This window comes from Populus euphratica, unplaced genomic scaffold, assembly GCF_000495115.2.
Source record: "Populus euphratica unplaced genomic scaffold, PopEup_1.0 scaffold123.1, whole genome shotgun sequence".
In the NCBI taxonomy this organism is placed as follows: Eukaryota; Viridiplantae; Streptophyta; class Magnoliopsida; order Malpighiales; family Salicaceae; genus Populus; species Populus euphratica.
Genome location: NW_011499924.1, coordinates 831,920 through 897,273, shown reverse-complemented (window position 1 = coordinate 897,273; position 65,354 = coordinate 831,920). Strand labels below are relative to the sequence as shown.

Genomic DNA, 65,354 nt, shown 5'->3' with positions numbered 1-65,354 from the left:
GTTAATTTGGTCTGTTGACTTGACGAGCATGTTCCAGTTTCAGATGCCGAAGACCCAAACTTTCCCAGCAACATTAGATGCCGGACGGACCCTAAGAAAGGAAATCAATCTGGGACTTTATATATACCTGAAAAAAGGGTAATTAATTTAATGAAGGAGGTCCGAGGCTCAGAGCAGTTTGCTCTTGAGTGTACTGGGCTGGATCTTGGTTAATAACCGTGTGAAGTTACCAGATCCAGTTCTGTAGGGATCATATGGGGATTACAGTGGTTTTCTTACCAGTTTCCAAGCCCACCCCAGGTCACTTGCATGAAGGGACTCTCAGGTTATTTTACGCAGTTGCACAGGGCTAAGCCATGAAGGTCCATTCGTGCATCATGGACTGTTGGTTGTCACACGCTTGGACTCTGGATTCTCTTGAGATTATATCACATATCATTTAACCTTTATATCTATGATTATGATAATAAATGTGCTGCAGAATATGCAGAAACATTTACAGAGAGGAAACAAGAAAAAAACAAGAAGAGGAAAAGAAAATGCCTCTCGAATTATAACCTATAAGTCATGAAACAATTGATTGCTGTATCAGATTCTACAAAATAAAATATTTCAAAAATTGTAAATGGGTCTCTCTCTCCCCCCTACTGGGACGCGAGACTTACCGGGCCACAAAAGTGGATGCTTCGCTTCCATCACGTGCAGATCTCACACCAGTTCCATTTCGATTTTGAAACATTGATTAGACAACTGTACTTATCCATGCACAATACGCTTGTTAGGTATTTGATGTTTTAAAATATTTGGTTAAGATTTTTATAAATATAAATAAATTTTAATCAAATAAAATTAAAAATAATATGCCTAGAAAATTTGAATTTAATTGATTGTCAAATTCAATATAATATAGATATGATAAACATATTAAACATACAAAGCTTGTAAATGATCAAATGTATTTGAATTTAACCATTATTAAGTTTTAAAACCACGTATTTGATTGTATATAATTTTTTAAAATAAAAATATTAAATATATGATAATTTATCATGTCTCTTGAAATAAAATAATTATTTAATTATTTATATAAATATAATAATTTTTCATATTTACAGTGTATATAAAATTTACCTATCATACTTATTGTTTCATTGATATATATAATACATATTTATTTTTCTTTAATATTATTAAAAATAGATGGACTTCTTAATTTTTATATTATTTGAAAATGAAAAATTTAAAGGTATAAAAACCCTTTAAATCATCAAAATAAAGCTTGTAACTTTTTATTTCACAAGATAAACTCTAATAAATTTAATAGCATTAACTCATCTAAAATTCAATAACAAATGTTTTAAGTTGGTTTCAACTAAGAGTATTTTTGTAAGTATTCAAGTATTTATTATAAATCTGAAATTCATGAAACTAAAAAAATAAAATTTAAATATCTAAATATATTAATTAACTATTGCACAAAACACTAAATAATATATTATTTATACATATTATATTTTCAAATATAATCATTAGTAAAACCATATGAAAAAAAGAGCAGTAGAGCCAGTCGGAGGGCGTGAAAATGATTCGCCATAAAGAGGGGAAGATTTCATAATTATTGCTAGAGTATTTTCTCTAATATTGCCAGCCTCTTTACCAGTACAGTTAACATATTAAAGCTTGGTAGATGTGAAGAATCTCACTTTATATTTAAAAATAAAAAATACTTCTACTAAACTCCATGATAAATGTTCCAGAGACACTCTTTGTCGTGCAACTCGGTGCTATAATATTTAAAGTGGACTAGAAATTTAAATGCGGCTTCCATGCGATACCTTGGGGTAAATAAGAATAAGTACCAGTAATCTTTAATGTGATTTATGAGTCATCAATTATCTTTTAATTTTCTTTATCAGCTATTACTAATCTGATTAAACTTACTTCATACTGTGTGGTTTTGATTTTTAAAATTTACTTTTCATATATATATATAAGAACAACCACAAAATCAAATGATTTAATTCACGGAATAAAAAAAAAAAGAGCCAGGCTGCTATATCGGTTGGAAAAAAAAATTAGCTATGAAAGATGGAGGGCTGGTGGAGGCCACCTTTATTATATTATTATTAATAATATGAATATTTTCTCTCACTAAGATATTGAAACTAGAGAACGGAGAAAATATTCTAAAGGTAGGATCCCATTCGGTCTAGATTTCCAGGATGAGATGACGATGGGATACAAAGGTGTTTTCCGTGGGAATGATTCGAAGCAACCAGCGTTCATACTTGATATAGAGCCTGTCTGGAAATGTGGTTGCTGTTGCTTTTCAAATAGTTTTTCATGCCAAAATGCATGCCAATGATGTTTTTTTATTTTTTAAAAATTAATTTTGACATCAGTACATCAAAATAATTTGAAAACATTAAAAATATATTAATTTGAAGTTAATAAAAAAATAAAAAAAAATTCAAATTTTTTCAAAAGCGCTTTTGAAACGCGGAAACAAACAGGCTCATAAAGTGACCGTTTCGAATTCGAAGACTGATTCCTGGCAATCGTAGAAACGGTATGGGAATAATAATTAAAATGAGAATACATAATTCGAACAAAAATGTCGTGCTGTGCAGGTTTGAAGGCATTCTTTCAACTCTGACAAGTAATGATGTATATATACAATTAATTAATTATTTTGCTAATAAAATAGATTATCATAATTAAATTACAAGAAAAATTTGTAATGGAAAATGGAAAAACAAGGAAACAAAGAGACATGGTATTCAATACCTTAATTAACTGTTTGATTAGTAATTAATGTTTTTTATACTAGGTTATAGGAACTCTTATTGCCTTGAAAACGAGGAAAAGAATTTTCTAATAACATGTGCCCTTGGCTTGTTTTGAATTCTCTCTATTCATTGAAACTTTTGTAAATTAAAAAGATCATTTTGTCATCGTTGCGATCAGTGTCAGCGCAGAGATTATTGAAGCAATCAAAATTCAAAGCCTTGGGCGTCATCAATGGCGCCTTGAATCTTCCTCTTCAAGCATCGTCATAATCCCCAAGCTTTTGGTGGGCTCGTCACAGGCCCCATGCGTCACTGAACCACTGCCCAAAAAAATACTAGAGCCTGATCTTGAGGCCCGGAAAATTAAGACCAGAGAGCAGAGCCTTTCTGGCCGAACTTCTTTCGCGGTAAAAAAAAAAAAAAATGTTTGAAAATACGAATCAATTATAATTTTAAAATATTTAAATATTTTTATTAAAATTATTTTTTATATATTTTAAATTTTTTTATGTGCTAATCATAAAAATTATTTTTAAAAAATAAAAAATATCTTTAAAAATAATTATAACTATATTTTCAAATAGTTCAAAAAATGCTTGGGAGAGGTGTTATATGGAGTTTTCAAAAAAAATAATTTTTTAAATTATTTTTTTAGTATTTTTCATGTATAAAAATTAAAAATAAATTTTTTTAAATAAAAAAATAATATATTTTTAAATAAAAAGCGAAAAAGCAACTGATAGATTTCTACTCTATCCAATCTTTTTTTATTATATCTGTTTAGATCAGAGCTACACATTGGGTTTCACAAAACGTGATGGGCAGGTGATATCTAACTTCTCTGTTCATAGTTTTGGGCCTATAGGCACAGATTCATAACTACAGAAGCTGCTAGGAGGAATTCATTTTCAGAGTCCATAATTTAAGTGGGAATGGACATAATCTTTATTTTGGCGGGCAGAGGAGCGATCCCGTAAGATATGTGTGTGTGTGTGGGCGCGCGCGCGCATTCACACACACACAAGTCGTCTCGGAATATAAAATCCTTTTTTAGCAGCACGTAATACTTTAAGCCTCTGCATTCAATAATCATCTTATATTTTACTTGTGTTATTTTTGTCAGCCTACGTGCTTTACATGAAACGATTGTTCCTGTCTTCTTCGTTCTTTTGCCATGTACGAGATGAAATGTTTACGTGTTGCCGCAATATGAAATAAATATACTTAATAATATTATAATTATAAATTAATGATAAATAATAAAAATTAAGGGTTGGATAAAATTAATATTTATAATAAAAAAATTATATTAATGATAAAAAATTTAGAAATTACATAAAATAATTTGTAGCAATCCATAATTTTTTGTAATGAAAGATGTATTACTTTCCTCATATGATTTAATTTTTAAATTCTTTACCAACTCAATATTAAAAAAAATTAACAAAGATAATTTTAAAAAAATCTATAATAATAAATACTGTAACAATTCACAATATTTTATAAAGAAAAATATAGTGTTTTTTGTAGTAAGATTGACAAGGATAATTTAAATAAAAATCATAAAAAAACCATAGAGAAAAACACTATAGCAATCCATAGTATTTTATAATGAAAGCTACAGTGTTTTTCCTACATTATTTAGCTTTACTATATAAAGATAATTTTTTTAAAAATCATAATTGAAAAAAAAAAAGTGAAGAAACATTGCAGCAATCTACAATGTTTAAAAAATAAATTACAGAGTTAAATTTTCAACTAGTTCGGTATTAAAAAAATAAAATCAACATTGCCAATTTTTTAAAAAAATCATAATAAAAAAAAAACAGGTTAGAAACACTATAGTAATTTACAGTGTTTGTAAGGAAAGCTACAATACTTCTCCACATTATCTAGCCTTACTTGTAATTATAATTCTCAACTAGCTTAATATTCAAAAAATAAAGTCGACAAAAATAATTTTAAAAAAATCATAAAAAATCATGTGGAGAGATATTATAGTAATACACGGTGTTTTGTGAGGAAAGCTGCAATGTTTTCCTCACATGATTTAGCTTTATTGTAATTATAATTCTCAACTAACTCAATATTAAAAAATAAAATCGATAAAAATAATTTTAAAAAAATCATAATAGAAAAACCATGTGGAAAAATACCATAGCAATTTATAGTATTTTTTAAAAAAATTACAAAGCTAAATTATAACTAACTCAATATTAAAAAAATAAAACTGGAAAGTATAATTTTCAAAAAAATCACACAAAAAAACATAAAAAATCATGCAGGGAATTACTATAGCAATTCATAATGTTTTTAATAAAAAATTACAAGCTAAATTCTTAACAAGTTCAATATTAAAAAAAATCAAGAAGTATAATTTATAAAAAAAATCATAAAAAACAAAAAAAAATGAAAAAACTCTGTAGTAATCTACAATGTTTTATGAGAAAAACCACAGCTATAATTCACAATCAACTCAATATTAAAAAAATAAAAAATAATTAAAAAATCACAATAAAAAACTATGTAAAGAAACATTGTAGCAATTTACAATTTTTTAAATAAAAAATATATAAAATTAAATTTTTAACTAATTTAATATTAAAAAAATACAATAAACAAAGATAATTTTAAAACAAACTAAAAAAAATATTATAATACTTCATAATAATATGCTAGAAAAATTATAATGTTTTTTTATATTTTAATTTAATAATAATAATAATAACAATAACAACAACAACAACAATTTGTTGATAATGGTGGTGTATAAATAAACTTAACATAGCATATAAAAAAGGTTAACTATACGTTGGTGCAAAACTAGTCTCACTGCTTGTCATTTTAAACAAAAAAATAAAATAAAATGAGTGATATGTGTTTGTTCTAGTTTTCTTACGAAGAAGATATAAATAATCTACATAAATTATAACAATCTAAGATGACTGCATGATCGAATGTTGATTTTTTTAACGTGAAATCACCAATCCACAACTTCTTTTTACATGAAAAATATAAAAATGATCATGTAAATTTTAATAAACTCATTTCCTACTTTAACCACCATTTAATATGTTAAAAAACACAAAAATAACTCAAATAAAAGAAAAATTTATAAAGCTAAAAGGACCAAAAAATTAGTTAAAAGTTGAATATCTGGACTAGATTGTTTTTTTTATCCTGCAAATTTGGGTAATGTAATGCCCCGTTGTTTTTGCTTGGCTTTGAGTCTGGCTATCTTTCTTTTAACTTTATTTTACCAATTTCAATAAAATCTCATTAAATTGGTTTGCAATAAAATTAGAAACTTTGGCCAAACACTTTGAACTGTCAACAGGTAAATATAGAAAAATATCAACGCATCAGATAAAATAAAAAACAACATGAAAAGATAAAATTTAAAAATTTAAAATTGAGTGATGAAAAAAAAAATCAACTATCACGCGAAACCGTGAGGAAGTGAACAACCTTTTAGTTTTATTGTAGTTTTGAAAAAAAATAAAAAAACCAATACCCTGTACAATCCGAATCAAATATATAATGCCCAATGATGTAAGAGTCGGAGGGATTTTTAAAAAATAACACTTCTCAACGTGCAGTATTCAAGACATATAATAGAATAATCCTTCTTGTATATAAACGTGACTGTCAAAATCTCATCGAGGAATATTAAAAAAAATGAAAGAAGGAAGGGCATTGAAGAGTTTGTAGTTGTTTACTGCTAACTGTCTCTAGCATGTATGAAAACGTCGTCGTCGCTGGTAGGTGCCGTTTCGCGGTCGTAACTTCTGATTCCCCCTCCGCTGGGCCCACACGTTCACACCAACTCCAACCGGCCTAACCAAACGATAGATATTCGATCTTTTAATTGGTGACCGTTGTCAAGCAAGAACAAAAGTCGATACTCGCCTCCCATAAAACACAAGGCCTCTAACTAATCGGGCTTCTCTCTAGAAAATCTTAACCGCCAGCGCAGCGGGCAAGGATATTGATTTCAAAGTGCCCTCAATCTTCTCTTTCCTTTTCTCTTAGTAACCGTCAAAACCAAAGCCGCTCTCTTGCCGGCGAGGTCCCATACAAAAGTGCAAGCACTGTCTTTTTCCCTTCCAAACAGGTCTCAACTTGGAATGCCGTATAATAACAGTATATGGTTCGTATTCACCTTTTTTGGCCGTGTAATGCGTGCTAAATCATTGCCTTGTTTTACTACCCCCACTTCTTTTCTTTTTTTGTTTTATCTTCCCCGCCCCTCCCTTTTAAAGATAAAGAGATTCCATTTTTTTCCACCTTCCTTGTCACTGACTGATACTCTTCGCCACCATTTTCTCGTTCTCCGTTTTCCTTCTATCTAGCTCTCGTTCCAAATCAACTAACGTTCTTTCCCTTTGCTGGGTGCTTTATTTTCTTGCGCAGAAAAGAATCTCATTGCTGAGTTTGTGCATCGATGGCTTGGAGGAACATGATGTCATATTTTTCTCTCCCGGATTTCCGTGGTATCTTCCAGGTTTGCTGGACATTGTGTGTGTGTATTTGTGTCTGTGTTGTTTTCTACCTTTTCATGTTTTCAGGTTGTAATCAATGTCATCATCACAGGACTAATTTAATTTTGGAGGCAAATTTGTTAAGATAAATATTCATTAATGTTTAATCATGTTTGAAAAGATATTTGATATTTTGGCTTGTGAAGTTATGATGAAAGGTTATTTTCTTTCTGGGGGATTATATGTTGCTGTGGCTATGGATAATGGACAAAAGTGGTCCATGAACCATGAATTTACGTGGATTGGTCGAGGAACAGGTCTTAAAACTAGATTTTATGGACTCTTGAGTCCTGAGTTTTCTCAAGATGTGCTTCAATTCTTGAATTGTTTGCTAGTTTTAATCAACAGTTTCAAACAGGAATCGATGTCTGGCTAGACAAAGATAAATTTATAGTTGTATACACGTAGAGTGCTGAGTTGTTTAAGTACGAATTTGAATGAGAAATTAGATTTTGTTACTTCACCTTGCCTGTCCGAGCGGATTTTTTTTTCTTTTGTAATGTTTTTACTCTCAATAACAGGGCAGAGTGAGGCAGGCGGGGATGGGTACGCACACTATCAAATCTCATGGAGCCAAACTTGCGAGGGATCACATGCACGATTGGCTTATTTTACTGCTACTTGTGGTGATTGAGGTCATTCTCTACTTAATCCATCCATTTTACCGGTTCGTGGGAAAGGATATGATGACAGACCTGAAATATCCCTTGAAAGAGAACACGGTACCTGTATGGACCGTGCCTGTAAGTTTTCTTCAGCATTAACTTTTCAAGTTGTTTGTTATTTGGAAGGTGTTTAAGTTTTCAGAAAGGTGTGCATCGATTGAACATCCCCAGCCAAATTTAGATTGCATAGTTTCTCAATATTTCTGATTGGGCTTCTGTGTTGCTGGCAATGAGTAAATAATTCATCGGGGTCTTTACCGTTTTGATATTCAGTTGTATGCAGTTTTGTTGCCCGTTGCTGTTTTCCTTTTAGTTTATATTAGAAGGAAAGATGTCTATGATCTGCATCACAGCATCTTAGGTAATTCCATTTGCACTATGCTTTTTATGTTTGACCTGTACTTTTTGGTTTCTCCCATGTTTGTCTTGCTGTAAGTAAATATTAATGAATATTCTCTACGCAATCAAGATCAGGCCTCTTATTTTCTGTGCTGATTACTGCTGTCATCACGGATGCAATAAAAAATGCTGTTGGCAGGCCTCGACCAGACTTCTTTTGGCGTTGCTTTCCTGACGGGAAGGATGTATGTCTCTGTTTCTGTTTTCCCTTTCTTGAACTCTTCGATGCATTTTTTTAACATACAAGTTTTTGGTCTTTGTAATAATTATGTATAATTATCTTTTTCATAAGAGCTGTACATCCTAACAATCTTCTCTCTCTCTTTTTTTTTAAAGCAGTACCTTGACAGCAGTTGAGCTGGTTTTGACCATTTCAACAAGCCGGCCTTAATTTTTTCTTGAATATTTCTTTTTCCTTGAACTTGATATGTCCCCAGCTAGTGGCTGCATTCTGATATAGACCTTAATATTAATTATTTGTGTCGTGTTTACTTGGCGCTATTTACTCTTTTCAATCCTTATAACTTCTTTATTTATTTATTTTGCGTTGTTCAGCTCTATGATAGGTGGGGAAATGTAATCTGTCATGGTAAAGGAAGTGTCGTTAAGGAAGGGCATAAAAGTTTCCCAAGCGGTCATACTTCATGTAAGCTACAGTTCCATCCACATCCTGCAATGCTTATCCCTCTTGTTTTGGCTAATTTATGCTGTGATCTGTACATCAACCATGAGATGATAATATGATATTTAAGTTCAAAATTGTATTTCGATCAACATGACCACGAGGGAAACTATGAAATGGAAATTTGAAACTTTCCTGATGCTATTATTCGGCCACTTCCCATTTAGCATTTCCTATGTCTTGGGTAATTTTCAAAGACAAACAATTAACTTAACTGTGCAAAATATCGAGAAATTAAGTACTTTCAAGTTCTCGCCGAATAAGGCTTAGGTTACTTCTCAGGCACAAAATACTTGTTTTTTCATAGCAGCATTCCAGCTAGCAAGTGTTTCGAAGGAGATATTTGAATGTCATGTCAGGACTCATTAAGTCGACTGATAAAATTAGGACTGCAACGCAGGGTCATTTGCTGGATTAGGTTTTCTCTCACTCTACTTATCTGGAAAAATCAAGGCATTTGATCGGAAAGGGCACGTGGCAAAACTATGCATTGTTTTTCTTCCTCTACTTGCTGCGTCTCTTGTCGCCATCTCTCGAGTTGATGATTACTGGCATCATTGGCAAGATGTGTTCGCTGGAGGCCTTCTAGGTCTGTTTTTTCTGCTATCAATGACTGGTAGAGAAAGGTAGATAAATATGCATTTCAGAATTTAACTTGATTAGCTTTTATATGGTAGCAGGGCTGGTTGTGGCAACATTCTGCTATGCACAGTTTTTCCCACCCCCTTACACCGATGAAGGTAAGATTTCTATTGCCTTTATTTCCCGAACTCATATACTCTTGCGATGCGCTTCATGTTTTCTAGGCTTCTGGATAAGATATTTCATAAAAAGACCAGTAGTATCTTTCACTTAAACATCTTGTCGCCCACACAGTACATCTTGAGCCATTGTTAATTATTTCATTAGACATTAGAAGTTCATCCTATCTCAAGCAGTGCTGGATCTTCCTGTTAATGGATTTTTCATGACAAGATCTATTAGAATAAGAGCGACTCTCTGTTTACACTTTTGTTTCTTTGATGAATTGTTCTAAGCCGTCCCTGTACTTTCTTGACTTCAGGATGGGGACCCTATGCCTATTTCCAGGCTTTGGAGGAGTCACGTTCCAATACAAATGCAGGGCAGTCTATGAATGCACTTGATATGCAGCCCATGAATGCTCATGTCATGAGTCAACGAGGCAGGCAAAACGGAGATGACTTTGCCTCCTTGGACGAATTGGAATCCGGAAGGATGTGAATGTGCGTGTTTATCTACTTCTGTCCATATTTTGTGTGAGTAGTTTTATTATTTTTTTCCTCTTTTTCGGTGGTAAATAGAACGTAGAATGATGATTTACAATTTATTATTGTAGTTAAATGAATGGTAGTGATATGTCAATAATACCTTGAACGCCATGGATGCAATGATCTAAAGATGAAAAGTTTACGAACAAAATATATATATATATAATTTACGGTTAAATAGTGTCTAAAGTTTTTTGAAATAGTTTCTGTTTAGACTAAACTCTTTCTCTCAGGTGAATCTTCTTTGATATTGATCTAAAATTCCAGTCTTAAAATATCAAGTAATGAAGCAAATTTAATCAACCACGAGATCAATTCCTTGAGATTTAAGTATAGCCTACTTAACAGGTCCATCCCATCAACGGTAATCAAGTGCCAGATATTCTAACAACCCTAAGGAATGGCATGCATGTTATTTTAGCCCGAGTTTAATCAGCTGCTGACTACTGTTTGTAATTAATCTTTACATACAATTAAATCGACGTTCCTATCAGTTATGGGTTTTTAGGATAATTCTCCCCCGTATCTAACCCGATTACAATTCTACGATTGCAGCAGCCACGATTGACAGGTGTCATGGTGATTAGATATTATCTTTTAAAATATTTTTAATGTTAAAATAATTTAAAAACATAAAAAAAAAACTAATTATGTTTTAAAAAATCATGCAAAACTCCGGTTGAAACAGGACGGAACACCCCTTTAGTTTTTTTCTGTAGCTTCTCGTCGGCTACAAAGAGCTTCTTCTTCTTGTTCTTATTATAATTATTATTATTATTAGCTTCGGTTATATATTTTATTGGTCATTAACCTCAGAACGGAAGGCAGAAACCTTCTTTTTATCTGAAAGTAAAAGTAGGACGAGAGAGGAGTGCCTTGCAAGTATCGTATTTGAGGAACAGATCTGCGTCCTCAAATTGATTTTTAAAAGGCAAGGACTCTTAACTGCGCTATATGTCATCTTCATGTCACCGTAAAGAAACATCGAGCGTTGTTCAATGTCATGTTGAATTTCAATTACATCAGCTTTTTTATTCAGTTTTGGTTTGTATCAGTACTTCCACTTTCACCTTTAAGATTCGACATCATTCTTGACTTGTTGTTGATCAATAGGAAGACGATACGTGGTGTAAAAAATCATCTAAATACAAAATAGAAAAAAAATCAATTAGGGATATTCTTTATAAAATTGGGGGGATATAAAAAGAATTAAAAAAATAAGTATTAAAAAGTGTTGAGATTTTCCCCTTAAACAAAATTGAAATATAAAGGAAAAAAATCCTTTTGATGTTTAAGATATATTTTACAAATATTTTAATGTTGAGATTTGCCTGCCACATGTCATCATCTTATGGGTCAATGTTAAATATCTTAACGGAATGGAATCGAACCATCGGAACTCCATCGAAAAGGAGTCAATATGTCAGAATAGGGTATTTTATGTCATGGACAAGCAAGGAATACAAGGAAAATTGTTATAAGGATAATTGGCAAATTATCAGAGCATGATCTTAATTGAGCTTTGAATAAAAGCTACACACACACACAAACACCTGTGTGTGTGTGTGTGATATTTTCTAGAATTAATTTGAAAACGAGACGATAGGCATCCAACTGTCCCAATTTTCACACTTTATAATCAAATATCTTGAAATTAATATATTTCAAATAAGTGTTCCATCTATTTAAAATGTACCAATTAAAATTATTTTTGGACGTGTGCCAATTTTTCCTCTTAAATACTAGCATTAAATTAAAAAAAAAACTAATCATGCTTTTATCATGGAGTCTTTCTGATTTTAATGTGGATTCATGTAATAAAATTACTATTTTTTCCTTGACAACACAAACTTATAACATAGTTTGATAGGTAAAATAATTTTTTTTCAGATGATTAAATTGTCAATTCAGAGTTCACAGGGTATTTAGAACCTTTTATTTTCTAGTTGCATAATAAAATTGCTGAACTACCATTATAAGCTATATTAATTGAACTTGGGGTGAGGGGTTTTCAGGCATTTAAAAAAAATGCACGGCGAGATACCTGACTACCTTTAAAGTCTTTAAAGTTATGGTGAAGGGTGTTTTCATCATTTTATGTAGTTTTTTTTATTTGGTAATCGGTAAGTTGACTAAAAAAACATTTAAGTCTTTTAATTATAAATATAATATTATTTTAAATACACAATTAATGTGTGTGCCCACCATGGAAGGCTCTCGCTCCTTTTAAGCACGGCCTCCAAACAATCAAATATTATATTTTAGGGTGATATTTGAAGCGTTTCATTATCTTTTTAACGATGATGAGATGTATATTGTCATCTCCTACATGATGAACCTCGAGAACTTTTTTAGTCTCGTCTTTTTCTCTCTTTTTTTATCTCCAAACTTGAAAATTGCATTGTACTTGTAAATTTTTTATAAAAAATGCAGTTATTTGTTAATTTTATTATATTTAATTTTAATTTTTTTAATTATATCAAATTTAATTTATTTATTTTTTAATTTCATCACTTAAAATTAAATTTTTTCATCAAATTTAGCCCCCTCTTCTTTCGATTGTTTTTTATTTTTACATTTTTCTTGGTAAATTTGTTATTTTAATTTTATCCATTGTATTTTAATTTTATTTTAATTTTTATTATTAATTTTAGTTATTATTATTTTAATTCAATTTCAATATTTTGGTCTGTGTTCTTTTCAATTTTGTTTTGACCTTATACTTTTCTTGATTTTTTTTTTCAATTCAACCCTTAACACTTGATTTTATTTTCTCAGTGAATCAATTTTGATAATTGTTCTTATCAATTTTATTTTTGTCCTGGGTAATTTTTTTTTAAATGTCTTATTTTGATTTTATCTATTATTTGGTTGATTGAGATGGTTATCTATATTGGTCTTTATGGTCTAACCTGATCCTATAACCTATGTCATAAATTTAAAAGATTAAACTGGGTTGAATTTGAACTTTTATCGAGTTATTTTTTAAAATTATTTTTTCTTAATTTCATATTTAAATGTCGTGTTGGCTGGAGATTTATATTCGTTATTTTTTCAATTATATTTTTATAGATTTATCCCAATCTCGTATCTCAAATTATGAACCCAACATGTTTATTTAAATATTTTTTAATGTTGATTTTTTATTTTTTTTATTTTGTACCTTCAACACTTGACTCGTTTAAGAATTAAGTTTTATGATTTTATTTAATTTATTTTTTATAAAATTATCTTGATTTCGTGACAAAGTTGGATATTTGGTTTTCGGCTCAGATAAACTCAAATTATTTTTATTTTTTTAATTTTATTGTTTGATATTTTATCTATTAAAAACTAAGAATCTTTTTTTTTTCATTTTGCTTTCAATGTAATGATTATGTTATTGTTATTTTTTTTGCTTGTTTTAATAAATAATATCATTTAAATCTTTTAAGAAAATTAAAAAATATATATTTTTATGATACTAGTAGGCATTTCTTTTGCATTAAATCACTATTAATTGTTTTTATCTTTACTTGTTGTCTATGTCTTTTCTAATCATATTACCATATTAATTAAATTTATTAAACTTCATCGAATTAATTATCTGAAATTTATATTTTTCTTGATTTTTTAAAAACTCAGGCATTACCTTAATATTTTTTTCACGTTAGAATAAAAATAGCAGGTCACCTTAACTAAATACAAAATACAGGTCCCCTCAGCTTTAAGCTAGATGAAATAAAACACATAGAGAAACCCATTCTCAAAAACCAAGTAAGAAAACCCATAAAAGAAACCATAATTTTACGCCACTGTCAATGTCAAAATTGTTTTTTTTTTTTTTTTTTAATTTAGTTAAAATTAATTTTATTTCAGAGGCTTTATTTTTTCAACCGAGCTTAATCCTCCGTCGTGGGACTCTGCATGTACCCCGTACGAGCATTTAACAAAAATAAAAAAATAAAAATCAACCGATTTTTGAAAACACACTCGATCGTCACACTCTGAATAGCAGGAACACTTATTTGAAAACAGTTAAAGTCAAGATACTGACTTGTAAAAATCATAACATTTGAGCACTCGAGCAGCTCCTATCTCATCTAAAAGCGCGAATCAAATGTTTCCTATTTCACCACAGATCAATTTGAATTTTAAAATAAGAGCTCTATTTGCTTCAAGTTTGCATCGTTCCGGTCTTTAACTTTATCTTGTCTTGGATTTGACGGATCCAATACAACTGTGAAATTGTTGGAAAACGCAACGGAGGTTCATGATTTTAAGGCAAGAAATCCACAAACAAGGCATGCTTTTGAAGCATAATTATCTATCGCAGCTAACGTAAGAAGAAAAAAGGCATCTGGGAAGAAGCTTTAATTGCTGATTTCAGGATTTGTTTGTGTTCAGTCCTTTTCTCCCCTCCTTTTTGTTGCAATTTGTATCAGGAGAAAGTAACCAAGTCATTTGTTGTACGGGAAGGCACCCAGCAGACTCGATGAATGCACGATGTGTGGGTATTCCCCACATTTGTCACCCACTTAGAGGACCGAAAGTCCGAAATCGATTTGATAATCTAGCCTGCCGGAGGAGTGGGTGGAATGGAGGAGACCTGGACCGTGTGAGCCTGTAGAATTGATTTTCAATTCTTTAATCTCCTGGCAAATTATGGCAGTAAATCACGAGAAAAAAGTTATATAAAACAGATTTCATTTACATAATCTTTATTGAAAATCAGAAATGAATTTAACTTTCCTTTGACGTCCCTGTGCTCTGTCCAAATAAACAGAACGAAGTAATTCTTTCACTGTGTGCAAGTCGGAAATGTTTACCTTTTACCACGAGCCGAGCCCGTTTGTTTTTTTTAATATATATATATATATATTTTAAAAGTGTTTTTTTAATTAAAATTATTTTATTTTTTTCTGCACTTGAATATTTTTTTGTGTTTTTATTTGATAACAAAAAAAAAAACCAGTATCTAATTTTTAAACCAAGCAGCCAAGCCAGGGCGTTTTTAGAGGTAGAAAAGGAACAAAAAAGGGTGAGTAACTATAATCGTTCATAGTTCATCAGAAAAATTGATGTGATTTGGTGAATGTTTCTAAAAAAGGCAAAAAGGGACAGATGTGATAAGAAGAGCAGCAAAATAGTTGCCAGTAAAATAAAAATTTAACAACAAAAGTATGCCCTCCAGTTCACTTATTGATTGTATCAATTCAACTAAGTTTATTTTATCCATGCCCGAAATTTTAATTACGTCTGATTTTTTAAATGTATGGATGTTCAATGAATGAAATTAACTAATCTGGATGAAAAATGGATGGAAGGGCAGTTCTCTCTCCGTCTCAAGAAAAAATCTTTTTTATATAGACGTCCCAGATTCATTTCTGGTTGAAAAACTAAGTACTAAAATTTATTACATAACTTTTTTTTAAAAAGAAATTGAATTCACTTGTTTTTTTATATATATATATATATATTTTAAAAATATAGTAAAAATTTGATATACTATTTAAAATATTTTCCTAGTAGGTGTGAAAAGTTTAGTATAATTCTCTTCCCAAGGAGCGAGAGATATTAAAAATATTAGATAAATTAAATAATAAACCTAGTGCAATCCATTAATGAAGGACAGCATCGGGGAGGTCTTTTTATAATTAACTAAAAAAAGAAAGACAGCGAAGTTAGTAACCTGATGGCAGAAATTGGACCTGCTTCATTAATTTGAACGGATACACTCCGGTGGGTCCCTAGTGTGTGTGGGTATATATATATATAAATGCGGCTATATAGGGGAAACAGGTGAACAGAAACTTTCCCTCTCCTCTCCATTCCCACCACTCCACTGCACAGCCGACCGCGGTCTCCGCCCCCTGTATATATATATATATATATATATATATTTGTCTCTTTCAAAATTACCCTTTCTTTTCTTTTCTTTCCTTTTTATATGAATTATTATTATAATCAAGCCATTAGAAGTTAAAACTGCACAAATAAAGGTAAGATTAGATCACAGCGGATAGGCGCATTTTCTTTTTCTTTAAAAAGCTCGCCCTTTCTTTCTTCATCTCTCTCTCTTCAACATTCAAAAATTTCGATTCTCTCTCAGGTCAGTTCCATCTTCTAATTAATTTGATTCCGTAACAGCTTTCTTTTATCTCTCTCTATTCTCGTTTGCATTTTCCGTTCAACTCAGTAGTGAAGTTGATGCTTGTAATTCCTGTCTCCGTGTTATTTTCAGCTCTTTGGTTCCTGAGAAACCGAAGGAAAGGTAAGGACAGGACAGGAAAGGAAAGGAGATTGTGTTTTGTAGCGTCTGTTAGCTAATAAATAATCGAAGAAAGGCTAAAGGCTTGACTTGATGACTGTTAGGCTTATTAATATGGACTTTTTTCTTCTTCTTTTCTTGATCTTCTTTTATTTTGGAATAAAACTGTTATTTTTCTTTACTTAGCAAACAATCAAACGCCGCGTTTGAGTAAAAAGCCTGCTTGAAGAAACACTAGATCGCTTGCTTCGGGTAAATTTGAGCTCAGCCTAAAAATTGCGTGTTAATTTAGCAACTTATGTAAATTTTGAAGGCATTTAGGTCATAACAGAGACAATCCATGATTTGGTGCGGAATTGAGCTATGGATGCTTACAGATTTGTACTTGTTTCAGAGATGTGTTGAGGTCTTTGTGCTGTGGCAATGTAGCTTGAGATTGCTTTACTGCCATGACACTAATAAAAAAAAATGTTAGGATGAAACTATTCTGTTTCATTCTAGGCCTTCAGATCACTTCGTTTTCTTATGGCATTCATATCTTTAGAAGATTGTGGCACTGTACGGGATGCAGTTCTAGTGACTAATGCTGTTGATTATCATACTATGATTATTGATCTCTTTCATTAACTGTGTTAATAATTTGTCTCTTACAAGATAAAATATTTTCCCATTTATTTCCCCTAGTAATGCTTACCATTTTTTCTGCAGTTTGATTTCTCTAGTGGTCTCGGTGCTTGTATCCGGATCAATAGTAGAAAATGCCGGATATCCAGTTGGGTGCTCACACTGTAAAATCCCATGGAATCCAAATTGCGAGGACACATATGCATGACTGGTTAATTCTATTGCTTCTCCTGGTTATTGAGGTCGTTTTGAACGTTATAGAACCATTTCACCGCTTTGTTGGAAAGGATATGCTGACAGACCTGTCATACCCACTGAAGGACAATACTGTTCCTATTTGGGCTGTTCCAGTATGTTTCAGCTTTAACAAAAATATTTGACAAAAGAGATTATTTTTCGAGATTCAGTTATATAACAATTTTGTTAAAGAATGCTCCCCTCTCATAACAGGTTATTGCAATATTGCTGCCCTTGGCTATCATTCTCGTGTATTATTTCATGAGAAGGAATGTCTACGATATGCACCATGCCATTCTGGGTAACTCTTGTTCTCTCTTTGAGGTTTTTCTTTTTGAAAATCTTGCTTCTGTTGTTTCTATATTACTATTCTGATTGCCAACACCAGATGGATTAATGAATATTCAGGCCTTCTATTTTCTGTGCTTGTCACTGGAGTTATAACTGATGCAATTAAAGATGCTGTTGGTCGACCTCGTCCAGACTTCTTTTGGCGATGTTTCCCTGATGGAAAAGGGGTATGCTGTCCCGTTAATTTACTTCCTTGACATTTTTCTTAATATTTTGTTGGTCCAAAGTTTCTGCAAGCAAGTTCTTGCTTTTGTTTGTATTTGTACTTAGTCAACATGCATGTGTTGCATGTCCAGGTGTTTCACCCTGTCACAAGCGATGTTATGTGTACTGGAGTGAAGAGTGTTGTCAAGGAAGGTCATAAAAGCTTCCCAAGCGGACATACTTCTTGTAAGTAGGTCCATTACTTTGAGGGCTATGATTTTCACATTATGGAATCTACCACCTATCCTTTTTGTTCCAAGTCATATGCTCTTGAGAATGGTGTTTTCCTATGATCTCTTTGCCTCTAACTGCGAACACTTGGTGGTGCTGTCTATTCCTATTTCTACCACTACGTTGAAACTCCCCTGCCTGAGATGTGCTCTTTAGATTCAAGCGTTGCTTGCATTTAAATTCCCTAAAGGTTAAGGTTCCGTTTAATTTGCTAACATACAATGATGAATTGATGAATGCGCAATAAAGTGTGGAGATTGATATTTAGCCTGCATTCTGTTGTTTGCTAGAAAACTGAGTGAATTTCTACTAAAAACATTTGTTGTCGAAATGAATTATTATCCTGATGCTTGGCTCTGAAAATTATCTTATTTAGTATAACATAGTTATGAAGCAATGTTCTCTGCATTTCAACAAATGAAATTGTTTGGAGACAAAAATACCTATTCTTTTGCCTACTATTTTGGGCTGTTTGGGACACAAGTGAAGAATTCCTTATTTGCATGAATTCAGTCCATCAAATGTGTTCCATTATGAATAATTAGGTGCCAACATCTGCTTTTTTGGATTATGGGTACATTTATTTTGTGTGTTTGTGTGTACATGCATCTGCATGTTTGGAAGCTACTAGCAAAAATTCTACTGTTTTAAGATTGCAACTGTTTAGCATAAAGAAAAATAACTCTGCTAAGGGAAATTTTACCTGTTGATATGCAGGGTCCTTTGCAGGTCTTGGGTTCCTGGCCTTGTACTTGTCTGGGAAAGTCAGAGTGTTTGACCGCAGGGGCCATGTTGCAAAGCTTTGTATTGTTTTCCTTCCATTGCTTGTTGCTGCTTTGGTAGCAGTTTCTCGGGTTGATGACTACTGGCATCACTGGCAAGATGTATTTGCTGGGGCCCTTATAGGTCTGTTCATCTAGGATTTCATTGGTATTGCTTCAGTTCCCAACTTGTTATAGTGAAACCCTTATCATTTCTTTGTTACCTTTTTGTGCAGGGCTAACAGTTGCTTCATTTTGCTACTTGCAATTCTTCCCACCCCCATATGATGTCGATGGTATATTATTCTTTATTCCTCTTCACAATGCTTCTTTACAATCTGTTGTCTGCATTCTCTACAACCATTTTCTTTATATATCTGGAGTTATGATTTCATCATTTAAGAATTAACACTCAGCAATTCATTTTATAGACATGCTAAGAACATGTTTCAAGGTTTGTGCTTTGATTTACTTCGAGAAAAAAAAGAGTACAGTAATAAGGCTTTTGGGTTCTTAGATGGTGGCTGTGTCCTGTAATTTTGGTCATGGAAATTTGTAATAAGCTCTATCTAGCCTATAGAGATTAGAATGTTAAGGTCTAGGCTTTCTTTGTGGATGTTTCTGTGTGAGTTGAAAAAAGACATCCAGAGCCTCATAGTTTTAGTAAGAGATCTGAACCTTTTCTTCCCCTATGTTTGGTTAAAATTTTGTCTATAGCAACCAGGCATCATTCCTTGTATATATTTAGTACCCGAGGTCTCTCAACAAATCTGGTCTCTAATTTTCAGGATGTCTGAAATATTGGAGTTTTGTCTGAATTCAAACCAGAGGCAGCAATTGCATTAATTTGTCATGAAACAGATGCTTTATAGGCCTGGATTTATAAAATCCTGAATTCCTAACTATCGTCCTTTCTAAAGGTGTTAGTAGATAGTCTTTTTCCTTGCTGTATATTAGAGTGGCAGTACCTTCCATGTGCATTTTTCCCCTTCGATTCAACATCTTGTTTCTTGTGATCTATCACAAAGTATGTGCCTGTGCGCATGCATTATGTTGTTTAATAGCAAGATGGTTTCCACTTTGTTTTCCAGTGCTCTTAATGCGAGATTCAGCTATCAACTCTCATGATGTATTTCGATGCCCCTGTCCATCTTTAGAGAAATAAAGAGACTTGCTCGTGACTGTACAGTAAAATAAAGGGAAAAACAGGAATACTATTTTAATAAGAGGCTGAAATGTTGAAAGCATTTCCCTGGTTTCCTGTATCCAGCACAAATTCAAACAACTCACCTGCTTAAATCATGATACCAAGTCAAGTCTGTTTCTCATAACTTTGAATCTGGTTGTACAGTGAAGACTTGCTGGTGGTGAAAACACTCATTGTTTAGACTCTTGCTGTCTAATGCCTTCCTGGGTCACAGCAAGAGCCTATTTGAATGTTTGCGCAGCATCAAAAGTGCATGCTATACATATCGTATTAGTAGTTGAAACTGTTTGGCAGGAATTTCTCATGTCCTTTATTGAATGTGGCAGGCTGGGGACCTCACGCATATTTCCAGATGTTGGCAGAGTCTCGAAATGGAGCTGAGTCATCCAATAACATCAACTGTTTCAACGTGCATCAATCAGAACTTGAGAGTGTATATATTGATTCTCAACATGGAACTGAAACTTCAAGAGTCAATACGCGGGACACTAGGCCAATGCTGGAGGGGGCATAGAGTGAGAGGAGGCACTAGCTTCAGACTTTGATTGTAAAGTAAGTAGGGATAGCACCCGTCCAAAGAGTGTCAGGTTCAATGTTTCAGTGTTTAGAGCTTTGGCTTTCCATATCTCAAACTAGTCTGTTTGATTCTGATTTTGGTTCAACTCTCAGCAACACCCCCCTGTTTCACGGCATTGTTTAGATGTACATGGCTGGCGAATAGTGTCAGGTTCAATGTTTCAGTGTTAGAGCTTTGGCTTTCCATATCTTAAACTAGTTTGTTTGATTCTGATTTTGGTTCAACTCTCAGCAACACCCTCTTGTTTCGTTGAACGGCATCGTCTAGATGTACATGGCTGGTGTTATGTTCGGCAGGAGAATTCCTTTATTTTTTCCCTGTCTGTTAGCGTAGCAACTTTTGTGAAGCGTGGGCTGTTTCTCAAAATAATACTGATATGAGAGAGAAACAAGGAATTCATATGAAACGAAAGAGGGGTCGTGGAAGCATACAGGAGAAACTGAAATCACCCTGCTAATTTCTTTCGAGTGCATTAGGGTTTTACATGAGGTGGATGATGGAGAGAACGTTCAAGGTCAGCGCGAAGCCCCTGGACTAATTCTTGGGGGAGGTCAAGAAAAGGAGTCTCGAGCCGAGCCCCCAAACAATGGAATGCAAGGTCAAGAAACATCAGTTATATATTTTTATTAATTTACTAAAAAAATCTCCAACATGATCAAATTAGTAGCATATTAATTAGACCCTAAAAAGAAAGGCATTGAACAAGACAATGCCACGGTGCGTCCAAATTAGGCTAGAATACATTATATTGATCCATATTTCTCTCTTTTTGAAAGAGGAATATATTTGTTTTATTTATCCTTCAGATTTTGCTAGGTCAGAAATTCTGTATTTGACCAGACATGGAACATAAAGAACGCAGCTCGCATGAACTGTACATCCCTGGCTGCGTTTACTAGGAAAATATAGATAAATAGAAGAAAGAAACCTCTTTATAAAGCCTCTCTCACTATATCTTCCCCTTGCAAATCTGTCTCTCTCTCTCTCATTCTTTATCATATAGTAGCAGAAAAAAATGGAGATCATTTCAAGTGCATGTTATGAGAACGTGAAGAGGTACTGGAGGAGGAACAGATACCAAAGACTCAATGGTGCAAGTAAAAGAAAGCTGAAAATCGCAAGGCTCGGTTCAGGGCGGCGCTGGAAACTAAGAGTAGTCCCTAAGTTGCACATGGAAATTGCTTCACCAATAAAACTTCTGGCAAAGTTTCATGATGCTTATATCGATATGATGATTCGGTTGGCAACCACCATAGGCAGCTTGAACAACAAAGGCTTCTTTAGGGGGAAGAAGGTTGCCAAAGATCAACATATTTCGATGGTATCTTCTGGTGATGAAGTTGATAGCAGGCTGCTTCTGGAAATTTACAAGAAATTGGCTGCTTCTCGTGACATGAGTGATTTTTGAAGCAATAAGTTTGCGCCCCTATATTTTTTTTTTAAAATGTTTAATTTCCTTATGTCTCTACTCGTTATTATATACTTGTTCTTTAAATGTACATATTGATACCTTTCAGAGTAAAGTTCATGAGAATAACAAAGTCCGAAGTTGTGGAATTGTGTTTATAAACACTGAAACCCTAATCCCAATTAAGCGAACTAATTCATAATAAATATCCTTTCACTTTTAGTCTCCCATTTCACCTGATGATTTGGGAGGCAAGAAATTGACAAGATTCTCTAAGCACATGATATCTTGCCAGTTTCTTCAACTCTCTCTCTATATAAAGTTTAGCATCTGTTTTCCTGCGACAAGAAAGAGGCAACTTGTTTTGGGGGTATAGAGTCTTCACTGACCATGTCTCGAACATTGACGTTACAGTTATTTCCCTTTTAACATTTGAGTAATGTTTTTATTAATTGGTTGGAGATAACATTTTATTAATTATAAGTTAAAAAAATGGAGGGTGGAAGCACTCCAATGCATCGAAAAAACAAGCCCCATGCCACCAACACCAACCCTCCAGGCAAACAGGGGTAAAAACCCATTGTTATTAATTATTAATGATATTTCAATAAAATTAAAGAAATTGTGGTAAAAAATAGGTAGAAGCATATTGGTAAAAAATTATGGTAAATCATTATTACCTATTTGTTCTTGTGCTTTAAAAATATTTAAAAAAAAATTAAACTTTTTATTTTTTAACTTTAAATTAATAATTTTTTAATTTTTTTAAAACTTAAAAATATTTTAAAAAACAATTACTATTATATTTTATAACCGGCTATGCAAATTTAGTGATGTGAACGCATGAGGCCCATTTGGACAGAGATTTGACATTGTAAGAAAAGTTCGCATGCAAAACAGGATTCCCACCTGCTTTTTTCTCCCCTGAGAGCATCTCCAATCTAAAATACTATTTTGAAAAGTTAAATTGATAAAATAACATTTTGAATAGTATAAATATAGTTTATCTTACCATATCTATTCCAATGGAAAAAAGTCATTTGAAGAGCTATTTATATTAGAGTGAAAAAAATAAGTGTTTTATTATTTCTTAATATTATTTAATGTTATTTTTTTCCACATGTCTACATTTAATTGGTCTATTTTTTTAGTGGTCCCACTTTGTTGGTTTTGGCTCTCTAAAGAGATATGTAGAAATAGCATTTGTGGGAAATAAAAGGCATTTTAGCATTTTGTTTGGCTTCTTCATTGGAGTATGCAAAACAAACAAAGAAAAATCAAAATATTAATTTTTTATTTTTGATTATTCATTTGACTTCTCCGTTGGAGATGCTCTAACAGCTGGTACAAAACCATGTTCCACATCACGTCATCATGTCCATGAATCTTTGTATCTATTATTTCTAAATTCTGGTTTGGACCGGATTGTTTAACGTTAGATCAGAGCTGCTTTGTTTTTGTCCCTCTCTCTAACAATTTGGGTTAGAAGGTAAGCTTTTAAAATGATTTACGGTTCTAACAATTCCAAGATCAATGGAAAAAAGTTACTGTGGCATGCTATAAGTAAAAAAAGCGTCTTAACTGGTTTGATATTTTGTGGAAAGGTATTCGTATATTTTATTGAATTTGAATAAAAATCAATAATTAACACAATTAAAATAACAAAAATCGGTTTGGTAACTTTTGTTTTTTCCTTTTGGCTTTAAGTGCGTGTTTTCTCCAAAAACCAAGAAAAGATTGGTTTGGTAACTATAAATGAAACATTTGAAATTTGAAATTTCGTACTATAACATAACATCATCAAGAAATATAAAAAAAATAATTTAAAATAATTTTTTAATAAAAAAAAGTGAAACTCAATGCTAAACAATCATTTTGTTTTTATATCCTCAGGTTTTGTCGCATAGATTATTATTAAATTTTTTTTTATGAAAAGATTGAAAAACTAATCACGGTTATTTTATAGGCAGAATTCAAAGCAAATGCCATCTTTTTTTTTCGCTGGTAGCCCAAAATATATCCGGTCAAGCTATTCCTCTAATTCTAGACATCTATTTTTTTAGTGAAAATTTATTTTTCAAAAAAAAACTAATTTTTTTTATTTTAAATTACTTTTTACATGTTTTTAAATTATTTTAATATGTTGATATAAAAAATAAATTATTTATAAATATTTAAGGAGCTATATTTTCAAATCTTAGCCGATAATTTAATATTTGCTTTGTTAGAATTCACAAGATTTTGTATTATTTTCAATTATTAAAGTTTGATTTTAATACATTCATATGATAGAGTCTGAATTGGACACGTATTTTTTTTTACCAAAGATTAAATTAATTGGTATGATTGTATTGCTTGAGGCAAGGTAAATGCTATATCGCTGTTCAAGCATCTCTTTCTCTGACCACGAATGAATTTCAATCATTTTAAGTTGGAGGGTAGTAGGGTCATTACCTATTTTAGATTCGTAGCCTTGCTAAAACAGGGTTGAAAAAAATCTTGAACGCGCAGCTCAAAACGACGACCAACTTGGCCCAATCAACGATTCCTGCCTGATACGTGTCTAAACTTCCTTCTCTTCCATGCCGTCTTGGAATTTTTGTCTGTAGCTAATACCTGGCCCGTTTTCACATTTTCCCGCCAGCACTGCACTGCCATTTTCCCCTTACTTTTCTCTTTTTTTCTCTCGTCATTCCTTTTCTTTTTTCCCAGCCAGTAACATATATATATATATATATATAACGGATTTATTTTATTTTTTAATGGTAAAAAACCATTTTATTTTTAATAAGTCATTTTATTTTTATTTAATTTTTTTTATTATTATTATTACCAAGCTCTATTTATTGTAGAATTTTAACTATATTTTATTCAATATATTTTAAAATCTCTCGTAATATTCTAGTATAATTTGATGGTCGAATAGATAATTATGCCGAATAACATAAAACTAAGTAAATTATGATTTTTTATGAAATTTATAGATTTCTTGAAAAATTTTAAAATTTCAATCCAAGATAAAACATCATATTAAAAGGTTCTATACAAGTTTTTAGAATTTTTCAATAACTCAATGAAAAATTAAAATTTTTTATATAAAATTAGTAAACAAATATTACTAAAATCTCAACTTGAACAATAGCACATCCAAGCCTTTAACATGCCCCCGCCCCTTGATTATGGATAGTAATCTTTTTGCTAAAAAAATCATAGATATGAAGGTTATTTCCAAATACAAATAAAAGAATTTACAAAAGCATCTAATCAAATAAAATGATAATCATTTATATAAATAAATACTAAAAAAATTGCCAATCATAAAAAAAAAATACTAGAAAAATTGAAAGATAAATGTAGGCCAATATATTTGATATTGTAATACAAGTCATTTAACTGGTTGTATCTAATGAATTTATTTATAAAAATCAATCAATAACAAAAATCGACACACATGTAAAATTTATTGAAAAAACTAAAGGAAAAAAAATATATATGTAAAATTACACATATTAAAAATATTATTAACAAATAAATATTTTATATTTTTAAAGATAAGTTCAATCTATATAAAATATTTTGAAAAAATATAGATGAATCACATTAAGATTGTAAAAAATATATAACACAGAAAATTATAATTACAAGAATAAAGATGAGAATCAAGATAAAAAATAAATTAGAGGCCATAAAAAAACTAACATTAGATTGATAAATTGAAAGAAAAAACTTTAGCAAAATAAAAGAAATTAAATGAATTAAATTGAAAAAAATAAAAAAATAAATTTTAATTGAAGGATAAAATTACAAACAATAAAAATTTAATACACAAGCCAAGGAAAGAAATTTAAAATAAAAAGAATAAGGATCAAATCATAAATAATAATACATAACAAATTATAATTACATAATAAAATTAAAAACATCAAAAACTTTATTAAAAGAATCAATAATTAAAATAAGTAATAAAAAAACTTAAGAACTTAAATGAAAAACGAACAAAAAAAAATTTGACCTGTATTTTTGCTAGGAGAGAGAGAAAAAATAAAAAGATATCCACCCACTACAAACCGTTCACCAAGCACTACCAAAAATGTCATCAAGAGAAAAAGAGCAAGATGGCTCTTCTGATAATATGACAAAACAATATATTTGGCTACAAAGATTCTTCGTATTCACCATCCAAATAACATGGATGAACCCATTTATCGATGTCGGAACTTCACGCACTATTTTTTTTATTAAAAATCATTTAATCATAATAAAATATCCAAAATAACTCCTTACTATCCCAACATTTAACCAAAAAAATTCAAATGAAAAGATAAAATCACCCTTGGGTTTTTTCCTTTTTTTTTTCGATTGTAAGGGTAAAAAAGATCATTTAATAATCTTTTAAAAAACACAAAGATATAAACCCTCCTTGCTAGCTGTTTTTTTTTTTTTCAGATTAGGGGCAAGTAAGTAATTATATTGTTTAAAAAACACCCAGACATGAAGACCTTTACTGGCTGTTCATTTTTTTTTGAGTTCGAGGGGGGAATAGGAAATTATATTGTTTTTAAAAAAAGGAAAAGATCAACCCTGACAATCTTTTCATGATGGATTGATGTCTTGGAAATGACTCAATTACTCCTACAATTGGCCATCCAAAATCCTCTTGAAATGATAAAATTGACATTACACTACAATAATTCAATATAATATTTCTATATCTACAGAAAAAGCTAAAAAAAAGAGCTATGCTTTTTATTTTTTTGTTAATAGAATATACGTAGCCAGTAAGAAAATAAAATACAAACTATTATTCTATCCAACCATGACTCAAGTCTTGAGTACATACAATGGTAGAACCATCCTCCTCCTGCTCACACCCGAAGAACTGGTCTACGTGGTAACCCATCAGGAGAAGGCTATTTCAAATTTCAGATTGAAATTTTAAATTCAAGTTGCGTTACCCTTTTTTTAAATGAAATGATAAATGTATATGTCCAAATCAGCTCAATCTGTGAATTATTAATGCATCATTAACTTTTAATTTCAATTACCTTTGGATATACAATTATATATCAGAAATGAAAGAGATGCTATCTCTTGACATTTGTATATTTAATCTCTTTTTACTGTCTTTTTTGAAGAAAATAATAATATTAAAAACACAGTAATCACATTTGTTAACTAAAGATATATTAGCACAAGTTCTCTTGGCATTGTAGATTTTCTTTTGAGTAAATTTCAATATTTCTTTTTGAACCCGAGTAAATCTTGATTTCTTCCCCTGATATTTGTTTTGTTCAGTTTTTCCCCCGACTTTAGTTTTTATATTAACCCCCAGCCCCCCTGAATTTTTAAAATTATCTTAATTATATCCTTTATTCAGACTCCTTGTTAACGGTTTTGATGTTGCCAACCTCTTTGTCCTAATCAACTCTCTCTCACTATCCTCTTCTGCATGCTGCATCCTATTTCTCTTTCCAACTCCATTTCCCTTGTTTCTTCAACAAAAACTTTAAATTTAAACCAAAAGATGGCATCTAATTGTAAATCTTATACTATAAACATTTTTTTTTTAATTTCTCTCTTGTAATCTCTTAGCCCTTGTTATCCAAATAAAATTAAAAAAAGAAAAAAAATAACATGGCCTGTTGGCACCCACATTAACGTAAAAAAGGCTCATCTCTATTTATCTAGTCGTTGAAGGAGGATGTTGAAGATGGAGATGAGGGCAGTCGGCAGTTATTTCGTCAATTATTTTAATAGAAGTTGAGAAAAAGAATGTGATTGAGACGTATTTGAATACTTAGGGGTGAAGATCGATACAAAAACTAGTTTCGAAGGAAAAATGTTGAGAAAACATAAATTCGTGGTGAATAAAAAAAATTTACATCTTCAGTTTTGAGAAGAATTGAGCACGTGATTTTGCATGTCGACTAAGGACGCTTCTGGCCACAGTCCAAGGTTCAAGCTCCCAGTCTCTCCGTAAATGGCAGACCATTCAAAGCAAGGGAAACTGAAAACGACGGTCCCATGCCGCTTTTGACTATTCGAAATACGTTGAAATAATAAAAAAAAAGACAATTCCATTATTTATTTTTTTTGAATTTTTGTGGATGCGTGCACCTAATAAAATCATGGATGATGATGATCTGCTAGACATGAGAAAGTCCATCCCTTTGACATCTTAACCTCCGGACAAGGAAAGCCATGCGAATCAGAATCCAAGATTCTCTTCCAATTTTTTTTGTCTAAAATGATACTTATTTCTTTAATTATCACATTAAACAAGTGATGTGTACAAAAACTATACTCAACATCACAATATTAAATTCGGAGAATCTAAACCAGCCATTAATTTATTAAATTATTACCAGCTAAGTCTCAAATCTCATGATTTAGTGAATCTTGTCCAAAGACATCAAAAGAAGACAGTGAGATGGCAATGTACATTTACTGTTAGTAATAATAAATAGATCCTATCTAATTTGTACGTGCTCGTTAATTAAATATTTCCATTCACAACAACGAAATAACTCTAACATGCCTTGAAGCACAACTTTAGCTACAGAGCAAAATTTCCTTCTATAAAGGCTAGTGAAGCTAAGGGGAAAAGCCAAGATCTTTTAATGGAAGGAAGGTTGATGTTACTCAAGTTTAATTGATATTGTCAAATGTTGATTATGTTCGGAGAGAAATTGATAAAGTAAAGAAGTTTGGAATCAAACTGATGAGGAGGTAATATGTGAGGGGCTAGATTTAAGTTTGACCGTTAAATTTTGGTGGGAAACGAAAGCCTGGGACGTAGCCGTCATTTCCAACTGGAGAGACGTGCTCCAAATATAGCTGAAAGCTGCGATCCAAAACAAAAGTCATCGGTCTACGATCCAGAATGGTAGTGGAGATACTGATTTTTAGTTTTAACTTTATTTAACAATAAAAATATTGCTTGAATCAAAGACGGAGGAAGCAAATATAAAATATAGACACTGTAGACTCCAAGGAAGGAAGACAGAGAGTTTCAGGGAGTGAGATTGGTCAGTTTGGTTGCAAAACTAATCAATCTCTTCATCTGTCTTCATCCTCCCCCCTCCCCCTCTCTGATCTTTCTTTGTAAGTTTAAATATGGGTCTTCCGACACATACAGCTCAAAAAGGCAACGGTTCCCTTGATACAGGCAATGCCCGTCTCAAAGAGCTTGGCTACAAACAAGAGCTTAAGCGTGACCTCTCGTAAATCTCTCTTGAACCCTTTTCGTATTTCTTGTTTTATGTTTTAAAGCTTTCTTGCCAACCCTGTCCTTCTGATAAACTTATAATGAATCGGTCCGATATGGTTAAAAAATTGCAGGGTTTTTTCGAATTTTGCGTTTTCGTTTTCGATCATATCAGTGTTGACTGGTATAACCACGCTTTACAATACTGGACTCAATTTTGGAGGGCCAGTTTCATTGCAATATGGATGGTTCATAGCTGGTGGGTTCACCATGATTGTTGGGTTATCCATGGCTGAAATTTGCTCTTCTTATCCAACTTCTGGTGGTCTTTACTATTGGAGTGCAAAGCTTGCTGGTCCTAATTGGGCACCCTTTGCATCTTGGATAACAGGCTGGTAATCTTTCTTGTTTACTATTGTTTTTTTTGCTTCTTAATTTATCTTGCTAGCTTCAAATTTGATTGTGGTTTGGAATTCTGTGGTTTTGCACTCACAATTTATTTGCCTTTATTTCTCATGACCTTATTGTTGCAATCACCAAGTTGGTTAATCCTCTGGGTGTGAAACTTTTTAGGCTGTGCAAAATTCCCTTCAGGGACAGTTTCAGAATCTTTTCTATTTGTAACGGTAGGCACCACATATAGGCTACTGTTTTTTACATTATAGGCCGCAGAGACGAAGTTTCTTGAAATTGTACGCTGAGCTTCACTTGTTATACCGCAATTTGAATTGGTTTTTCAGCCATTGCAGCCTTGTAGTCAGAGTAATATTGTGTTGATCCCGAAAGGATCACAATACTATGATGTTCTGAAATATAGTAGATGGCTTCTGAGTGATTGTAATTTGAAAAGTTTTAGCCACCGAAGAAAGAAAGAAATGGTAATGCACTAAAATGTAGGTTTCACAATGACCTTCATGTGGGTGAAAATGAACGTAAGTAAAACACCTGCAACTGCAAGATACAAACATACACCACACTTGAAACTTCAGTCAACGAACCGTAGTCAGTGCTCTTATTCTGTCTCGAGCAGATTCTTCAGTAAAGTGTGGAATGAGAACTGGATATCTAGAATTCACTTGTTTTCAGTTTTCACCAGCTTATTCTTTTGAGCTCAAAACCTCAAATCACTTAATTATGTGACCTGCTTTGGACTTGTGAGGAAAGTTAGATACGTAGCTTTTACAGCCGACCACTTTTACAAAGTTGGTCTTCCCTTAGGACGTGTTCTGATGCAGTAAATTGTCTCTCTGTTTTTGCAGGTCCAACATTGTTGGTCAGGTACAGCTAAGAACTTGCACTCGACTTTGATTGCCTTCAATATCTACTGTTATAAGCTCTAACCACTTAAAGTACACTCTTATTTTCAGTGGGCTGTTACAACCAGTGTAGATTTCTCACTTGCACAGCTGATTCAGGTTATCATTCTCCTTAGCACAGGTGGAAAAAATGGTGGTGGATATGAAGCATCAAAATATGTAGTTATTGCTATACATGGAGGAATTTTACTCCTGCATGCTGCGCTAAATAGTCTTCCCATAGCAGTCTTATCTTTCTTCGGGCAGCTGGCTGCTGCCTGGAATCTTATAGGTAAGTAGAATTATGGCTACAGTTTCTCTTTTTCCTCTTAAGCCAACCACTTCTTAAAATTTTTACTGAATCTCTACACTTTTAGGCGTTCTTGTTCTTATGATTCTCATTCCCCTTGTTGCAACGGAAAGGGCTAGTGCCGAGTTTGTATTTACACACTTCAACACCGATAATGGGGATGGAATCAATAGCAAAGCTTACATTTTCGTTCTGGGACTTCTGATGAGTCAGTATACCCTCACGGGGTATGATGCATCTGCTCATATGGTATGTTGCATTGTTCTTTGAATTAGGTGGAGTCTAATTCCTATGAACCACAATCCTGGAAATTTCAGATTTTACATTACTTCTCCACATATAAGTTTGATTGTTTATAAACGCAACAGTGAAACCATAAACATTCAGTTTGTTGAAATCAATTAACCCCTTTTTCAAAAACATTACGAGCTCACATGATTATTTACTTGCATAATAGCTAGTGCATTGGTTTATTGTCTTCCCTTTTCCCTTTTCTTCTGATTTATGGATAACTGGAGGAATGAAATTATATAATCTCTTCTCTTTTTCCCCTTACACTGTTATTTCTAGACAGAGGAAACTAAGAATGCTGATAAGAATGGACCAAAAGGAATAATTAGCGCCATCGGGATATCGGTTATATTTGGATGGTTTTACATACTTGGTATCACCTTTGCGGTTACCAACATCTCTTCTCTCTTGAGTGAAGATAATGATGCTGGTGGTTATGCCATTGCTGAAATATTTTACCAAGCTTTTAAGGGAAGATATGGCAATGGAGTTGGGGGAATTATTTGTCTGGGAGTGGTTGCTGTTGCCATATTTTTCTGTGGCATGAGTTCAGTTACAAGCAACTCTAGGTAATCTCACTTGTTTGGTATCCCATGTTATCTGAAACTTCTAATGAGTTACAATTCTTACTTGGTTTCTGACTAATCTTTGAATATTCATTCTCAGGATGGTTTATGCGTTTTCTAGAGATGGAGCCATGCCACTTTCATCACTTTGGCACAAAGTGAACAATCAGGAGGTTCCCATCAATGCCGTCTGGCTCTCTGTGGTCATATCTTTCTGCATGGCATTGACGGTATTCCATTTTCATTATTTTCAATTTGCTGTGTTTGTTGTGCTTTCTGAACTTCGTGCCAGAAAATTTCCTTATTGCAATCGTCCTATAGAGTATGTGCTAGTTCCCAGTAATAATATATCCCTGTTCTGTTTTCTGCAAATTCAATAAATCTGGCTTTCCTAATATAAATGTGCCTAAGAAATTTTATTCTAGAGCTGGCATCATATTTGCATTGTACACCACATTTAGGAATGACTATCTTAATTACTTGCACTTTTAATTGCCAATGAATCTAAGACATTGTTAAATGACAAACTTTTTGGTTGAGTAGAGTTAAGCATGCCAGTTTTGCTGTTTGCCAAGGCACACTTTTGCATTTAGCCCCTAATGTCCACATGCTTTCAACTTAAATTCTTTCTATTACTGCTAACTGTGCGCCCCTTGTTTGCTCTTTATCTTCTGCAGTATCTCGGAAGCGAGGTGGCTTTTCAGGCCATGGTATCTATAGCTACTATTGGACTGTACATTGCTTACGCCCTACCCATATTTTTCCGGGTCACTTTGGCACGCAAGTCCTTTATTCCAGGACCATTCAATTTGGGTCGCAATGGTGTCCTGGTTGGTTGGATTGCAGTCCTTTGGGTAGCAACCATCTCAATCCTCTTCTCATTGCCTGTAACCTACCCCATCACTAACGAGACACTCAATTACACTCCCGTCGCTGTTGGTGGTTTGTTAATCCTTACCATCTCTTCATGGATCTTGTGGGCTCGTCATTGGTTCAAAGGTCCTGTAACCAATCTAGAGTGATTTTCATTTCTTAGAAATATTATTTTTTATCTAGCATGTATATACCACATGTCAAAGAAAGATACGTTTGAAGGAATGAAATTGAAATGCTTCTAACGAGGATACTCATCCTATCACGAAGGAAGAAACCTTGATCAGATTTCCAAGGGAATAAGATTTCGCTGTTGACAGCAGATTAGCAAGTTGATGTAGATTCAGAAAGTCCACACTGCTCAAACGAGTTAGAACATGGTTAAATTTACTTCCCATATAATTGTCTGATCAATCAGGTGCGCTTACAGAAGAAATCAAGAAATTGTGGTGAACAATTAATAATGTGTTTGTTATTTGTCCTCTGCAACTTTTCTTTTATTTTATGTCAAAGATAGATGAATACAGTGTTATAAGATCAAATGTATGGCAATGTTTTGAATCATGGTGATGTATTTAATTGCAAGAGTACCATTAGAAAAAAGTAAGGAAATTGAATCAAAAGCAGTTTATTTCTATTCTCGACTGGATTCTAGATTCTACATGATAAAGAATGGATAAATTATCCACTGTCAGCTTCACTGCAATGGACTTTCCTCAGCTAAGTGAATGGCTATTGAAAAGAAAACAGGGAAAGCATGAAAAAGGAAAAGGATATATGCACATACACTGTAAATTTAATTCGATTTGGAAGCTATAGTGCCTACAACATCTAAGGTCTAGTGATAGAATCATTATTTTTCGCAAAACATATCTGCATCCGTTATTCCTCCCGTTCTTGGTGTCTGATTATGTGATTGAGAATATGGTTAAGTTCTAAGCTTTAAAACTTTGAGATAATTGTCCAGAGCTGTTTTGATAAGAACAAGCAATAGAATGTTGAATTTTATCCAGAAAAGAGAAAATCAAGTTCTCTGATCATGAAATTTATTTTGTGTCATCTTTGAGAGTGAAATATATTATAATTGTTGTATATACATTCTCTTTCAAGAAGCTTGTCTCTTGATCTAAATTCAAAGTCTTTTCATTGTTTAACATTAGTATATGATCTCCAGGTTCACCCAGGACTAGAACTAGAAAAACAAAGCAAATGATCAAGAAAATGTTTCATGTTTCTCATGTCCTGGCTTAAAGCTTGCCATTGTTTAAGCTACATGGATTTTTCTTCTTGATTTTCCTGTAGGCGCCGTGTATCTACAGTTAATAAACTGACTCATAGCATGCCTTGTTCTTGCTCTAGATTTTTTTCAATTTTATGCCACCATTCTCTGCCTCTGGTGGGAACTGCTTCAATTCTTTAGTTTTGTGTAGTATTGAAGAAGCTACAGGCAGTACAGAAAGTAGACTGGCCTATATTTCAGTCATGAAAAAATAGGTTGCACTTGGTTATAGATAGAACTAGAATGCGTTCTCTATGCTTATCAGATCACATCATTTCTGCAGCTTATTCATCCCAAGCATCAGGAGCAAAATATAATACTTGCAAAATATACTCTACAGCAGCACAATTGCTCTTATTTTTTATTTGTAACCTCTTCATAGATGAGCTTTTAAAAGGAAATTTAAAAGGAATTCAATTATTTTCATACACGAGGACTCCTCAAACCAAGTTGAAACAGGTGTTTAGTCTTGTTGAGACTCCGAGGTCTTTACTACTGAAAGTAAACTGTCTTCTAGCTTCAATAAAAGTGAAATTTTCGATATGGTTGGAAGCTTCAAACCATCTTCAACCGCTATTGTTGGCCACTTCCCAATGTTAAGGTCCTACAAAAGCTGAATTTGAATTTTTGTGAGTTACGGGATGCATTGTTTGCCAAGAACAAAACAAAAAACCAATAACACCATTTGATGTAAAAGAACATTCATACATGTAAGAAAAACATTTTACTGCTTTCTATCAGTTGTTAGATTGGTCCAGTGACAAAGTTGTGGTTCACGAATATTTACACATACCCTCATGGTTGTGGGCTGTCGTTCTCAAGTAAAATTTCTGAGAGTGAATCAAGGTAGCGAGCAACCTCATCTGGGCATGGTTCATCAGTTAAACCTTTGGAGTTGACAGGTTCTTCCTCAAGCAAATTCAGCATATCAGTAAACTTTGACAGGGACTGACTTTGATTTGATGAACAGGAAGGAGGACCTGTGACTGCTGTGGCATCCAGCTCTTGAATCGCTTCATTCAAGTTTTTCATAAACTCATCCGTATTGATTAGGTTGTCTGGATTGGGATTTGAAACTCTGGGATCCAGATTTCGGTTCTCGTCAGTGGAGATTGTTGGGATTGCATCATGCACATTTCCTGAAGCAGGATTTGGAGGTGTTATACAATCCATCTTTCGATTCCTACCAGTGGAGATAGTTGCTAACTTGATTGATTTGGCAACTTTCTCTATGGTGAAATGCTCTCCCCCATAACCCTGTTTCCCTCCTTTTAATGTCCAAGCAGACATCAGTGGAGCCTTGTTCCTGTTTCCTGAAAGGCGGGAAAAAAAGACATCTTGATTAACACCATCTGAAGGCGCCTTCAAGATCTTAGATTTTTCTCCTGAAATTTAAAGGAAACAGCACATTTAAAATTCTCGTGGTAAGAGAAAAAAACTCTGGAGACTATATGCTGCGTTCCATTTTTAATCATGCTGATGGTATGTGAAATCTTCCTGATTTGTTGAATCAATTACACATAATTAACAGCAATATTATCCATATTACCTTCAATTCCGTAGTCAGAACCTTGATGTCCTGCTTGACCCCTCACTGGCCTTGTCTTGAGAAGTAAAACTCCAGTTCGGCTATTAAAAGGGGATGGTTCGTTCGATGGGGATGAATCGGCGATGGCGTGGTCATAAATACGCCGTATTTGAGCTTTGTATTTCTGAAATGAAAAACATGAGAGGCCGACAGCATTATGCTAAAAAGCTGGGATTGTTGCATATTGTAACATTAAAGGAAAATGTGCTTATAAGAAAAGGAAGCACAGACAAGTTCAGCATTTTTTTCTCATCACATAGATGCTTATCTTTCTAAGTTGTTCCTATAAATTGCATAGATTGCCTTCTCAAAATGAGAAATAATTTCAAGCCGAATATTCAACCTGGTGAAAAGAAGTTGCGAAGAAAAATCCTCATGAAGAAGATTAATATTACGGAATAACCATTGCAGTCTCAAAAATATGAATCACGCTTAGTATTAAAAGTTTAAAAGATACTTATTTAATTACCTGCAGACGGCTGGAAACCTGGCGTCGCGACAAACAGGGAACATTCATCTTCTCTAGTATTTTTTACAGACAAGTTCAGCATTTTTTTCTCATCACATAGATGCTTATCTTTCTAAGTTGTTCCTATAAATTTCATTGATTGGCTTCTCAAAATGAGAAATAATTTCAAACCGAATATTCAACCTGGTGAAAAGAAGTTACGTAATAACCATTGCAGTCTCAAAAAATATGAATCAAGCTTAGTATTAAAAGTTTGAAAGATACTTATTTAATTACCTGCAGACGGCTGGAAACCTGGCGTCGCGACAAACAGGGCACATTCATCTTCTCTAGTATTTTTTCCGGACGAGCTTCTGTATTCAAAAGCAAACATGAAATACATGTTAGTGCTTCATGTATGGTGAAGTAGACTAAAATCTATGAGAGGGTAAAATTTACTCTTATCCCCTAAAGCACTGATGGCTGACATAAATTTCAACTGAAGGTCCTGATTCCAAATGAGACGGCTTTTTTTTTCTGTGGAGCTGTCGGTATTAATATAGTTCTTGAACCTTTCTGTCCCTTCACCCTTGTTGCCTTCAATTTCTTTTTGTTTCTCCAGATTAATTTTTGTACCACTGGAAATTACTTCTGAGTTAGCTTCAACTCTTCTTTCCTTGATTCGACGCCATTCATCACCATCAGCCCGCCTCTTTGATCCACTTTGCTGTTGGCTTCTAGTGATTACTGAGTCGTCATGTTTTTGGATTTCTGCTAGCACTGACATTTCAATGGCCGTACTTTCTGCATCTTTAGTGAAATTTTCCTTCACCATGGCAACTTGTTCCACTCCATTTTTCCTCCCTCGTGTCTTCAACTGAGTCATTGGTTGGTTATAGTTATTGATACGATGCAAGACTTGAGCATCAACTTGCTTATCTTTATTATCTTCAGAATTATTAGCATTAGGGATGATCATTTGCTGACCATTAATATTGCCATTCAAGATTATTTCCCCTTTAATTTTCATACCCTCACCCTTAGGATCAGCCTTCATCTGTTGACGACTAGCACCATATTCCTCGACTTCCACTTCAAGACCAGCCATCGTCTGTTGACGATTGGTGGCATCCAAGTCTTCAAAGCCAACAACTTGACCGTTTCCCTTTGAACTAGGCACAGTATCATTTTGATAGCCAGCTGCTCCATCCAAGACAATTCCGTCGGGAACTTCAGTCTCTCCACCTTCATCTTTCACTACTATGCCTTGAGATACCTTTCTAATATTCAACTTCACTCGACATATCGTTGTCTTCTCAAAAACATATTGCCACAGGTATTTGAGATCATACAAAGATGTCGGTTTATCAAGACACAAAGATGCCCCTGCTTTCATCGCCTTGCATGCAGTGCTCACACTTCTTTCTGAGGATATTGCTGCATGGCATTAACAAAGTTAGAGAGGAGAAAGAAAAAAGCTCATTCATGAGAAGAATATTTAATTTGAGGACTCTAAATATCAAAACGAAAAATGCATAAACAATATTTTTAAACAATTAATTTTCTTCTCATTCTCATGCACGTCGTCTATTATTTAACTATATATTGAATATTTCTCATTATTATTTTATTTTTAAATTTTAGTTTGCAAGATTAAACTCAAATATTTATTGAACTAATAAATTAAATATTTTAAATTCGAATTTAAATTATTTTATATAAAGTTTGGTAATAATTAAAATACTTAATTTTCCTATTTTCAAAGTATATAAAATATTTATAATTTTACTAAAATAAAAATTAAGAAAGTGAAACTAAATTGTCATTCAATATATGATAGTTAATATTTATATATAAGATATAAATCCCATATATATAGTTTAATGAGTTTTAATGTAGTTATATATATTTTTTTAAAATAAATGTTTTTGTTTGATTTGCTTATTTAAAAATATTTTTAGAGTTTTGATTATCAAAATAAAGTGTCAATAAATTAATATATTTACTTGAGGTGATTTAAGAAGCTTTTGATGTGTTATTTAAGGCTTTATGTATTGTTTAAATAAGTATCCGTAGCTATATTATAAAAACACAAACTTATTAAAAAATGATTGGATATTATACCTTTAATTCTATATTAATATTATAACATATCCCCGATACTAATATGTAGATTCCACCTCACCTATAATAATAATAAAAAAAAAAACAACATTAAAGAAATCCCTAAAACCTAAAAAAAAAAGTTAATCTCATTTTCTATTATTTATTAACCACATAAAACACTAAGTAATTGCAATAACATTCATAATTCAGTCCTGATCTATGTAGTACATTATTATCACTTTATTTTTCCCAAGAAAACTATAAAAATGCTTAAGAAGAATCTAAAAAAAACCCTGTAATATTAGAATCCAAAAATTATTAAAATACATTAATATTTATCAAATATTTAGATCATTATTCTTTATAGCATTTTTTATTATTGTATTTTATTACTTTTTTTCCTTTGGAGAAAATTATTTGCAAATTTTGTGTTATTTATTTTGAGAATTTTTTTAACTTTTTATTAAAATAACGGTTTAGAATTAATCTTCTTAATTGAAAGAGTTATTGAATTATAAGTAATGTGAGTAGAGCATAATAATGTATAATTGTACTAAAAATTTATAGGACCCTGAATATAACTTTTGCTTCGTTACGTATTTATGAAATATAAATAATTATTATTTGAATAAATGACTCCTTTTGACAAAATAATTTATAAAGATTATCTTAATGATAGTAATTATTCATGGTATGAACGTATATACATATCAATTTTATAACATATATTTATATATATATATATATTAAAAATTTCTAACTATACTGTCAAACACATAAATACAACATTCTCAATAATTATTATTTTTATGATATTTAAATTTAAACAATTACACATATGCTTGTTACATGCATATTTACATCCTAACTATTAATTAATTTTTATATATAATTTTTGTTTCAATGAAAAAATAATTTATTTATATGATTAAAGAATAAAAAATTATTAATTACAAATTATGGAGTTTTATAAAAAACTATTCAAATTTAATAAAACGGGTATTTCAATTTAAAAAATGCAAGAAAATTTGATTATAAATAATTTAAAATAATATGAAATAGATTATAACAAAAATTATAAAGTAGTTGAATAATAAACATGGGGAGCATGTGCTCCAAAACTAGCATGATTAAAAAGTGAGGTTAGTCCATTTTTAGAAAATAATATTGAAATATATTATAAGAATTTTATCGTGTTAAATTAATATTGTGTCAATGATATAATAGTTTTTTAGAGTATAATCATTGTGTATTTGGTAATGCAACGCACTAGTATTTTTTCAATTAAAATAATATTTTTTATATTTCTAATATTAATACATTAAAATAAAAAATACATCTAAAAAAATCAATTTAATATTTTTTTAAATAAAAAATAATTTGAAAAATAAGTTAAACGAATTAATCTCTAGGAAGATATTCCAACGGTTAAGATTTCAAAATTTCATAGGAAGTCTCATATTCAAATCCTACAAGAAGCAACATATAAATCAGGGGTGTAAGGGGGGTTATTTCTTTACACGGTTCATGATTCGCTGAACCGTTTTTAATTTAAATGGAAAACAAATTGAAGCTCACCAATAACAGGAATCTTCTTCTTGAATAGCTCGCGTATGAATCCGAGACTGTCCACATTGTTTGTCACGTTAACACTAGCCATGACAAGCTTGAATTTGTCCTTTCCTTCTCGGATCATCGACAAAGCAGCAGATGCTAGTCTAGTGGTGGTACCTGGGGGGAAAAAAAGACAAGTAAATAAATAGTTGCAAGCCTTTATTTATTCTGGTTAAATGGGGAGATTAATCAGTCAAAAGCAATTATCAACACATATTTTCATAAATATCGTGCTATATGCATTATTGCAGACTGCTGGGAAAATGGAGGATCCCGCTTTCTCAATGGTGCGTGCAACCATAGCAATGCAGTCAAAAGGAAATACTGAAAATAGGAGATCTCTTTGCACTTTCTTTCTTTCTTTGAAATTAAAACAGTACTGGGATGCAAGGTTGTTGATTAGGAATATACATATAAAAAACGGGTATTAAACAAATTAAAATCCAGCTTAATCATGATCATCTCTCTCAATGGCAAGCATTCCTTTGCAATGTTGAACGCCCATCCTAGTTTTCACATTAGAATAGTGAAAGCCACTAATTAGGTTTCAATTGAAATGACCCCACCAACCAAAAAAGAAAGAAAAAAGAAAAAAAAGAAGAAGCAACTTTTACAAAACACTTATTAAGTTGAAACTTAAATTTTATATATACCATCGACTTCAAGTTTTTTCCTCTGGATTAGAGGAGGAATGAAGATGCTTTAAAACACTGAATAGCTTGAGTATTCATTTATAATAATATATTTAAAAAAATTATATTTTTTTAATAAAAAAATTATTTAACCTGCAGTTAAAACATGAATCAGTAAAACAGTAAGCAAATTATTTTAAATCCACAGCTAAACTTTTTCTAATTTTGATTTTTTTTCTCTCCAAATTTTGTGCTAGAAAGTCTCGATTGATCGTAGATCTATAGGTAAATTAAGGTTTTGAGTTTAATCTTTGGCAAATATTGAAATTAAAGTTTTGAGATCAGACATTCCAATTCCCACGTGTAGGTTCTGTGTTAACGATAATTTAAACGTGGGCATGCCCTCTCAAGAATTCAATACCTAAAGTTTTGATACATACACGAAGGATATTTTTAATGGTAGATAATATATATTAGTATACAAATATCAAAGTTTTAATATATAAATAGCACCACTGATAACATTACTATCTTTTTTTTTAGAAGAATTAAATAAAAAGGAATGTATGGCTATTTTAAATATTAGCATGCATTCCTTCTACTCTTGTATGTGTATTGCTCAAGCAATGATGCAAGGTACATGAGGGATGCTGTATCATCATCCACCAACAAAATGCTGAGCCCTCGAGCGAAATTAGGAATGCAGCTGCTCGGTAATCCCACCACTTCCGTTTCAGTGGAAAAGAAACAAAAATAAAATAAAGATCTAAACTAATTAGAAATCAACAAAAATGAAATGAAGAACAGTATATATATAACCAACAAGAAGAGAAAGAAAATTGCCGCTGAGAAAAGGAAACAGTTATCCTTTTCTTCTTTTAATTACTTCCTCTTCTTCTTCTTTTCACCTCCAGCAAAGAGGACTACCGTAGTTTTGATAACTCAGCAGAGAACAGAAGAGATCAGGATGGAGGGAGGAAGTATAGATGAGGGTGAAGCTAAAGAAGCTCCAACCAGATGGCCATACTGAGAGAAATTGAGAGAGAGAGAGAGATTTAAATGGAGGAAGCGATTGGTCTGTGGGGCTACCTCTCTAAGTAGCCAATGATCACCCTCCACTTACCAAAAAAAACCCCAGTGTCCTTGGAAGATAAAAAACAGTCAACAGTCTTTTGTTTGACTGTGGTAATTACATGCCCATGTATTTGAAGATTTTCTATGGCAATGGACTCCTTTTCTTTCATGAGGCCTTGCCTTTTTTGACTCCTTAATTACTTGTTCCCCTTCTCTCTCTTTCTTTTCCCCTCTGTTTTTTTTTTAAATTATTATTTTAAATTATTATTAATTTTATCAGACGACGAGGGTTGTTCCATGTTCTCAAATTAAAAATTACAGGATTTATCCTGAATTTAAGAATGGTTGTCACATGTCATGGTAAGCGTTCATGGCAAGTTCCGTAACTGGTTCAATTGGTTTGCTTAACGGTAAAATATTTCAACTTAATTTATCATTTTTCATTTGGGATTCCTCAATGATGATAAAATTCTCGAGAATTTTAACCAAAATCACATCCCTTAAACTTCATCTAAAATTTCTCCACGCCTACATGAAAAATCTGAAACCGAATCAAGAAATCTTTAAGATGGATGTGAAGGTATTTCTTCACGTTCCCTTCCCACCGTAACTCGGTCTCTTGAGATAACTCGATCTTCTGAGGGGGAGCCACTTGATGAAACAAAGCCAACACGAGAAGTCACTTCTACTTTCATTGGTATTTTAAGCATTATATTAAAAAAAAAAAAAACAGAAGAGAAGGTGGTATTACGTATTCCTACTTATAGAATACTATTTATTATAATAGTATTTTGTTTTAGTCTTCTTTTTTTTTAATTTTAATTATATATTTTAATATTACATTTACAAGAAATTGAGTTTTTTTAATTTAATTTTTATGAGATTATATCAATATTATAACCTGAATGAAAATTTGACCAGTTATTGATTAAGAATTAGATCTCGTGATTTGTTTCAATCTATTTTCTATAAGGTTATTCTCATTTTATGACTCTTATTACTGGTTTGACTAGCTAACCTAAACTGATTTAAGTTGTTTTTATTTTTTTTAATTAAAATTTTTTCAATTTCATATTTCAACACCGAGTTGATTAAGAATTAAATTTTATAATTTATTTTATTTATTTTCTATTGGGTTATTCCAATATCATGACCTAAATCGCAAGTTTGACATATTAAACCGAGTTAACTCAAATTATTTTTTATATTTTTTAATTTTATTCCTTAATATTAATTTTATTTTGAGTCAAACTATATATTTATTAATTATTTGAATTATTTTTGGACCCATTAAATTGAACAGGTCATATTGAATTAATACCCATATAATTTTAAAAAAATTCTACTAGAAATAATATTAACAATATCTAAATATTTTTTTTTTACATAAAAAAATATTTGACTCACAGTATCAAATATCAAATTCTAGACTCAAAGAAACTATAATCCTAGAATCTTGGTTTGCCAAAGCTTTATTAGGTCATCTAGTTTGAATATTTTTATAAACCGAATGTTTAGTTTTCATGTAAAAAAAACTTCCTTTAGCATCGCAAGCTGTTCTATTTTCAAACCTAATGTAGCCATTACATAACATTTACTTACTGTTTTAAAATATAAATGATAAAGATAGTGAGAACATAAGAGATAATATAAAAAAAATACAAAGAAAAAATTATATTGATAATAATATATAAAATAAAGTGATTATCTCTATATTTTATTTAATCAATAATAAAAAAATATATAAAAATTATTTTACTTTATTTATGAATTATTGGAAACTTTTATATTTTTTAAAAAATAATTAGATTTAATTTTTTTAACTTTAATTTACATTAACTATCAAAGTTAATAATAATATATAATTCTAGTTTAAAAACCTCAATCAAAATGGTGGAATGCCTTAAGATACAAAAAACTCATATCTGGATCAATCCCAATATTTTAAAAAAATAAAGGAGAAATTAATAAAAAATTTATTGATTTATTTAAAAAATAATTAAAACTATTTCAGATAAAAAAATTTATTGATTTATTTAAAAAATAATTAAAATAATATTTTTTTAATATCTATTTTTTTTAAAAAAATCAAGATTGATTCTCATGACTTAGTGACCGAGACTTTATTTTATATTAATATCTAAATTGAATTTAAAACTATAATAATAATTATTTTTATTTTTATATGTCTTAGTTTGACAAATTTAAAATTAAAAGTTTTTTACATAAATAGTTTAGAAGTAAAAAATAATAAGTATTGTCTCTAAAAACATATCATCTCTATAATTTATATTTTAAAAATATAAAAATTTACTTCATAATTATTTAAAATATATTTATTTTTATATTTTTATCTTAATTTTTTAAATCAAACACATTTTTATCTCCTCTTTTACCTTTTAATATTATAAAAATAACCACACTCTATCTTGTACTTTTAAGGGGAAAAAAAGAAAAAAGAAAAAAGAAAAAAGAAAAAAGAAAAGACTATCAGCAACATTGGAAATCATTTTTTATTTTCATCGAAAGGAGATGTATAAAGTTGACAATAAGAAAAATAGCAGAAAAATATTCTTAATTCAAAACAAAAGTAAAGGTGCGTGCATAAAGCAATTATGCTACGGAACGGATAATGAGCTCTGTTAATGTTGAATGAATACAAATAGGCCAGTCCAATTCTGTTGAGTGGAGCCCATTAAGATTGCAAGCAGCCCGAATTAAATTGACCAAACCCAGCCCAAAGTTTATCCAGTAAACCGCCTAAGCACGCGGCTGTCACCAAGTCAAATTTCCGTGTCCATCCATCCTCATCATTGTCACTCCCTGTAAAACCACTCAAATCAAACCAAAACTAGAATCCTAACTTGGCCGTTGGGCAGGAAAGAGCTTTTTGATTTTGAGTATTACTACCTATGGCACGTCTCTGTCGTTCCAAATTCTGATTTTAAAGCTTAAACGAATAGCTAGGGTTTCTTTAGCTCTAATAATTTTTCATTTGTTTGAAATTGCAGGCTGATTCCGTTGAAGATCTTGATTCTCTATTTGATTACCGTCGCGTGCAGCCTATCGCAATCCTTGATGGTTTCTTCTAAATACTCTCTACCTTCGTTTCTTTCTTTAATTCCCTATTTGGTTGATTAATGGTAGAAAGAAAGCTGAATTTGGCTTGGGTTTTTCTATGGCAGAGGACGACGACGACGACGAATATGATAAGCCACCAGTTCCTTCTCCTAAAAAAAGGAAGATTTCCAATCATAACGTGGAGGTTTTTTTCCTTCTCATCTCTTCTTTTTCGACATTGTCAGTTATGTGTGTTTTGATTAGAGAAATTGAGTGAAGATGGTGTGCCTTTCTATTCTTTATATATATATATATTAGATTGTTGGCGGTGATCGTGAAGCAAGCCAAGTGACTAATGACGATGAGGATTGGCTACTTCCTCCTCCTAAGGACTCCAGTGAGTCCCCGAAGCAGATTGATGAGGACTCAACTATTAAAGAGCTGAGGTATGAGTTTCATTGTTTATTTAAAGAGTTTGATTTGTTTGTTTAATTTTAAATGTTAAATATATTTCCTTGTTGATTTATAATCTTTCCCGTGTTTGATTTCTGCCCTCACAAATGCCACTGTAACTTGTAAAGCGTGTTAAATAGATCTTTCTGTTTTAAATAATTTCATGTTTAAGAGTTGTGTGTTCTGGTTCATGATTGTTTGTTGTTAACTATTAAAGGGAAACAAAAATTGCTGAACAATTTATGACAACTCTAGATCATTTAGAGATTAGATCTGTAGAGGCATTTAGTGGCGCTGAGTTAGGGAGAGCTCACTTTAATTGATTGGTGATTGGTGAACACACACATAACATACACACGGGTGCATGATAAGCATGCTGTGAATGCTACTTTGATACCAAGGTTTAGTTCTCAGTGTTTTCTGGTGGCAATGTTATTTCTATCTTCTGAGAGCATGCTGCACTTAGATTTACTTAAATTTGCATTCACAAGGTATGTGCAATTGACTTTTATGGCATTGTGAGAGAATGCCAAAGAGAATACATTTGCAATGACAGATCACTATTATGAAATTGAGAAAATCGAATCTTGCCTGTTCTTGACTTTTTTATGGTTCGTTAATTTTCAATTTAGTCTGTGTAGTTAATTAAGATTTACTACATGAGAAATTAATGATAGAAATTATTTTTTTATAGCAATTGCAACTTCTATTGGCATTAAATTTAATCCCTTTGTTCAATCTATTGGCATGCCATACTATCGTTTATATTAGTTCTGAACTGAGCGTGATCATGTCCTTGATGGAGATGTGCAACAGCATTTTTTTTCATTTATCTGGGTTTGGCCATTTAGTTCATTTCATTCGTTGCTCATGGTTTTTCAGATGAAACTCAATATTTCAATTTTCTAATGTTTAAAACCAAGACAACCAAAATTCATATAAAAAGAAGAAAATAACCAAACTGAACAATTTTTTTTTTTTGTTCTTTTTGGTATCTAACATGATTTCCTGGAATGGTGATGACTAATAATAATTCAAATATAATCTCAGGTCTGCAACAGCAACCTTTACCAACAACTAAAATTGAGCTTCTCTTCTCACAGCTTGTAATAGCGCAAATTTTAGGTTAGAGAACCAAGTATTCAATTCTCTCTATTTGTTCTAGTGACATGGACCTTGTTCATAAGGGTGGGAAAACAAGGAAGATTTTGAAAAACTTACTGTTAGAAAAGGCAATCAATTTTAGCCATTAGCGATGCCAGTTATTAGGCCTCTGATTTCATGTGGAAAAAAAGGCCACTGGTATAGCGGCAGCCCAATTTTGGTGATGCCCTGTTAAACACTTTTGGCTTCCTTTGAGTTCATATTTTTCATGCACTCCCACTACATTATTGATCTCCAACAACTCACATGAAAGCCATCTTTAAATTTTCAGACCATTGTACCATGTACTCATCCTGAGCAATTTGAAACTTCCTCTATTTATTTACACATCACAATTTCAAACTTATTTGTAATGGAATAAGATTTTCATGTATCCTGTCATCTTTTTGTCTTTTTTTTTATGTAACTACAATATTTGAAATCACGCATTCACTGGTCTTTAAATTATTGCAATGGCTGTTATTTCAAGCTTATCACCTGTTCTTTTATGGAAAGCCCACTCCACAGACAAGTTTTTGCCCTTCCTCTTTTCTTTCATTCTTTTCAAAATTTTACATTTTTCTTAGCTCCCTTATTGGCACCCACCTCACTTTTCCACCAAATTTGTTGATTTTTATAATTTCACATAGATCAAGATTGATGCTTGAAATATTTACTTCAAAAGCTAATATCAAGGCAGTTGTTTTGTGAAGATTTGAGGTGAATATCTCCTTTTTTTTCTTTTTTACTATTATGAAATTTAAGCAATACTCAAATTAAGCTTCCTCCTACTCATGGCTGTATAATCTCCTCAGTTGATAACTTGATAAGTTGTGAAAGTTTTTTGTTAACATCTAGTGTTCCCATTTTATATGAACCTTTGGTTTAGAATTTATTTCAACCACACATGTAGGTTAAGGAAGCAGGAACTAAAAGCTTTGACAAGTAAAGAGTGTTTGTTTCAATATCTGGAGTCACCAAAAAGACAAAGTGATTCAGTGCAGGCTGATCTGGAGTCTGGGGCCGAGCAACCATCAAAGTCTGATCATGAAAGAGCTAAAATAGTTATTTCAATTCAAGACAAGGATGAAGTCAAACAATTTCGTGTGTACAAGGTATATATATCTAAAGTTTGAGCTTTGTTTATAAAACTGATTGTTTCATGTAGCCACGATAAAATTATTCATGCAAACCCCAGAATAAAATGGAGAGTGCATGATAAGATTATTAACTTATCTAAATTTGATGGTAGGAAATAACAGAAAAAAAAAACATTTATGGACATCCCCTTGTGGGAAGTTGTCAAGTGACATCTACAGTGCATGACACCTGGAAGATTTAAAGGCAAATATGCAACTAGAGTTTCCATGAACCTCAAAAGAAAACCAGTGATGAACAGCAGTGTCAATGTCGAGGTGAAACATAAGATGCTAGTGTTGGAAGGGGTAAACTTTGTAGTGTATTAGCATTTTCTATTAGTGCCTTGCTTGCTGAGTCTTACATGTACAAAATCATCTTTGCTCTTGGATATTCCTCTGCCCCGTTTCTAATGAATGACATTGAATTTCTTTTGTAGCTTGAAGCTTGGGTTAGGATATTGTCATCTCAAACACATTTCTCATGCAAAGACCTTCAATTTTAATTAAGGTTTTCAACAGATCATTTGGAAAGTCATCACTGGTCATTTTACATAGACTTTGTTTTGTGTAAGATGCTGGCCTCAATTATTCATTAATTTAGGAGTGCACCTGCCCTTGTTGATGAAGTCATCGTAATTATCATTCTGGATATTTTAACAAAATCCTTTTCTATGTGTCCTTTGTTATGTATGCTTTTTGTATGTTACAAGTGGTGAAACATGTATAATCAATGGTATAAACTACGCTTGAAGTTCACTATTTTGACAGGATGAAAAGTTCGAGCGGCTCTTCAAACGGTATGCTGATAAAGTTAAGCTCGGAATTGAGAGCCTAGTTTTTATGTTTGATGGGGACAAAATCAATCTGACGGCCACCCCTGATAGTCTTGGAATGGACGATGAGGACATTATTGAAGTGCTTGCCAAGAAAAGCTGACTAACATGCCTCCTTATGAAATTTTGATATGTAATTGTGAGTTATCAATACTTTTGTTTGGGTTAAAGCATGGAATTTTTACGTTTGTGAATACCAAAACACTTATTTTTGGGGTTTGTTGGGATGATACAGCAAACTCTACTGTATGCTTGTATTAAAATTGATTAGAACTATTAGAGAGAAAATTGGTGTTTCTAATAGTAGCGAGGCTTGTAACTGCTACAATCGAGCTTGTAAATGACTGGCTAGATTGAGTTTGTAGATGTTCAATGAATGAATGATTGCTTTCCTATGCTCTCTCTCTCTCTCTCTCTCTCTCTTAGAATATGGTGCTTTCCTTGCCTGCAGCATATCCTTGCTTTGTCTGTGCACTATATTGCAGCTTATTGTTTCTTCGCTTTAACAGCTCAATTGTTCAGAATTCTTGCTATAAAATGTTTCGAAGGTTCAGTTTGTTTACGGTGGTTGACTGTGTTATTGGTAAGAAGCCATAAAAGAATTTTTTTTTCTAGTTTTGATTATACATCGTTTTATTTTTTATTTTTTATATATCATTCCTTTTCTAAAAAAATAAAATAAAAAGTTTAGTGTGAAAGGCATCCATAATTATTTCAGGTGTAAAATACGTGTAATTTAGTCCCAACTAATTTTTATAATTTTTTTTATAAACAAGTTATGTGCTAAACATATCTTGTTATAATTTTATTTTTTATTTAATGTTTAAATTAGTGTGTAATATATTTAAAATTAATATTTAAAAATGAAAAACCACATTCTGAAAAATCTATGTTCGTCCATCAAAAACCTGACCAAATACCCTCTTTGTTTTTTTTTTCCTTAAACTTTTGTTTAGCATTATGTCATAATAAGGCCATTTCTCTCTCTTTTTTTTTTTTTTCCTTCAACTTTTGTTTAGCATTATGTCATAATAATATATATTTTTTTAAAATAGTTTTAAATTATTTTGATATATTAATATTAAAAATAAATTTTTAAAAATATAAAAAAATATTTTAATATATTTTCAAAACAAAAAAAAAATAATCAAAAACCATCATCTACCACACCCTTAATTAACCAAATTGAATTTTATGCCTTTTCATTTTAACTGTAATCAAACAAAAACTGTATGCCTAATAAATTCAATAAAATTACCGTCTCCATTCACAATTCAGTGTTTGCGATTCTCTAACTGATTAAAAAAAAAATACAAGAGGGGGTGTTCACAAAATCTTTCATTTAATTTGGTAAGAGGAAACAGATGAATAAAACCAAATAAAGAGTTGGGTCAGATACAAGAGGGTGTTCATAAAATCTTTCATTTCATTTGGTAAAAGGAAACAGACGAATAAAACCAAATAAAGAGTTGGGTCAGGGGATAACGAAACCACGTGTCGATTTCCACGTCAGCAAAAAGTTCACCTCTCGTGCTTACACGTCAGCTGAAAAAGGCAACGAAGAACAATAGGGGAAAAGCGAGCTGGATTGGGCGAGACTAGTCTCCATTCTTCCAGAGAAACTAGCACGACAGAAAAGCCCCTCCTTCCTCCTATTTGCCCCCCTCTTATAAGCTTTGATCTTCACCTTTTGCTTGAATGCTGTTTACAGATAATCACCACAATAGCATAGAACTCGTGGTGCTTCCTTTTTCAGTAGTTAACAACATCAAAAAGGATGACTACATGTGACCAGAAAATGATCCTAGATTGCTGTTCGAAATTAACCCCTTGACTTTGTTGTTAATTAACTTTTGCAGTTGTGGTCTAAAAATATGCAAGACCTTGGGGTTTGTGAAGACATTGTTTTCCATGATGATTTTAACATACCGGATGTTGATAAAAGAATTTGCAACTTTGAAGAACTGTTTGGGGGCGATCTAGATCCAATCGGAGCATTTCCTGATGAGAATGATTTGCCATGCTCTTCTGTTGAGAAGGATATGTCTCTCGAGAAATCCAACAACAGAGATGGAAGAGCAGGTATGGTTTTGACACTTCGATTTATGAGAAGAAAATGCCAGTTGTCAAATACAAGTGCTCACTGTGGTTAACACAGTTGGGAAAGTAAACCATACAGAAAATATTTGTTGCGGAAATAAGAAGAATTTGCACACGATTATAACCGAATTACTGACATTTTCTTCAAAAGTGTGAGCAGTGTAGAGAGCAGATTCTAGCCTTTAGATTTCAGATAGTATCGTATATCTTTAAATTTCGGAGAAATAACAGTTCTAATGTCTTAAATCTTTATGCGAGTGAAGGGATCAATTCTGAAATATGTACATTGGAAGTCCCTAACGTTGAAGAGAAGAAAAGGGCTCGAATGTAAGTATATACACTTCTGTTTATTTTTAGAATGCTTCTGCCAGGATTTTATAACAAGTATAGTGGATTTTATTTCTGAGGATCCCAGTCAAAAAGTCCTGTTTCTTGGTTCATCAGCAACAATATCTTTTCCAGTTAGTCGTATATTTTTTATGGTCAATGACTTAATGTAACTTCTGGAGCATGGCCACCTTCATTAAACTAGAGAACAATGCTATCAAATTAGTATCAAGGTCTGAAGGTCATGAGTCAGAATGGTCCAAATGATCAAATTTTATTGCCACTACCAATATCAAATTGAAAAGGGCATAAGCAAGAGATCTAGTTCAGGGCACTAGGATACCCAGTGATTGCTTGCTAGCACTGAAGAAATGTTGCAAATGCCGAATTCCGCCCTTCTATTATCTTATTAATGATAATAATAGAAAAAAAAGGGGTACATCTATTAAGATTGAACTTAAGCCCTTTTTGTGTGGTGCTCGGATTCTTTGACATCTTTGGTGTTAATTTTATCTATTTATTTAGGTTATTTCTTGTATACATTGATTAACACCCCGGGAACAATCATTCATAAACACAGGAAAGCTCTTTGGACTGCCCTTTACTTTCCTCAAGATGAACATTAATTTCAAATGACAAATCAGTAAGGTGACCGTTGCTTTATATTGCTCAAGCACACTGAATCGGCGCTTTAGGCGTGTTTTAAATCATCCAGTCCGTGGGACAAAGATAATGGAGCCTTGGTCTGATCTCTTTGGAAGCGACCATTGAGTTCTTTTTCGCACACATAAACCATGTATTTGGGACTGAACCTGTGTTTAATTTATTTATAATCTTCAGGCTAAATTCAAGAGTAAATAACATGTATCTTTTGATTATGTTCTCTTACGATGTCTATGTTTTTTTCTTTTTCCAGGCACGACAAACAAATTCGATGTGCTCCTAGGAAGCCTAAGTGTGATGTACGGAAGCGAGGAAATGGTTGATAAGTAATGCCAGAGGGCTGTGGCTCTGCTATGGTCGATGTAAAAATCTTAGGTGAGATAAATTTACTTTTTTGAAGAAATAAACTAGAACTGGTGTTGGAAAATACGTGTTCATGAGCGTGGCGATGGTCTCATGGCATCTGGTAAAAATAGTGACTTGATAATCGTTCAATTTTCCATGAATAAATGATATGGGTCCAAATCTATACACGCAGAGATTATATGGATATACAGTTTGATTACATATCATCCAAATTGGAGTAAGTCTCCTGCCTCCTAGGTTAACGTTTCTTGTTTTGGTCATGTATGGAATTTGATTCTAAATTTCTTTGAGCCATGCTAGGTAATCAACTTAATGCACAGGCTAGAACAGCACATTTTATTTTCAAGTTATTCGTTTGAAAACAATTGTGGAATTGATAGATGTCGAGTCTTCTTCCATTCCCACAGTCAGTTTCTTAAGAGAGAGAAAAATATGAGAAATGAAATGTTTTGCTGTGATTTAGAAAGGCCAACTCGCCAAGCGGATGGTAGGTGGAAGCTGCAATCAACTCTAGCAAGCGAAATGCTAACGAGGTCCCCTCGGAGGTTTGGAATGTCAAATTAGGTCTGGCTGGTCTTCATGCCCTTCGGTCTCCACCTAGCTAGCTGAAATCTAATTCTTTCTTGTGCATGGTTAAGATCGAAAGCCAAGGTCTGCCAAGTTACACGGAGCGCCTTACCCTGTTTCTATTTTAACTGCTGCAATACCTTTTTGTTTTTATTATTAATGTAGATATTCGGATATCAACTTAAATTACCTTAATTAATTTTATAAGTTTTAAAATTAATAATTATATAAATTCTTAATGATTTAAAAAAAAAACTTAAACTCATAATTATTAAAAAATAATTCTAAAACTGACCAGTTAAATTACAATTAGTTACTGCTGCAATACCTTTACACATATGGGTGGGTGGAAAGTTATTGGATATTGATAAGAACAGCCCAATTCACTTGGTCAGCTACGATTGTCTAGAACATTCCGGTCAATCCAAGATGGGATCTCTCGATATATATTTTAACTATTACTCATCGAACATTTTAATTAAAAATACTCTGAAACAAAGTCATACAACAGAAATATCTCATATGGCATACTACCTTGCCATAGTTGGAGTTCCAGCTTATACGATCCCTCAAATATTATTTTCTAATAAATGAAATATATATATAGTTCAAGCCCATCTACTGTTAATCCATACTATCTCCTTCCCTGGACAAATCCTAGGTCCTGCATTGAAGCCGAAGAACTTGGACGATCTTTCATAGTTAAGCTCTCCTTTCTCATTGATCCATCCTTCCATTTGCGTATCCTGACATAACAAAAATATTTGGATTTACGCGGTGACCACTTGGAAGGATGTTAGCTCCAACTGGAGTCCTTCTCTGGAAAGGAACTGGTAGGTACTATAGCCTTAGGGTTACACACAAGGTAGCATGGAGATAAACCAGCTTATTCAACTCTTCTCTGCTACTTAATAGCCACTTTTGACCTTCGTTCACTGAGAAATTATTGTCAAGCTCTTCTCTGATTTTAATTTCAACATGCGGGTTCCTTGGAAGGAGCCATAGAACCAAGAGAGAGTGGCATTAGAGGTGTCATATGCTCTGCCAATATGAGAGCTGTCGTACTTCCTCACAATTTCATCAGTGTTTTTTGTAACCAATATTATATATCATTTTTGGTCAAGAAAGACCTAACGCATCGAAGGTCTCTTCTTCTTCCTTTGTTTTTGCTCCTGCAATCAGTTCTTCGTCCTTGTCAACGTGTTTTCTGTTACAATTTGACGTAAAGTGCCCCTGGCAACACTTTGTCTCTGCTCCCTTCCATTCTGTAGCCGCCTTAGTAACTTCTAACATCTCCCCGGAAAGACGTGCCAAGATAACATTGTTAACCTCGTTAAGTGGTCAATCCTATCATCTCGAGTTGATATTAATTTTAAAATTATAATTATAATTATTTTAATTTTTATATTAATTTAAATTAAAAATCAATTTGTTTTATAATCCTGATCTTATTCTTTAGATGAAATATAAATTAAATTTTAAAATTATAATAATGGTTTATAATCCTGAACTATAAATTAAATTTTAAAATTATTATAATAATAATTTTTATTTTTATTTTTATAATAATTAGATTATAATCAACTTGATCTGGGATTTAAATTTTTTTAGAATTCATCCTCAAGTCTAGTTTTTAAATAATTATAATAATAATTTTAATTTTAATTTTGATTAACTTGATTCGTGGCTAGGATTTTATCTTTAATTGATCTTTAAATTAAATTTTAAAATTATAATAATAATAATTTTTTATTTTTTATTAATTCAAATCAATCTAAATTAACCCTTGTAAATAGAATTACATAAGAATAAGCTTGTCTTTCCTCTTTCAGCTGAACAAAACTTCTCTATTAGAGGGGTTTTTCCAACGTGGTGGGGAATGTAAAATTTTTTGCTTTTAAATGCTTTTTAAAAGTGTATTTACCTTAAAAGAAATCATTAGTATTCTTTTGTTATTTTAATATATTTATAAAAAAATTATTCTGATATAATTTTAAAAAAATAATTTCACCAAAAAAATAAAAATACCACAATCAAATCACGGAGCAAAAAGGAAAAGCGGAGCTGTGATGTTAGAAGGCCAACCCTTACCTAGATTGACAAACGGTCATGGATGAATAGTTGTGGATTCTGATGACCAAAATCAAGCAAAATAATAAGATTTGGATTGCATAGCATTAACTACTAGCTACTGTTAAAAAATATATTTATTTTGTTTTATTTATTAAGAATATAATAGCATTTTTAGTTTAGTCTGTATATAATTTTTTATATTTAAATTAAAAAACACTTCAAAATATTATAATTAATAAAAAATTTAATTTTTCTTTTATATTCGTATTTATTTTCCATCAATTTAAATTGTTTTAGCAGCCACGTAGAATAGAAATAATCACGAGGAAAGTTGCCAGACTGTAATGAAAACAGAAGAGGAACGCATGTAAGTGTCATGTCATATCACAAAGGCTAAGGTTATAATGGGAAAACTAAAGGAAAAAAGAAATTAATAGCGTAGCTACCTTAACAACCACGACATTAACAAGGAGGGTTCCAACCTCCCAACTTTCACTTGTGGAAGTTTGTGGGATAGCTTTGGGATTTTATATATATACCAACCGTTTTGATTTTGCATTAGATTTTGATGGATTAGTGGATAAAAGAGGTAATTATTGTTGTGATGAAGAAGCAAGGTCTTCTTTTAACTTAAAAAAAAAACATGATGTTTTTTTTCCCCCGTCTGCCTGTATGGCGCAGGGCATGTGTCTCAATCCATGTTCTTGACTAGACAAGCTGAATTCGCTGCAGCATCGCGCCACCCCTTCCTCCATTAACTTCGAAACCAAGCGATCTTGTAATCGAATGCCATCTCTAACCGCAACGGCACCTGCTTGCTATCTTAAGTTAGCTGTTTAAATCACCTTTTGGTTACACTGTAACCAAACTCAAAATCATGAAAATAAAAACACAAAATTTGATTTTATGGTTATCAGATTATGTTGCAACTTACGAATTAGCCCTTTAGTTTGCCACCTTTCTTGCTTGATGGGTGGACCCACCCTAAAAATCAGAGAGGCTACTGAGGGTGGTCCATCGGGTAGTGTTTAGAATATTTTGTTTAATAAAATCAAGAGACAGAGAAACTCAAAATAAAAATAAAATAAAATAATCAAACAGAAGATAAAGATATAATTATGTTCGACAAGTATACTGGTAAAGGAGCAACCGAAGGGAGCTTAATTTAAGTTGAAATAACTAAAACACCCTTGAGAAATTACAAGGAGAGCCCTCCTTTTCCGATGGCAAAATGGTAAAAATCCAGGAAAATTCTGTTAGAAAGAAAGGAATGTTTGTTGGATGGGTAACGATTTTAAGAAAGAAATTTGCATCCTCTCTTTCCCTCCAATCTTCTCTCTATATAAAATAAAACCCTCCTTTCTATCGCTCTTCATCCGGGTGCTTCTCTCCTCCCTTCTCTCCCCCGTTCAGATTCGCATTTCTTTTTATTAATTTTCTGATCATTGTTTAAGCATGTTTCGTTATTGATGATTTTCGTTTCTTGAATAACAAGTTTCTGTGATTCTTTCTTCTTCTTCTATGATTATTAATAGTATCATGTTCTTTTGTTTTGTGGATTTCGGTCATGATAGTATCGCAGAAATTTCCACCTGCCCTGTTTTTCGTTGATGCTTGATTAAGTTCTATTGGTGAAGAATTATAGTAGGAAATAATAGAAATAGTAGTAGTAATTTCAATTGAGTATAATTTTTAAAAATTTCTTCGTGTTTAATTTCTAATTAAAACTGGGAATATTTCTCAACGAGAGTTTTATATTTATATAGAGAGAGGCAATTCATTCAGAAAGGAAACACAAAAAGCCACCTCCTCCACTTTAAACAGCTAAATCGCCACCACCACCGCAACAAAGTTCCGGGACTACCGTCTAAACGACGTCGCTTACAACACCGATATCTTCCCCCTCTCAAGCCTCCCACTCCATAGACAGCTCTCGCTTCATAATGCGACACCAGGACCTAATAAACCGAAGCGCACTCTGCCTCGCGCGCCTCCGTGAAGTAACCGTCGAAATGGAGTGTCTCCGCCAGGACAACGCCGATCTTCGATCTATCAATCGCGAGCTCAACAATCAACTCAGCGTCCTTATCCAAGCCTCACTCCATAAACACTACAACGACTCTGCAAGGACGCCGTTTGACATTGATATTGGTTTCCACAATTTGTGCAACATCAGCAGCGGAGGAGGTGGAGGTCATGACATGTGCGAAGAGGATGAAAGTCCGACGAGCGTCATGGAGGCAGGGGGCGATGAACGGGAGAGGATTTCGCTGCCTAAGAGTATTTCAGTGAGGTCTAATAGCTACTCGAAGAGGAACCAGGAGCAGGCGGCTAGTGCTAGCGTGACTAGGGCCATCACTCGGCCGAGAACACCAACTCCACTCAACACCGCGGTAATTACTAATTATTCCTTATTAGATCTGTCTAGTCGACTATGATTAATATCGTCTAGCGATTGTTCGCTGCATTCTTTTTGCTCTTTTTTTTTTTCAAATAGTTTTCTTTAATTAATTTGCTTCTTTGCAATTAACTTTTTTTTCGGAAATAATTTATAGATTTATTAGGACACGTGTCATCTGGTGAGATGAAAATGGGAGAGTGAATCCATTGATGTAATTTAGCATAATGATATCAAGAACATTTGAGTGTCAAAATCTCGATGAGTTGATGTGGCTAATTGGATGTTGGGCTTCAATGCTAGTACTTATTTTGTTTCTATAAATCTTGAGTTGGGCTTGAAATGAAATGGAAATAGCCTGGTGGGAGATATAGATCATCATTCGTGAAAAGGCTTATGAAATCCATTGTGAGATGGGTAAAGGTGTGGGAGCTAGCGTAGAGATTAAGTGCAATTGGTTGGCTCCCGTGTGATGAACCCACCATAACACAATAATCCACCCCTTTTTTGGCACGCAAGAGAAGGAAATGGTTAGTAGTTAGTACATTTCAGAGGCGAGGAGCCATTTCATACTGTGGATGGTTGAAAAAGAAATGGAGGTAGAGATTGCTTTCAGATTTCAACCAAATGCTTACGGGTATTTGAAAGTGTATTTTTAATAGGAGTGGCACGGTATGTGACTGCTCGGGCTCCACATATTTGAAAGAAGACCTCATTAGTTATCATAGCGCAGTCTTGGTGATGAGATTGAGAGTATGCTCAAAAGTTTATGGCTTGGAATCTGATAAATCATAATTTGTCATCATAAGAGTCCATTGCTTTCATATTAGCAAGCGTGCATTTAAATGGAATTCTCTGTAATTCTGTGTTGTCATTAACAACTTGCACGATCTTTTAACTCAAGTTGCATGATGATGATATTACAACAGAAAGTTTATGTGCGTAGAGACAAGAAACAGGAGGAGCCACTTGAGCTGGAAGTGTATAACCAAGGCATGTTCAAAACAGAGTTGTGCAACAAGTGGCAGGAGACAGGGGCTTGCCTATACGGCAACCATTGCCAGTTTGCTCATGGAATTGAGGAGCTCCGCCCAGTCATCCGTCACCCTCGCTACAAGACTGAGGTCTGCAAAATGGTCCTTGCTGGTGGTATCTGTCCTTATGGCCATCGCTGTCACTTCCGCCATGCCCTCACTGAGCAGGACAGGTTCCTTAGCCACATCAAGCCCAGGGAAATCAAGCCTGACAGGTAAAATAATGATGTTGATGAGAGAAGTATTATTGGGTTAAATGTAGAGAGACGTTTGTAATCTTGTTAAGAGAGTGGCAAATAACAATAATACTTTTAATCTGGTAAAGTTTAAATATATATCAGTTCAAACTGGACATGTGTAAGCTAAAAATAATTACTAGTAGATATGATGAGGTAGAAAAACAGTTGCGAGTGATTTTGTGCCCAGAAGGTAATGCAATAATGTTAATGCAATAATACTAGTAGACAGGAAGGGGCTGAAAGAGAATATTTCTCTTATTCTTTTCTTTTTTATTGTTAATGCAATAATGCTCTTATTATTATATACGTTCCACTTTGATTTCAAACTAAGCAACTAGTTTTAATGATGCTTTTTGATTCTTGGAAAAGGAAGTAATTTCTGATTGGAGTAATCGTTCACAATTACTGCTTTCATTCTCTCATTTCCTCGTCATCATTTAGCCGTGGTAAATCATAAATGTAATATATGTTCTTCGTGTGACTTTGCTTATGATGAACTTTGGTTTGGCTCCTTAGTCTTTTTTCACATTTTCAGATGAGAACAGAATTCCAAGGATTGCAAACTGAAATTAAAATTTGAGTTTTGGTATGGGAATGCTATGATTCTATTAATTTACAGTGTGATGCAACTTCTTGATTAAGGTTGGTTTGGGTTTATATTATTACCGGTAATGCTCAAAAAGTTTGAACCAAATCATACACAATGAAAGGCTCAAATATCAGACATTGGATCACACTGGAGTAGTTCATGAGTATTTATACACACGCGAAGATAGATACATACATACATAACTTACTGTTCCCCCTTAGGTCATCTTCTTTTGATACTAGCCCAGACAAACCAGATATAATAATTCTAATATTTGGATTTACATGGTGACCGCCAGGGAGGATATCAGGTTAACGTTTGACAAGGGTCCTATGCTGGAAGGGGATTGGCGAGTATAACCTTGGCACTTAACACAAAGCAGCATCGAGATAAACCAGCTCACTGGAAGGGGATTGGCGAGTATAACCTTGGCACTTCACACAAAGCAGCATCGAGATAAACCAGCTCACTGGAAAATTATTGACAAGCTCTTCCCTGATTTTAATTCCAACTTGCGGGTTCTTTGAAAGAAGCAAGAAGAACCAAGAGAGAGTTACACAGGTTGTCTCACATGCTGCAAACTTGAAACCAATAATACTGTCTCTCACAACTTCATCAGAGTGTTTTGTTTCAAAAACTTCATGTTCAGTCAGGAAAAACATCGTAATGAGTCAAGCTACTCTCTTCATCTTTCTTTGTCGTGGCTCTTGTATTCGGTTCTTCTCTCTTGGCCAACATATATATATTTTGCTACAATTCGATGTATGTACAGTTTACTTGGAAAGTCCTAGTTTCTTCTCATTCCCAATCCCTAACCATCGTTGCAACTTCCATAATCTTCCTGGCAATATGTGCCTTGAGAGCATTGCTTCTCCAGCATCACCTATGCCCCCTACGAATGGATTTTCTAGAAAATTAACGGAGAGTATTGCTAGGGTTATATCCAGTAGCTATTGTACAAGCAGCATCATATATATGTCTCTTAAATGAATCTTGCAAATCGACCACCAAACTTTGTCCAGCTGTTCAAGGAATGGTATGAGGCCTTTATTTACATTATCAAGCAGGACCTTCATGTAGAATTTGCGAAACCGCAGGTGCATGGGTGATTCTTCCATGGCAAGTCCATTCCTTAAAATCTATGTTGAAAAGTATGTTTCCCAGAATATCGAACTGCTTGGACTCGGTCGGATCGTTTGGGATAATTCCAAAAGTTTGTTGCTGTTGTCGTGCACATTTGCAGGATCGATCATTTGTCACCAACATATCCATGTTGGCAAACCAGATACCTTTGAGTAACAAGGTAACTTTGCTTCTCTCAAGAATTTCAGCAACTTTTTTGTGCAACTGGTGGAGGTTGAGAAGTAATGTCGGTGACATGCAAGGGAAAGGCCAGTTTATTGGGAGACCATTGTTTCTTCTATGCAAAGCAAACGAGGAAGATAAATCAAACAAAAAAAATTGCCAATATTGATTCAGAATAGGTAATTGCCATCTTTTTTTGAGCCAGATGATGCACGCTTCTATTCTAGGGAAAGCTTAAACTTGAGAAATATATATACTGCTAACAGTTAAAGGCGGTCATGAAGTGTTGCAAAACATTAAATTTTTTCTAAAATAAATTACGAGTGTTGACCTTATAGCATTGGAGGAATATTTCGTGCTTGATTGATGTTAGGTTTGGTAAAATTAAATTAAATTTTATTAATATAAAAGAATTATAAATTCAGGAATGAAATTGAAGATTAAACAAATATTTAGTTCATTTTGTTTGTTAACATAATTAAATGATTTGCATAGTCAACAAAAAAAAAATCTAACTAACTTTTTTAAATTCTTGGATTTTTTAAAATATTTTTTACATCAAAAAAATATTTAGCACAGCGCACACCATTCTAGTAACATTAAATTGATCTCAACAACCTCAGATAATAAGGAATAATATTTAATTTATTACCCATATATAACTGAAATATAAGATAATTAAATCATTGGTCCACTTAAGATGAAACCTTAACCCTGACTAGACTGTTAGCATCAAACCCACAGGGCATCCAAACTTCACGCATAAAGGAGTTAAAAGGGCTAATTCCCACGTTAGCTTGCAATCTTCCTTCTTCTGCATGGTAGATCAAAAAGGCCAAAGCCCACCTATTTAAATTATGTTATTAATCTATGTTTTCTCACGGAGTTAGAAAAAATAAAAATAAAACAGGTTCCCCTTTGCCTTAACCTAGGGGAAAAGACAAAAGGAAAGTGGAAGGAAGCGGACGTTTTGATATATTATACATGTTGTTAAAGTCACATGGCCAGCTCCACCTACCTGGAAATTAATGGGTGGATATGATTAATGGGTGGATAGGCTCCTCTCTTATCCCTGGTCAATAACTAGCCCATTTAACACCCCCATCCCCCACGAGAGAAAGAGATGGAATCAGATGGATGGATCAGAGAAGAGGGAAAGAGATGGAGGTCGAGGAAGTTTCTGGACATGGGTTGGTTCGCAAGAAAATAAGATTTTTGAACTCTCTGGTATTGTATTGCTCATGGAAAAACAGTTTTCTTGCCGACCCCACCCATGCCAATGATTTCCTCAGCTTCCTCCCTCTCCCTGTTTCCTTCTCTCAGTTGTGTACTAAACTCTGCAGGTCTGTTCTTCTTTTCTATTCTATCTGGTATGTCTTAATATAGGGGTTGGTTCTTTTGTTTCAGTATTCTTTTTCCCTCTCCGATCTCTCTTTCTTTTTTTCTTCTTCATTTAGATGAAGAATATAATATATAGCTAGCTAAAGTGGGACTTAAGATGACTTAAACAAATAATACTTCTCGATCGGTGGGAATTTGAAGGTGATTTTTGTAAGTACTCCCTTGCTATAGATTTGCGGGTGAAGATAGGAGAGGTCAGATGATAGTGCATGCCTTGATTTTGAGGTTGGGGACTAGGGCATGCTTCAGCTCGAACAGGAAACAGGTGATTGCGGGGAGTAAATGGAGATTCAAGTATGCTTTTGTCTTTATGTTGAGTAGGTTATAATTACAGACGAAAAGTAATTTTTTTGCCCCTAAGAATTTGAATGAGAGTGGAAAGTGAATCTCCATAACTACAGCCCCAGACTGCATGGGGACAAGGCAACATTGGGAAACCATAAACTTCAATACAAATGGACAAGATTTCTGTTATTTTGAATCCAGTGGTTCGAAGAAGTGTATTTGGATCCATGTTAATCCTTCATTCCATTTTTGTTATGATGTGATTTTTTTATTAAAGTATTTTGTATTTAAAAATATATTAAAATAATATTTTTTTATTTTTTATACGATATCATGATTTTAAAATACTAAAAATATATTAATTTAAAACAAAAAATTTAAATTTTTAAAATATATTTTTAAAATTCAAAAACAAATAGGCTACTTAATAAAACTTCAATGAAAATACAAGCAAAACTTGAGAGAACGATGGCTATTTTAAAATCACAGAGGTTAATATCAAAAAAATGGAAATTATATTGACCTCCACGCGCCATCAAACCATTTGTTCGGTAATTGAAAACTTAGGAGTAATTGAATCATGTATTTAAGATATATATATAAGATCGGGTGATATTGTAATCTCTGTCTACTCCTATCTTTTGAAATTTCCTTATGTTTCCCGGTAAACTTCCATAAGTTTCATTGTCCACTCTCATTGAAAGGCCATCACCCTTCTCTTATGTAAACGGGGGGGAAAATGGCTTCTCTTTCCCAGATTTAACTGTGAATTAAATTTATATTTGAGCGATGAAATCAGAATTAAATTTACATCTTCCTTTGAGATTTAAGTGGTAGATTATTATAATAAGATGGGAACAAATGAAAGTTTCCAGGCCAAAATAATGAGCAACCAAATTGCAAGGGGGGGCGAGGAATTGAAAATTTGATAAAATAAATTTGAAATTTGGCAGAACCATAGAATTTAAATGGCTAGAGGTTGAGAGGATCTCGGCAGGGCCAGTATGAGCTTACGACATGGCCGCAAATCAAGTTTTAGTTGAGCCAGAACATGTGCATCCACTGAATGTTTCTTTTTATTAATATGAATATCCAGATTATTTTATATTTATTTTAATTAATTTTATAAATTTTAAAATTAATGATTATATAAATTTTTAATAACTTTAAAATTTATAAAATTTAAATTAATAATTTTTAAAATACTAACTTAAAATATAATCAATTAAGTTATATCAGTCGAGTTTCAATGAATTTTAACTATTTATAAAGAATGCTTAGGTCCAGGACTTCTACAGATGCATGATCACAGTGATTGGCCAAATATGTCCTCGCTTTACTTCTCTCATTCTAAACACGACATTCAAGTTTCTTGAGATATTTTATAGAAGATCTTCATCTTTTTCTATTGAAAATGTTGTCTGGTCTTTTTTTTTAACTTTTTAAAAATATTCTTCCTTTTATTCTTGTTAATCTTATAACAAACTATTTTCTTGTGTGATTTATGTGCACAAAAGTTATTATATGACCATTTCTGTACTTTAACTATTATTATCATTAATTTTCTTACAAAAAAATTATTATTATTAACAAACATAATAGAAAAATATTTTTGTACGTTATTTCAAATTTTAGATATAAATACGGTACACGGATTAGTTTTTATGTTCTTACTTGAAACTAAAATATTTTTTATTGAGTGGGGAGAGTATATATGTATATTTAAAAAGATGTGTGAAAAAAATGTATAGAAACATGCAAAAGAAATACATTATAAGCACGAATAAAATATTTGATTTCATTCATCTCCTGCCATTAAGCACAAATATAAATAAAACACTCTACCAGGCATGATTAAATAAGTCTCACTTCCAGCACCTCATCTCCTATTACATAAGTATTGAATTGATTTTTATTCTTTGAAAACCCTTATTTATTTAGCATGCAATATATATTTTAATTAGTCCTTTTCTCATCTAAATGCATTATCCATCAATTATATCCTGAGCTTCTTGTTTCCCCCCTATAAATGCACTTATCATCAACTCATTTTCTTAGAAATATTATTCTAACTCCTAACTTATTTTCAGCATTTTCATTTTACTATATATCCATTAATTTATAATATTTATTTAGTATGGAACTTAATAAAAAAAATTATATTATATGTAAAAATATATAAGTATTTGTGGTTAAGAATAATTTTTTGCTTAAATAAAGAATGTGTTACATGATCCAGTCAAACTTTTTACTTAATAAAAAATTAAAAATTTTAACTTCTAATTTATTAATTATCACTTATACTATATTTTTTCTCCAACAGATATTTTGAGTTATTTTATCAAATATTTTTTTTATAAATATTTTAACTTTTTTTTATCGTAAATCATTTACGAGAAACACGTTTTGAATTAAAAGCAAAAGCAAAAAAATCATAAACATTACTGTTGCTATTAATGGTTGTGATTATCATATCAGGTCCCCCACCCTCAAGCAAGAAAACAAACATATTCGACATTTTGTCAGAGTTTCTTGAGCGAAAACTTAATATAAAAAGTCTTGCATAACAGTCCAAAAACCTTATTATTGAGTGACATAAAATTATTATTGGAGCTTAACTTATTATCGACTTGCGCCTTGAAGCTTATCCATCTCTGTGCCTTTCGGAGGAATTCCATGGTAATTAGCTTTCATGCTCACTTAGGTCAACGAAGGAAATATGCTGCTAGCTTTTTGACTTGTTTGCCCGGACGAGTGATCATGAGTCATCTTCCACCTTGAAAGCCATTTTTTCTTCCTCCATTTAACACGAGGCCCCTGCTTTTTACGAAATAGAGGGCCATTACTCGTCACGTTTGGAAATAATATTCATTACATTTTTTTTTTATCTTTTTGACTGGTTGATTAGCGTTAGTATTGAGTTTTTCTTTCACGAGAAAAATAGGCAAAATCCATTTTATTTAGCGTTAGTATCTTTCTTTTTTTACCATATAGATTATTTAATACCCTAGAGTTTTTCTTTCTCGAGAAAAATAGGCAAAATCCATGTCATCCTGGACATGACTTTTCTTTTCTTTTTTACCATATAGATTATTTAATACCCTTTATTTCGCCATAAAATGCTCTCTTTATGACGGAATTTGTTGAAAATAATTGTCAAACATGATCAATGTATTTCCGAAAACAAGACATTGTTTCCACAGAGTGAGTGGAACGCGGCACTGGGCTCTGTATTAGATTTTAAATTAATTAAAGCCGTTGCCGTAATTGGACTGTAAGCCCAAAACACATAGTTTATTAATTCGGCCTCATTAACCTCACTGAAGTCAATAATACAAGTGGAATAACCAATCAAGAGAGCAGATATCACCAAAAAATGGTCCATGCAAATCACCCACAGACAAGGGAAAGGAAGAGGAATAGAAGGGACCCTCGATGAACACAAGAAAGATTAGCCAATTGTTTTTGAATCTATTGCAAATGATATTACCATATGATAAGATCATATAATATAATCTTACTTAGCTCTTACAGATCTTGTCAAAAGAGATATCACGGGGCCTTTATCCAAATACAAATCACATGGCCCTCATTTTCTTCTCCACTTTCACACCAAACCCCACTAGCCACAGTAAAGGATCTTTCTTTCTTAAAGAAACACCATCCATACGGGATCCAATGCTAATAGTCGAGGAGGCGGCATGCGTGTACTCGCATTTAATTCCTTTTTTGTCCAATTTTGTATTTTTTTTCCCCAGTATTGGTAAAAGCTATTGTTCTTGCGTGAAACAAACTTTCGAGGCCTCACGCGCCGCTCTTTGTCCACCAATTGCTAGACAGCGAAAAAACACATTACTCCTTTTGGATTTCTAATGGGACAT

General features: G+C 32.6%; 7 protein-coding genes across 12 annotated transcripts; all 7 read left to right on the top strand.

The window, feature by feature from the left end:
* The first annotated feature begins 6,689 nt into the window (after nt 1-6,689).
* On the top strand, nt 6,690-10,516 carry LOC105135529 (putative lipid phosphate phosphatase 3, chloroplastic). 3 transcript variants are annotated; one of them, XM_011040440.1, is made up of 9 exons: nt 6,690-6,903; nt 7,203-7,293; nt 7,852-8,073; nt 8,269-8,356; nt 8,470-8,579; nt 8,950-9,040; nt 9,477-9,665; nt 9,757-9,816; nt 10,140-10,516. In XM_011040440.1, the coding sequence occupies exons 2-9, from the start codon at nt 7,234-7,236 to the stop codon at nt 10,316-10,318; spliced, it is 999 nt and encodes a 332-aa protein (XP_011038742.1). In that variant the 5' UTR covers nt 6,690-6,903; nt 7,203-7,233; the 3' UTR covers nt 10,319-10,516. The 3 variants fall into 3 exon arrangements, with proteins under 3 accessions (XP_011038742.1, XP_011038741.1, XP_011038739.1); XM_011040439.1 differs by having other exon boundaries at nt 6,690-6,939; XM_011040437.1 differs by lacking the exon at nt 6,690-6,903 and having other exon boundaries at nt 7,009-7,293.
* Nucleotides 10,517-16,354: 5,838 nt separating this feature from the next.
* Nucleotides 16,355-21,125, top strand: LOC105135528 (lipid phosphate phosphatase 2). Of its 3 annotated transcripts, none has more exons than XR_844192.1 (9): nt 16,355-16,456; nt 17,324-17,589; nt 17,690-17,777; nt 17,885-17,994; nt 18,124-18,217; nt 18,980-19,168; nt 19,260-19,319; nt 20,557-20,817; nt 20,958-21,125. XR_844192.1 is itself a non-coding variant. In XM_011040436.1 (9 exons), the coding sequence occupies exons 3-9, from the start codon at nt 17,374-17,376 to the stop codon at nt 20,742-20,744; spliced, it is 945 nt and encodes a 314-aa protein (XP_011038738.1). In that variant the 5' UTR covers nt 16,396-16,456; nt 16,589-16,618; nt 17,324-17,373; the 3' UTR covers nt 20,745-21,123. The 3 variants fall into 3 exon arrangements, 2 of the variants coding, with proteins under 2 accessions (XP_011038737.1, XP_011038738.1); XM_011040436.1 differs by adding an exon at nt 16,589-16,618 and having other exon boundaries at nt 16,396-16,456; nt 20,557-21,123; XM_011040435.1 differs by having other exon boundaries at nt 16,356-16,456; nt 20,557-21,123.
* A 697-nt stretch (nt 21,126-21,822) lies between these two features.
* On the top strand, nt 21,823-22,215 carry LOC105135548 (uncharacterized). Its single transcript, XM_011040464.1, has one exon. It carries the CDS (start codon nt 21,823-21,825, stop codon nt 22,213-22,215), a length of 393 nt encoding a protein of 130 aa, XP_011038766.1.
* Nucleotides 22,216-29,064: 6,849 nt separating this feature from the next.
* On the top strand, nt 29,065-33,394 carry LOC105135527 (amino-acid permease BAT1 homolog). Its single transcript, XM_011040434.1, has 8 exons — nt 29,065-29,438; nt 29,557-29,817; nt 30,682-30,700; nt 30,790-31,009; nt 31,095-31,276; nt 31,598-31,887; nt 31,985-32,114; nt 32,562-33,394. The coding sequence occupies exons 1-8, from the start codon at nt 29,332-29,334 to the stop codon at nt 32,904-32,906; spliced, it is 1,554 nt and encodes a 517-aa protein (XP_011038736.1). The 5' UTR covers nt 29,065-29,331; the 3' UTR covers nt 32,907-33,394.
* Nucleotides 33,395-44,273: 10,879 nt separating this feature from the next.
* Nucleotides 44,274-48,745, top strand: LOC105135526 (Ubiquitin-like superfamily protein). 2 transcript variants are annotated; one of them, XM_011040433.1, is made up of 7 exons: nt 44,274-44,413; nt 44,510-44,579; nt 44,684-44,763; nt 44,877-45,004; nt 47,068-47,269; nt 47,731-47,801; nt 48,062-48,151. In XM_011040433.1, exons 1-6 carry the CDS (start codon nt 44,411-44,413, stop codon nt 47,794-47,796), a joined length of 549 nt encoding a protein of 182 aa, XP_011038735.1. In that variant the 5' UTR covers nt 44,274-44,410; the 3' UTR covers nt 47,797-47,801; nt 48,062-48,151. The 2 variants fall into 2 exon arrangements, with proteins under 2 accessions (XP_011038735.1, XP_011038734.1); XM_011040432.1 differs by lacking the exon at nt 47,731-47,801 and adding an exon at nt 48,623-48,745 and having other exon boundaries at nt 44,276-44,413; nt 48,062-48,275.
* Nucleotides 48,746-49,634: 889 nt separating this feature from the next.
* LOC105135525 (uncharacterized) lies at nt 49,635-51,907 on the top strand. The gene is made up of 3 exons (XM_011040431.1): nt 49,635-50,208; nt 50,485-50,553; nt 51,470-51,907. Exons 1-3 carry the CDS (start codon nt 50,001-50,003, stop codon nt 51,544-51,546), a joined length of 354 nt encoding a protein of 117 aa, XP_011038733.1. The 5' UTR covers nt 49,635-50,000; the 3' UTR covers nt 51,547-51,907.
* A 3,645-nt stretch (nt 51,908-55,552) lies between these two features.
* On the top strand, nt 55,553-59,285 carry LOC105135524 (Zinc finger C-x8-C-x5-C-x3-H type family protein). Its single transcript, XM_011040429.1, has 3 exons — nt 55,553-56,615; nt 57,550-57,869; nt 58,781-59,285. Exons 1-3 carry the CDS (start codon nt 56,166-56,168, stop codon nt 58,839-58,841), a joined length of 831 nt encoding a protein of 276 aa, XP_011038731.1. The 5' UTR covers nt 55,553-56,165; the 3' UTR covers nt 58,842-59,285.
* Nucleotides 59,286-65,354: the final 6,069 nt, after the last annotated feature.

Coding starts and splice junctions, on each gene's coding strand:
- LOC105135525 (XM_011040431.1), top strand. CDS start 50,001: ATGCAAGACCTTGGGGTTTGTGAAGACATTGTTTTCCATGATGATTTT. Junction 50,209..50,484: donor CAACAGAGATGGAAGAGCAG/GTATGGTTTTGA, acceptor TCTTTATGCGAG/TGAAGGGATCAATTCTGAAA. Junction 50,554..51,469: donor GAGAAGAAAAGGGCTCGAAT/GTAAGTATATAC, acceptor TTCTTTTTCCAG/GCACGACAAACAAATTCGAT.
- LOC105135524 (XM_011040429.1), top strand. CDS start 56,166: ATGCGACACCAGGACCTAATAAACCGAAGCGCACTCTGCCTCGCGCGC. Junction 56,616..57,549: donor CAACTCCACTCAACACCGCG/GTAATTACTAAT, acceptor ATATTACAACAG/AAAGTTTATGTGCGTAGAGA. Junction 57,870..58,780: donor AGGGAAATCAAGCCTGACAG/GTAAAATAATGA, acceptor GGTGACCGCCAG/GGAGGATATCAGGTTAACGT.
- LOC105135526 (XM_011040432.1), top strand. Junction 44,580..44,683: donor GCCTATCGCAATCCTTGATG/GTTTCTTCTAAA, acceptor TTTCTATGGCAG/AGGACGACGACGACGACGAA. Junction 45,005..47,067: donor TCAACTATTAAAGAGCTGAG/GTATGAGTTTCA, acceptor CCACACATGTAG/GTTAAGGAAGCAGGAACTAA.
- LOC105135548 (XM_011040464.1), top strand. CDS start 21,823: ATGGAGATCATTTCAAGTGCATGTTATGAGAACGTGAAGAGGTACTGG.
- LOC105135529 (XM_011040440.1), top strand. CDS start 7,234: ATGGCTTGGAGGAACATGATGTCATATTTTTCTCTCCCGGATTTCCGT. Junction 7,294..7,851: donor ATTTCCGTGGTATCTTCCAG/GTTTGCTGGACA, acceptor TCTCAATAACAG/GGCAGAGTGAGGCAGGCGGG. Junction 9,817..10,139: donor ACCCCCTTACACCGATGAAG/GTAAGATTTCTA, acceptor TCTTGACTTCAG/GATGGGGACCCTATGCCTAT.
- LOC105135528 (XM_011040435.1), top strand. CDS start 17,374: ATGCCGGATATCCAGTTGGGTGCTCACACTGTAAAATCCCATGGAATC. Junction 17,590..17,689: donor TTCCTATTTGGGCTGTTCCA/GTATGTTTCAGC, acceptor CTCTCATAACAG/GTTATTGCAATATTGCTGCC. Junction 17,995..18,123: donor GTTTCCCTGATGGAAAAGGG/GTATGCTGTCCC, acceptor TTGCATGTCCAG/GTGTTTCACCCTGTCACAAG.
- LOC105135527 (XM_011040434.1), top strand. CDS start 29,332: ATGGGTCTTCCGACACATACAGCTCAAAAAGGCAACGGTTCCCTTGAT. Junction 31,277..31,597: donor ATGATGCATCTGCTCATATG/GTATGTTGCATT, acceptor TGTTATTTCTAG/ACAGAGGAAACTAAGAATGC. Junction 31,888..31,984: donor TCAGTTACAAGCAACTCTAG/GTAATCTCACTT, acceptor ATTCATTCTCAG/GATGGTTTATGCGTTTTCTA.